General features: G+C 33.6%; 1 protein-coding gene across 1 annotated transcript; it reads right to left on the bottom strand.

Annotated features, from left to right (window-relative positions):
• Window positions 1–30639: 30639 nt before the first annotated feature.
• On the bottom strand, window positions 30640–58459 carry LOC145277687 (uncharacterized). The gene is made up of 5 exons (XM_080129372.1): window positions 56700–58459; window positions 55478–55643; window positions 50320–50449; window positions 38640–38852; window positions 30640–30933 (listed from the first exon to the last, which is right to left on the bottom strand). The coding sequence occupies exons 1-5, from the start codon at window positions 58183–58185 to the stop codon at window positions 30796–30798; spliced, it is 2133 nt and encodes a 710-aa protein (XP_079985498.1). The 5' UTR covers window positions 58186–58459; the 3' UTR covers window positions 30640–30795.
• Between the last annotated feature and the right edge of the window lie 13630 nt (window positions 58460–72089).

Raw genomic sequence — 72089 nt, 5'->3', positions numbered from 1 at the left:
ACACCCCACCCACGGAGTTTCCACACACACACACACATCCAAACACCCGAGCAACGCCGAGTACCCCTCGCTAGTATATATATATAAAGGGTAAAATAAATCCACGATATAAATTTTAAAAGGGAATAGAGAATACCTAAAGCAGATTAAGGTGTTGGTGTATTTTCGCAGTTTCTTCTTATAAGGTGGTCTTTCATTCCAACAGCATGATAATAAAAGCATAACATAAATCCAACAACATGAATTAAAATTGAAATGTGGAAGGCTTAATGACTCAACGTTTCGCCCACTGCTGCGCGAGCTTCATCAAGAGGGAAAGAAACGCTAAATCCTGCCATACACACACACATACATACACTTAGTGAAAGATATAGGAAAAACAAACTCCAACTCCTAAATCCATTCCCACACGTAAGGTTTTTAGTTCTCTCCCACTGACAGAACTTGGACACCAGGGTCAGAAAGTGAGATTGAGAAGTCATTGCCCCAGAGAAGGGGCACTCTGACATGCAAAAAGTGACTGGCAGCCTCGTCGGCATTCCTCGGTATGGGCGCCTCAAACGATTAGCAATAAGCTTACCCCTTCTCAAAGAGAGAAGGCAAAGCCTGGGAGGGTAGACCTTCTAGAACTGCACAGAGCTAGCATCACACCACAATTACCAGGAACCAGATTATTGCAGGAATCGTCTAATCGCACATGTAAGTAATCACTCTTTTTTTTCCACAAGAGATTGGATGCGACACAAGGTTGGTTGTTTAATAGGTGTAATCCAACTAACGACCGATGCAGTGGGGCACTCTAGAAAGTTCTAAAAGATATCCTGGATCAGACCTGTCTACATTTTCAGGTAGCGCGCAAAACCACCACTTTCTGAAAGATGAGCTAATGTCTGGGAGGATGTTCTCCTAAGACCGAGAAGAACCATAACTGCTTTTATCCTGACGACTTTGCCAGATAAATCGCCCTCGTATCTATTCAAGGTAATTATGCTTTTTAAATAACCTCCCCTCCCGTGCCAATATTTTCAATATCTGCTATTGTAGTTGTGTTTGCCTTTAAATTCTTTGTAAAAATAAATTTCGAAAAAAAATTGATTTTGTTGCTATTTTTCGAAAAAAAAAATTTTTTGTTGTTATTTTTTTGTCCATTGTAGTTTTTGTTGTTATTTTTTTGTCCATTGTTTTTTTTTTTTGTTATTTTTTGTCCATTGTTTTTTTTGTTGTTATTTTTTGCCCATTGTTTTTTTTGTTGCTATTTTTTGTCCATTAGTATTGATGTTTGTTTGCCAGTTTTTTGTTTTGTTTTTGTTTCTTTTTTCTTTTCTTTTTTTTCATTTTTTTTTTTTTTCAGAGAAATACTTTTGAGTTTAGATATTTACAAAAAAAAAAAAGAAAGAAAAAGAAAACATAAATTTAGGTGATTCCCAGATAAGTATGATAACACTATATGCATTCATCTTACATTGATAATTTGGATCAAAAATGGCGACGTTCGAAAGCTACGCATAAATATTCTATTTTATCTAATAACATAGAAAATATTTGTATAATTTTCCGTAATTTTTGTGTGAGCTTAGATTGCTACAAAGTGAGCTTTTCGTAATGTTTTGTTGTTATTTATCGACATATTTATCCCCCTCCTACAGCCGGATGATGTGATGTGACACAAGGGTCAGAAAGTGGGATTTGAAGAAGAGTCAGAACCCTAGAGGAAGGACACTCCCTCCTGCAAAACATGCCTGGGTAGTTCCGCCGACATGCCTCTGCGCATCAAGCGGTTAACAATGAACTAATTCCTTCTCAAAGGGGGAAGGCAAAGTCTGGGAAGATGGACCTCCCACAACTACACAGGACCAAAGCCATATCTCAGGTAACATGGAGAAAGCCATCTTAGCCCCAAAAATCAACAGAGATTACATAATTACTGTAATAATCCGGTTCTCTGTTGATTTTTTGGTGGGAGTTTAGTTCTGTGCAGTTCTAAGAGGTTCGCCCTCTCAGTTCTTGCCTTCTCTTTTTAATTTTCACTATAATAATAATTTCTAATCTAATTTCACTACAATAATAATTGTTAATCGCTTGATGTGTCCTTATTTACCGGGAATGCCAACAGGGCTACCCAGACACTTTCTGCTGGTCAGAGTGTCCTTCTTCAGAGGTGCTGACATCTCAGTTCCACTTTTTGACCCTGGTGTCTAAGTTCTTGCAGTGGGAGGGAATTAAACAACAATGGCTTATACTTTGCTAACTTTCGTGACGAGGGAAAAAAACTCGACTAGACTACATTTTTTATTTAATTGTAATTTTTGCCAACCGGACTATTATGCACAAGTACCGAGATTACTATTCCCATTTTGAATGTTATTTTCACAACATTTTGGCCGATGTAACCTCCGACCTTCTCCAGAGAACAGTTGTCCAAATAATATAGATAATACAAATTGTCAATCCTTATTTCAAAACGACTAGAATATAATCTTTCGAATCTTTTTTAATTAACCGCATCAACCGAAATGTGCCTTAAAATGTAATCTATTTAAGTTAATTACATCGGTTCTTCTTCAGCATTTTCTCTATATAAAAGCCAAAAATAAATAAAAATCTGTATGATGTATGTACCTATGACAAAACGAAAGTATATTTCAAAAATCATATAAATTAATCAAGTAGTTTTACTTTTATGTAAAAAAATCAAATAAATGAAACTATCTCGCACGCCATTTTGAAAAAGAAATGTCAAGAAACAAAGGGAAATAACTCTTCCTTGGCCTTTTGGCTAGAGGCAAAGTGTAGCGCCTGTTCTAATACTACACTTCAAATTTTCTGACCTCGATCAGTAGAGGAGAAATCCTTCTAGATTAAGACAATTTATATTTTTGTTCCTATCTAGAATGCCTCTTTTTAGGAGAGCTAGATTTTCCCCACATTAAAAGCCGACTTTGTGTCTAATTCTGCCCTCGTGGGGAAGCAAGTAAATAAGAATAATTATACGGGATTCATGTTGTAATGCCTTCGAATTCCCATTACTCACTTGAAAATCATCTTCTTTATAGAACAAAATTACTTCGTCAATGTACGTAATTTTTGGAACATGGTATTTTTGTTTCGCCACGGGTACGTACAATTTATAGATTTTTCTTAATTTTTGTTGTGTCTTTTGTTTATATAGTTAGAATTCTGGAGAACAACCATTATTTCTTATTTAAATTAAAAACGTTAAGTTAAATAGATTACATTTTACTATTTTATATATTATAAAATTTTATTTTGGAATACGCAATCGCATTTTTTTTTTTTTCAATTATGTATTTAAAAGCGCTATTGGTTGCATTTTCCTTTAATGAAAATCAGATTTTTACTTGCGGATAGATATCACTGCTGAGTTAGTATCTAATGAAGTAGAAAAAATGACCCTTCTTTATTATTGCAGCAAAATTCGAAAATTGAAATGATATCTACTGAATTGTCATGTAGTTTTAGAAGACAATTAGCGAAAATTAAGTTTTTTCCAAATTTGACCAAAGATTTTCAGTTTTCAGAAAATATTTACTTCCCTTTTGTTACAATTAGAACTCTCCGGTTTCTTTTTATTTATTTATTATTATTTTTTATTTTATTTATTTATTTATTTATTTATTTTATTATATTTTTTTTTTTTTTTGGCAAAACTCAATTTTCGCTAAATGTCTCCGAAAACCATTTTCATTGATAATTAATTTTCTACTTTATCGTTTTTCGTAATTTTTGGATATGTTCATTACTGTGACATGACAATTCGGTAGATACCATTGGTTTCACTGGAAATTCAATGTTTCAATTTTCGAATTTCGCTACAATAACGAAGAAGAACAAAAAAAACAATAAATATTTAGATAAATTCAGCAACAGCAGAAGGAACGAAGAGAAAATAATTTGAAAATGAACGAGTGAAGAAGACTAAAGCTAGACTTTTGTTGTAATGCCTACGAATTCCCATTACTCACTCTAAAATTATTTTCTTTGGATTATACGTTGGGATTATACGTCTCTGCCATTGTCACTGATGAGTAATGCTAGATATATACAAAATGAATGGCTGATCTCCAAAATTTAAAGACATTTGGATCACTCTCTTCACTAAAAAATTTACCAAAATTCAGGAAATCAACCAATTCGTTTCGGAACCTGTGAGGAAGGAACTCACAGACACACACACACACACACACACAGAAAGTGACTTTTATATAATAGTAGACACACACACACACACACACACACACACACACACACACACACACACATATATATATATATATATATATATATATATATATATATATATATATATATATATATATATAGTAAAAAGCAAAGAACAGACTTAATGGAACAGACAAAAATGAACACAGAATCATACGTTTACTGAATCGATATTTCGTTTCAGTTATGAAACTTCCTCAAGAATCTTGATATTTCAGACTAAGTCTCATAACTGAAACAAAATATCTTATAAGTAGAAGCATGCTTCTGTGTCAATTTTTCTTGCTCTATTTGGTTAGTTCTTTGCTTCTTTTATTATTCCTACCCATGCCAACACAATATGTCGGGTATGTATTCGTTTTAAAAACAAACTTTCAAACGACTTATTTCTAGTTATATAAATTGGGTTTTGCGACCACGTTTATATATTTCTATAGGATTAATTATAATTATCTGAGCATTATGAATTTTAGGATACAAGTGCTAGACGTAAGAGTCGGTGATGTGGGATGTATTTAGTTTAATTTAGTTTCATGCAAAGGTGGCAAAGAGGGTTAGATTCCTTCGTCAAAATTCGAATTCCTCTGATTTTGGGGAAATGTTAACAATGGTTATTATTAGGGCTAGGACAACAGCATATTCTTTTCGTTGTTTTGACTCTCTAGTGTGTATCCGTTCATATCTTATATGCTTTTATAAAGCGTGATGTGGTTTTCGGTTGATTAGCTGTGTCTAACTGTATTGGACATATACTCTAGAGTGAAGACAATGAAAAGAATATGCTGGCATTATTTCAGTTTCCTTTGGGTATTTTAAGGGATTTTAGGAGGCATTGTATAGGTGCAGCTGCGCATTGTAGAATTTAAAATATTTCAGAATTGCATCAGATTGTATTCGTAATCATTAGACACCAATTAAGCAAGATTCCTTGAATTTCAATTTCTTCTTAAGATATACCTTAAGCTTATGCCTTAAATTTTAGACATTTTCTAGAAACAAATTCCTGTTATAGATTTTATTAAAATTGCAATAAAGTTTCTAGTTAAAAGTTTATTAGCATATAAGATTTTAGTCCTCGTATAGTGGTGGGGGGACATAAAACTGGTGCAAAACTGTTTTGTTCAGGGGTTAATTTTACCCGTCCTGGGACGAGTATTCTTTTAGATCCTGTATATAAACCTAGATGAGAAATTCGTATATAAACTTAGATGAAAAACTTGTATAGGTGAAATAGATATGAGTGAAATACGCGTGCAATGTGATTCCAATAAACGGTTGAGATGTTCCGATTCGATTGGGTCAAAGGTCAATAAAACTGGACTCTTGACTTCTAATACACATCAGTGATTAGATTACGAAATTGCGGTCAAGCATTATTGATGACGTCATCGAGTACAAAAATAACTTGTGTAAATAGATGTTTGCTTGCGAGAGGGTGAAGGTGATTATAAATATATAGATAAAATCGTAAAACAACTACACCTGTGTGTGTATAGATATTTTTCGCGTTTGCGTAACTGTGATAATTATAATTACATATTATTTTTTATTTAATACTAGCAGGGCTATCCGCCCTTGCCCGGATCAAAATGTGTAATATACTTCTATAATAGCTTCTATCGCTCTGTATCTTTTTCTCTTTCCACCTCTTCCATTTTCCTCTTCCTCTCTCCCAGCTCTCTCTCTCTCTCTCTCTCTCTCTGTCTCTCTCTCTCTCTCTCTTTCTTTTCCGTTGATGTTTCTGGACATGCACACATACAGATCGCTCTTTTTATAGATTCCTCGAGATAAGAGTCGGCATAAGGGAATTAATTCCTTGATTAAATAATCAGAATTATTTCCTTTTGCATAATATTGTACATAATCTTGCTGGAAAATCGACCTCCTCTTACTAAATCTGCGCCAGTTGTGGGTCAAAGAACGAATAGTTTTGTCGTTATGTAGTTTTAGCCAGGCATACATACGTGCACACATCCCTACAGCCACCTACCTTGAAAATGCTGCTGTGAAACCTGGCATAGTTATATGGAATAAGTCAGAGAGAGTTGCAACCTTGGTTACAGTAAGTGTTCCTAATGATGGGAGTTTGAACAGAGCTGAAAGGAGAAACAGACCAAATATCAAGGTCTCATGTATGATATGACTGGAAACTGGAATCTTAAGCAGATATCAATCATACCAGTTATCATATGTGGCATATGGCTTGTGAAGAAGAACCTGAAAAAAGAGCTCTCGGCTGGTTTAAAAAAAAACGGCAATGTTAGCAGCAATGTTGGCTGTCCCATACCCACCGTTACAATCTTCAAATGAAGAAAATTAACAACGAAACACACACACACACACACACACACACACACACACACACACACACACATACAACTGCCTTTTATCTTATTGATTAATTATTAAATATTTGGTGTACTTTGACAGTAATAAAAATGTGAAATATATGACAGCTAAAAAATAAAGTAACAGGAAATCATTTATTATATAGTTACATATCAGGTAACAATACATAACTGAACAAAAGATTACGGGAAAATTTCCAGTAGGATTTTAATAAAAACTAAAACTAATTTACTAGTCCTAGTCAACGAGCGCCAACTCACAACACCGTATAGCTTCTTTATATTAGAAGAAAGGAGATAATTAATGCACTGGCTTAAAGACGCAAAATGGCGTAGTTTCAACATTAAATTATTTATTACTAGAAGAGAGACTCGACGTTGCCCGGGATTGAATAATGATCAACGAATATTTCACACTCCCATATTTTTATTGTCATCGAAACCGGTAAAATCGCAATTTTTAAATCAAATCGATTGATTGCCTGCTCTAGTTTGGGAGCCATCGCAGTGTGCCGGAATGAAGCTTCACATTCCTCCTCGCAGTGATTTAAAATTATTTTTATATGGCTTGAATTTAAGTTTAGAATGAAAAAGTCAAATAGCATGGTTCAGTTGCACTCTAAACAGAAACATTCATTTCGAACGCATCCCTGCCATATTAAAAAACCTATTGTATGTCAGGTCTTTCTGCTGATGTGGCAATAAAACTTCTCAAATGCATATGCGATGTTAGGCTGTATAAGGTGTTAACGTTGGTCAAAATCGCCTGTTACTTCTTTAATTTTTTTCCCCCGATTATCGATACGTATCAAAGACATTTCGATACAGTAACACTACTAGATACATAAAGTACATTTGTGTGAAATTTTATAAAACTCGGCGCAGCCGTTGTGGAGTCCGTACTGAACTCTCTCTCTCTCTCTCTCTCTCTCTCTCTCTCTCTCTATATATATATATATATATATATATATATATATATATATATATATATATCTTTCTCTCTCTCTCTCTCTCTCTCTCTCTCTCACACACACACACACACACATACAAAGTTCCTTTTACATAATTGTAGAGATCAAAATTCTACTGAATAATTTTCCTTAATTTTTGTACATACATATTTATTTCTACGTGATACGTAAACATATCAACTAGTATTTACTTTCTATTTACGAAAAACTGTTAAACTATTTACAAAACTTACGCATTAAAAACTATTTTCAATATTACGAACAAAAAACATTGATTATTAATGCGAGTCATTCACGATTGTATTCTGAATATCACCCGCGCTGATGATTGAACCTTCAGTATCCAGAAAAACACCACTTACAACTGAAGTTTACCAAATATATTATCCGTTACTCCACGGGTCCTTGGTGAACTATTTAGCACTTCTACCATGGCTGACGGAACGAGAGTAAACTATATCTGTTTAATAAAGGGTTCCGTTCGAAATTCCGTGCAGATTCCGGAGTTCGACAGAAAGATTCTCAAGTTCGACAAGATACACCTGAAGAAGGTTGAAGGTTACATCGACCGAAACGTTGTGGAAAAAAATCGCTAAAGATGAGAACAGTATTTTGAATAATCCAAATAATATGTAAGATGTTTGTGTTGAAAGCGTTAAAATAATAATTAAAAATTAGCGGGACCTGTGGAAATTCCACAGGGGACTCATTCATATATCGACGTTGGCATTTTGTAGATGTTCGGTGTAGATGGAGACGCTCTGATATTATTGTAACTTTTTTGTTTTTTTAACTGCAAACGTATTTATATAAGCTAGCACGAACACCCGGCAAAGCCCGGTCGTAAAGTACGATTAAATATGATATTCTAATTCTTGCAGATTTCGTATATATCATTATAGAGTTAATGTTCTATTGATTTTTATATATTATAAAGTTGCGATTTCAAAAATAATATATATATATATATATATATATATATATATATATATATATATATATATATATATATATATATATATATATCCATATGACTTGAGTGCATCAGCTTGAATCGAAACCGAAATAAAAACTTAGGAAAAAAAAAATATATATATATATATATATATATATAACGAGTTCCTTCAGCCATAATCGAAACCGAAACCAAAACTTATGAAGAATTCTTGATAAAATTATTTATAAAAGAAATAGATGACTTAAGTGCCATCAGCTATAATCGAAACCGAAAACAAAACTTATGAAGAATTCTTGGTAAAATTATTTATGACAGGAAATGGAAGTATATAACAATTAAACAACCTGGATGTAAGCGTGACACAGAAAATAATACACACGCTATCGCATTAATATATAGATAATTAAAGATATGTGGACGCCAGTGATGCTCTCTGGAAGAAAATGTTTTAGAACTACATATGTACGTTTCCTCTCTTTATCCTAACCTGTGCCATGATTTATTCTTTATAATTGTGTCAGATCATTATATATAGGGGTCGTTTACCTAAAACTGCATTCAAGTTAACTTCCCTACTAAGAACAGAATGAATTTTTCAAGTAAGTATATGAAAAAATCGCACCAAGGATTGTTTTATTTCTATCAATGCAGAAACATCAAAGTAAATAGTATTTACTTTGAATCGCCCCATACATTCTCTATGATTTGTTTGCCCTGACAACTCATGTTTATTTCTCTTGTGTTTGAGAACTTTTGAACGTGCACCCCTTCGTTAGTAATTGTATTCCTCTTATTATGTCCTTCTTAAGTTTGGCTTTTGACAAACTTTCTCCGTGGTGTATATATATATATATATATATATATATATATATATATATATATATATATATATATATATATATCACATAAATTATTTTAATACAAATATGTGATTTATTCCAAACATTAATAATAATAATAACAACAACAACAACAACAACAACAACAATAATAATAATACGAAAGAATAAATAATAAATATACATCGTTGTGGCACTAGGACATTGAAAGATGAAGAAAGATGCTAACAACAGGTTTAGTTAGAAACATTTTGCAAGAAAGTAAATACAAATAAAGGTTGTCGGTATTGATTGACTGTTGAGTTAAACGGTCTGTAGTCTCGCTTTAGGTCGCAATATTGCCCCCACAAAAGTATTAGCCTCGCGGTCTATATAATGGTCAAAAGAGTCCATTATGGATGAATGGGTAAGTACCCATAACACCCCATCCCAAGTCGCAAGGGGCATTTAGCAGCTTTTTGGATCGATAGTTAAAGAATTCCTGAATTTCCTTTTCCTTCCAGTGTAATTCTAGAGATGCTTGAGGCGGTTCGATGTCGAGTGTTTCGGATATCGTCTCAATGTTCTCTTCTACTTCATGAAGTGCCTAGTTGAGATCATCCAACAGACGCTTTTTATTTGATTAATGTGCCTTTTATGCGTGAATTTAGAACCGTAAATGACGTAAACCATATTTCCGAGTCTTTTTTTTTTATCTATTGTGCCCAGTTCCTAAAAAGACGTGTTATTTTTTCAAGTCTTATTAATTTTATTTATTGCGGACTATTATCCTCATCTTTTTCTTGTTCCACGACGTTTCGGCCAACTATTCCTCTGGCCTTCGTCAGGTGGTAACCGCGACGGATAGGAACTCTGAATCTCCTGACTGCATTCACTGCAATTACTGCCTTCCGTAGTTATTGTCGTCTCACCAGGTTTTGGCCAAGTAAGCCTCTGGCTGACTTTGGGTAGGATTGAAACCGCTATCTTCAGACAATTCTCACCTGGAACCGTAGAGATTCAACGTCTCTATCAACTGCGCCAGTCTTGTAGAAAACATTTTCTCCTGGTTCATAACGTTTCTTAGGCACAATAGAAGGGTTTAATTTGTTTGCTTTTGTGACAGTTTTGCAAATACAGGTCTTATCTTTCGCTGGAACATAGTCTCCGCTGAAAATAATGCTGATGGTGTGTTAGGATTAGGTTTTATAGACCTGTAGAAACTGTTGCAGTGCCGTTTCTGTAGGTATGCTGCATGCTTTTGGAGTGTTCATTCCAACGTGTCGCCGAAGCGTTCGACTATTCCGTTAGACCGCGGGTAGTATTAGGGAGTGCGACATGATAACTTTGGAACGTCTCAAAGAACTCCTTAAAAAATAAACAAATAAATAAATTAAATAAACATGAATATACATAAACGATCACACATATATGTATGTGTATATATATATATATGTATATATATGTGCATATATGTATGTACATATATGCATATTTATATAAAAAAAGGGAAAATGTCTGCCTTAAACCACTAACCTAGTTCTAAAACAGATCCTTTGTTCGATAAAATGCATGCCCATTGGCTGATAGGAAGGGGCGCGGTGGATACTAGAAAGCTGATTGGCTAACTAAAATCCTCAACAGAAGAGGACCATATAAAAACGAGAAACAACCACAGAATTCGCGCATAAGCCTGACGAATCCTAGAGTGGATGAAACGCCGAATATTCAGTGTAGCTTAATCGCCATATATATTTTATAAATTACTATATATATATATATATATATATATATATATATATATATATATATATATATATATATATATTATCCTGTAGCTGTAGAGTTTTTGTGTCATTTATATATTCTTAACTGGCTCATTTTCCTTATTCAAACACTCTAATTCGAGCTAAATAGGTGACTAAATGGGTGACTCAACGGGTTACATATCTTTCGAGTACTATTTATAAATCGGCAGAAGAAATCTCTGATGATTTTCACAAATGATATATTTCTACTTAGATAACGTCTTTAGCATCGTATCTCCTGTTTGTAATGTTAGTTTTGCTTCACAATCATAATTCTCAAAAGGCCGCTTCAGTCGATAATGAAGAACGCGCAAGATTTCTTGCATTCTATGATTACAGCGAAACTAAGTAGGGTCGCCATTCCTGCGCATATATATTCGACAAAACGACACAGTAAAGCCGACAGAAGTCACGTCTTCCTTTCCCTTGCTACTCCACGCCGATTCCGAAAACTAATTTTCGTCGATTCCTGGCCCCAGGGACGCCATTAGAGTCGAGGTTCAGTCAAATAAGAGCCGATTGAAAAGTACTTTCTAGATTCAAAGCCATTACACGACGACGCCACACACGGCGAAAATTAACTCTAATATTTAGAGAGCTCTTTCTCCTTGAAAATCCTTATAAAAATATCGACCGAAAGTAGTGAAAAACCTCTTGACCTTGTAAATCAGTTCTGTTTAACATTGATGTGCGAGATTCGATAGCGGGCGGGCAGGTGGGCGAGAGTCATTGGGGAGAAAAGGAATAACATGGAGACTTAAAGGTTGAGGTCGGAGTAAAAATGTCTTTCATATGTTGACGAAATCTTTCCGTGAAAAGTCACTTTAGTCCTCGATTTAACAGCCAGAGATTTCGGTTGAATCGTAATTGGAAATAAAGTAAGGCAATCTCTATTTAAGCCGATAAAAACGTGTAAACTGTCATGGCCGCTTTGCTTACGAGTCTTAAGCCGTATGGAAAGTGGAGACATATCTTATTTGTTTATCTCGTAATTTCTTCCTGGGTCCGATATATATCTATACTCCAATAAATTTGAGGGGTTTTGTGCATTGATATTCGTATTAAAAACACTTTTTTCTATTTATTTAAAAAAAAAAAAAATACTACGTTGTTATATATGGATCGTGGAATTGCATTCCTCTGCAAAAGATCTAGCTAATTTGTATATTCTTTTAAACATTCATTTTAATTAATTCCCTATTATTTTTTTTTTTTTCGGTTTTCTATTGGGATGGTCGTTATTAGTTAACTATTACGTGTAATTATATCCATGCAGATATTCTACATGATTTATATTTGCATAAAAGGACTATAGTAAACACAAACCTCTTTCTATATATATTTATGCATGCGTATATATATATATATTTGTTTTAAAAGAATGCCTACCAAACTCCTCTGTCAGTTTTTGGTCTACAGACACGAAACTTGGTATATAGGGTATTCGAACAATGCAAAACTTTACATGTAGGTTTTAGTCGGGGGAAATCGGTGCAAAACTATGAAAATTTCAAAAAAAAAATGAAATTTTCCAGGTGAAGGTCGAACGACGGCATTACGAATATGCATGCGCAACATAATAGCTATCGGTACATTTTTTTTAATTTTTAGCCTTGCAGCAAACATTTCTTTATAGTTCAGGCATTAATGTAAAAGGAAAAATAAATCATAAGCTAAACCTTTTGGTTTCGATTCTCAGTGGTGGCACACGAGTCATTTTCTTTTACTTAATTATTTATTTATTTTCTTTTTAGCTTTCTCAATCATTATCATATATTAGGTACAATATAATATAATAATAAATACGAAATCTGTATTAATCAAAATATCATATTCAAGAGTATTCTACGACCGGGCAATGCCGGGCGGCCTGCTAGTGCGTGTGTGTGTGTATATATATATATATATATATATATATATATATATATATATACAGAAATCTTGATAATCGTAGATTGAATAGAAGACATGGCCGCCGTATCTGACGTCACTTGAGAAAAGAAAAGAAAAATTCGAAATCTGGATATCTGAAACAGAATAGGATTTAAAAATCGCATAAAATCATTGTCATAAGCATCATTTACAAGACTTGTTGCTTTCGATTAAGTACGTGGTTATTAGAATTAGTCTTGAGGTTACAAACGTTTGTCAGCATTAGTTTAATAGTTTCGTATTTTGGGATATGTGTGCTCGTTTTCGTATTTCAAAATTAGTTTCAACTTGTATTGAAATAAACTAGATAAAAATTTGAGTATTGACTAATAATTTAAAATAATTAAAATAATAATTCACAAGAATTCTGATTTAAATTGCCGCTTGATATATATATATGTGTGTGTGTGTGTGTGTGTGTGTGTGTGTGTGTGTGTGTGTGTGTGTGTGTGTGTGTGTGTGTGTGTGTGTAATTATAGAACTCAAATGACTTTGTAACGAGTGATGTAACCCACTTTCCGGCTTACAACATGCGCGCATAAACATTAACCCATAACAACGTAAACAAATAAACACAAATCGCTTCTTTTGCAGATTTTAACCTGCACACTGAAATATTAACGTTATTATTTCGAAATTATTATTTAACATGGGAAGAGTGGGGTGTTTTGTAACTATTCTTTATTACAACTATACTGTCGTTATTTTCTTACATTTAAACAACTTTAACCCGTTGACAAACATAAGAACTATTGTAGTAAAGCCAAGACTACTACTACTACTACTACTACTACTACAACTCTCTATCCGTCCCTTTTCCTTCCTTCCTTCCTTCCTTCCCTCCTTCTTTTTGTATTTTTTATTTTCATTTCTAGATACAAAATAGTTGTGTGAGAACGGTGAATTTGTTGACACATTTACTAATCTGTTTCAATATTAGTTTTATTTTATTTTATTTACTTAGGTTGTATTTTTTGCCTCAGCTTTTATTAATTATTTTTTTTTATTTTATAGATTTTAAGTTTCTATAACTCGGTTGAAGGATTCCAATATGGGTTTTTCATTCTTATATTTCTGATCGGTAGGTTCATGTGCGTTTTTGCTGCTAAATGACTTTCGTCGGCGTTCGATTCGTAGAAAAATCATGTTTAATTTTCGATTTTTGAGCGATTATTCGGAAAAATAGGTAACTTTACACGAATAGGGAGGAGTTTTTTTTTTTTTCATGTTTGAGTGATCCGTCCGTGATTTTTCATTTTAATATACTTTCATAGAAATGTTTCTGTTATGTCAAAAGAAAACTATTTCCTTTACGTTACAAGCTAATATAACATACTGGCCCAACGGGTCACAGGTAGTCTAGTATATATATATATATATATATATATATATATATATATATATATATATATATATCTTTCTAGTACTATACCTCCATATGGATATTTTTTATTGATAAAAAACAAAGTTACAAGTAGTTTTTTAATTATTCTATTTTAGTTTTTTTTTTTTTTTAATTTATTGTTTTATTTGAATTCTCGTTAAATCTACAAGATTCTTTCAAAAGATTTCGGTAAAGAAAAAAGTCGGAAAAAGAAACGACGCAAAAAAATTTTTTTTTTGTTTGCGGCAAAAACTATTATAACGTATTTTGTTTCATGCATCCGGATTTCGCATTTTTCATTTTCCAGGTGACGTCAGCTTCGGTGGCTATGTTTTCTCTTCAACCTACTAGTGTCAAGATTACCATATACATATATATTTCACCCTAAAGAAAACAACAGTACAACTTCATTTTAAAAAGTTTATTGAAAAAATCGATTCAGGTAACTTGATTATGTAGTAGAATTGACATCTATTCAATGCAGCCGCCTTCAGCCTTAATCACCACTTCGATATGTGTCCGGAACTGGGAGTATGCATTTTCCACAAGCGCCGGCGGGAGCTCGGCGAATACTTGGCGAATGGCGGCGATCAGGCTTGCTTTGGTGTAGTGGGAGGTCATGTTGGTGATGATCTCGACGTATGACCACACGAATTAGTCTAACAGGTTCAGGTCGGGGGAAGAAAGAGCCAGTGAGAGAATACAAAGTCGTAGCACTTCTGAAACCGCCGGTCCTGCTGCCACATCCAGGGTTTACCAGCGGCCACTTGATTACACCAGAGATCACCACGCTCTTCAGCACATCCAGGTACACTTTGGTCTTGACTTTCAAGCCGACTTCGAATGTGAGTTGGCATGATGTAGCCCTCGCTTGAAATCACACCAAAGACCATAACTGTTGCCGGAAACTTCATTGAGCTGTGCCTTCAAGCGTTGAACCGTCCAGATTTGCAATTTGAGGGTGCTGGCAATGGTCCTGTTGGTAGAGAGCATGAGTTGTACAGCAGTGCATCTCTGAATATTGTGTCACTTTGAGACATGATAGAAGGCGTCTATCGCTGTTGGGATTTGTACACAACTAACCAACTAGTAGATAGTCTGCAACAAAAAAAACGGTTTTCATCAAATGGAAATGGAATCATTTCGTCTTTTCTAGGCCAACAAGCCTTGGCCTTCGGGCCAGGAGTGGAAAAGGAAGTAATCAGTTCTGGTCAATGTGGGGGAAACCCTTCATATCAGACAATTGCTAATTTCGGACCCTGCCAGAGTGCCCCCTTGGGGGAGCTGGTTTTTCCTCCCAACATTAAAAAATGTGCCAATTTGCTCAGTGGGGAAGCAAATAAATAAACACCCTGTGTATATTAAACGGTTTGATCAACGTTTCAACATTTTCATATTTCGTCAATACTTCACGTGAATCTCAAATGAATTTTGCAGTCAGAAAATAAAAATAAAATTTTCACAGAAGGCCCTCGAGAAAGCGAAAGGAACAACATTTTTCTGGGGAATCCTTGGAATATTTATATAATGTTATTTATATAATATATATATATGTTATTTATATATAAGTATTGATTACTTTTGAAAGAATTATTAGTTTTAAGTTCATGTTAACTATATATATATATATATATATATATATATATATATATATATATATATATATATATATATATATATATAATGGTTGTATAGATTGGTTTCTCTAGATGTAAATCAAATGAAACCCGTGTGATTATTAAAGAGTGCTCAATGGAGGACAGAGCTGGTATATAGTCTATTTATTATACAAACATTATCGGTAACATATGTGCATACATGTTTCAGTGGAATTCCAATTCAAAGAGACCACTTCATCAGACCAAAAAAGGGGCGATATTGAAACAAGAGTCAAGATTACATACTTCCCCCCCCCCTATCTTAGGTCTTTATGGTTGTTTTTTCTTTTCTGGTTGCGACCTCATTATTCATCTATTTTATTGATAAGCTTTCATGGTCAACATCATGAATTTTGGAATATAATTTTTTATCATTTATTCACTATATTGCTCTGTAATTACATTGAGCTTCTTAAATAAGTATTGGTATATATTATAAGAAAATATATTTAGTCATCCACATACAGTACTGTTTCGCTGTTTCACAGCTCATCAGTGCGGCTAGGCAGGCAACTACCTCAAGCCCGGATTGAAACCCGATCGTTTGTACGGCAGTCAAGGCTCCTAACCATTACGCTATTGGCAGCTGCTTGAACGAGTAGTGAGTTTAACGATGTTTTGATATCGTCCGAAATACCTCCGCTCGATTTGTTTACACAAAGAGCGTCGCTTATATGCTAATGGTAATTCGTGTTTCACTTCTCAATATGCTCAACTCAAGGTGAGGAGCATATATATATCAAGTATCAAGTTGATAAGAAAATTCTTGCGATTTTTTTACTTTTAAATTCTGATGAACATGTCTTGACTCAGTAAAAAAAAATCTATTGATCGAAATAAGCACCATCAGAATCAACACACTTTTGCCGACGCAAAACAAGTGCATTTATGCCAGTAACGTAAAAATCTTGCATTCTGATGGCGATGAAGTCAGTGAAGGCGTTTTTGATATCGCTTCGGTTTTTGAAGCATTTCTCATGCAGAAAGTTCTTGAGATGCTTGAAAAATTGGTAGTCAATAGGTGAGAGATCTGGAAAGTATGGTGGATGACGCAGAGTTTCGTAGCACAATTCGTTCCTGCAGAGTCAGGTTGACAATGTGCAATCGGGCGTTATTGTGGAGGGGAATTGGGCCTTTTCTGTTGATTCATGCTGGGTGTTGTTGTCAAAGTTTCTGATACATTTCATCCATTTGTTGACAGTACTTCTCTGCCGTAATAGTTTCGCTTGCATTCAAAAAACTGCAATGGATGAGACCAGTCGTAGACCACCAAACTGTCAGCATGACCTTCTTTTGGTGCAACTTTGGCTTCGTGAAGTGTCGTGGAGCTTCATCGGCGTCTAATCATTGTCGTCAGTCGTCGTAAAAAAACTACTTTTTATCACAAGTCACAACCTGGTCGAGAAACGGGTCGTTCTTGTTGCATAAAAGATATTTATTATTCAATTCTTGAGGTACTCATTTGTCAAGTTTTTTTGTCTTTCCAATCTCTCTCAAGTGGTTGCAAATCGTTGTATACATTACGTCTAATTCAGAAGCAAGTTCTCGGACAATTCTGCATGGATTAGCTTCCATTAAGGCTCTTAATTTATCGTTTTCAACATCCGATGGCCAACCACTATACTCATCATCTTCAAGACTCTCGTCGCCGCCACAAAATTTCTTAAACTACCATTTTACTGTGCATACGTTGATATCGCAAGCTGTTTCAGCAACTTTTAAGTCTAGCTTGAATTAAAATACGAAAATTGTGCGACTTTGCTTTTTTTCATCTTGTAGTCAACATTATGAAAAGAAGACATAATTGCTTTAAAACTATTGTAATTTAAACGACTAGATGGAGCGAAAAAGGCTCTTTTAGTATGATATACGAAGTAAAGAAAACTTATTTGAAAATACATCATTTGAAATCAAAATTAAAAATTTCATCAGAACCTTTTTGTCAAGCTACTGTATATATTAGATTGGTGCAAAAACAATATCGTTTTCGAACATGTTACTTTTATATATGATTTCTGAATTGATTCACTGATATATATATATATATATATATATATATATATATATATATATATATATATATATATATATATATATATATATATATATTAAAGCCAAAAACAATGCAGAGGAAGACCGGAAAAGATGAAGTAAAAAAAGAAAAACAAACAGATATAGACGAGTATGGCTGAATAGAGGAGTGTCTAACCTTTATTCGACTATCATTTTTCACTTCAATGTATAATTATTTATTACCAAGTTGCTGGTATGTCCGGTGTATGGTATTGGGTGATGTGGAACTTTGATTAATTTCGAGAGAAAGGTACCTCTCTTTTTCAAAATAGAAGACAAAAGTGCTTCAAATGATATATAACATAGCTATACACACACACACACACACACACACACACACACACACTGAGACACACCCTACCCCACCCTAAAGGAAAAGAAAAAAACATTAGGAGAAAGAGATAGTGACTACAGCCAGGTCAACGGTCTCCTTCACAAGCCGAATAAAAGAGCAATAAAAATTGAGCATGCCAATGAATAATAAACGCTTACAAGCCTCCACCCCTTGAAAAACTTCAAATTAACTACGAAAATCGCCATTTTTACATCTCCAACACATTTGAAAATAATTTCTGACGAGGACACATCACAGAACGTCTGAAACGCGCGTAAAAACGATTTCAATGACTTAAAAACATTATTACAATGATCCAAACATAATTCTCAATGAAAAACCAAGATACGGAATAATAAAATAATGTTAAAAAATACACATTGTTGGTGACTACTCCCTTATTTAAATATACATTTTTCTTTCGTTGGAATTTCTTAACCCATTTTATATATATATATATATATATATATATATATATATATATATATATATATATATATATATATAAAGTTGAACGTCTGTGTGTGTGTCTGGTCACGATTAGGCTCCTATATGGTTGACTATTATAGAAAACTGATCACATATAATGATAGAAGATGTATCGAGACACAGGAATGGGTATGTTTGATCTGGCATGATGAAGATTCATTAAAATTGTGAGGTCTGCGTACGCGCCTGGTCCACAAAGTATGGAAATAAAAAATTTAAAAAAAAACCTTTACAAGTGTTTTTGATATAGATGTACATAATAATACTTTGATAAGTATGTTTTAACTTAAATAGGGATGGTATAATAAAACTGTGGGGTCTGCGTTCGCGCCTGGCCTCCATAGAATGGAAATAGTCACACACTTTAATAAAGACATTTCATATCTATCTGTGTAAGTATACTTTGATAATTATGTTTCAGTTTGAAGAAGTATGGTATTATAAAATTATGGGGTGTTCGTTCGTGCCTGACCTCCATAGAACGGAAATATGTCACAAAGTTTAACAAGATTTTTTTAATATAGATCCACAGAATATTGTGATAAGTGTTTCAGTGTGAACAGGTATGGTATAATAAATTATGGGGTTTATCTATTTTATTTTTACTTTCATCATATTTTGCTTTGGTTTTGATATCCACAAATTCGAATCTATTTCTTTACAACCCTTCCTTTTCATAACCTATCATACTTTCATAAATCAGGGTCCATTTTCTGTAGGCTGTTTTGAACCCAGTCAACGACGGGAACTTTTGCTAGTATATATATATATATCTATAATATAAAGCTTAATGTGTGTGTGTGTGTGTGTGTGTGTGTGTGTGTGTGTGTGTGTGTGTGTGTGTGTGTGTGGTCACGGATACGCTCCTATATGGTTGACTATTTTAAAAAACTGATTACATATAATGATAGAAGATGTATCGAGACACAGGTATGGGTATGTTTGATCTGGCAGGACAGTGGTTCATTAAAATTGTGGGGTCTGAGTTCGCGCCTAGTCCACAAAGTATGGAAATAAAAAAATTAAAAATTAAAAAAAAACGTTTACAAGTGTTTTTTATATAGATGTACATAATAATACTTTGATAAGTATGTTTTAATTTAAATAGGGATGGTATAATAAAATTGTGGGGTCTGCGTTCGCGCCTGGCCTCCATAGAATGGAAATAGTCACACACTTTAATAAAGACTTTTCATACCTATCTGTGTAAGTATACTTTGATAATTATGTTTCTGTTTGAAGAAATATGGTATAATAAAATTATGGGGTGTTCGTTTGCGCCTGACCTCCATAGAATGGAAATATGTCACAAAGTTTAACAAGGTTTTTTTAATATAGATCCACAGAATATTGTGATAAGTGTTTCAGTGTGAACAGGTATGGTATAATAAATTATGAGGTTTATCTATTTTATTTTTACTTTCATCATATTTTGATTTGGTTTTGATACCCCCAAATTCAACCCAAATTTACAACCCTTCCTTTTCATAACCTATCATACTTTCATAAATCAGAGTCCATTTTCTGTAGGCTGTTTTTGAACCCAGTCAATGACGGGAACTTTTGCTAAGATATATATATATATATATATATATATATATATATATATATATATATATATATATATATATATATATATATATATATATAGAGAGAGAGAGAGAGAGAGAGAGAGAGAGAGAGAGAGAGAGAGAGATATGCATTTTTCATTTTTTGTAATGTTAAAAATTAAATGTTGGTGTTATTAATAATATAAGCTTTGTTACAGTAAAGAAAAAAAGGTCGCCGCAGCTTTAAAAGTTTGATCCTTGTTTTATTTTCATTCTTGATATTTTTTTAAGGTTAAAGGCTAATGTCTTAAAAACTCTACCATAACATTTACTTTTTAATTAAGAAAAAAAAGCTGTCGAACTTCAACCATTGAAATGAAGTTTATATACAGACATGAAAACCTTTACCTAATGAAAATATCGCAGTTTCGTTGGTTTTCACTTAATAGTCGCGTAAAGCCTACATTTCGTATTATTAATGTTATTAACTTTGTTACATTAAAAAAAAAATTGTCGCAACTTTCTTTTTTTAATGTTTTGATTTTTTAAAAAATATCGCGTCCTAAATTATGAGATGAAAAAAATGAACGAATCTCTTAGTAAATGAGGGTTGTCTCCCTCTGCAGATTGACAAAATAGCGCAAAATATGTTGCCGACTGAATTTCAGACACGTTTTGTTTTAACACCCACACTAAAATAAGGTTTAATACAAGGGAAGTAACTCAAAAAAATGTTTGCGGATTTATTTCCCTTTTATGACATTTTCAAATGAATATGCGGAGATTTATTTTTATTTAAATCCTATAAATCTGTTTGTGTGTGTGTGTGTGTGTGTGTGTGTGTGTGTGTGTGTGTGTGTGTTTATAGATATTCATATCAAAAACACTTTTTCTATTTATTTAATAAGAAGGTACTTGTACAGTTTAGTCAAGACATTAAAAATGAAAATACCGAAAAAAGTTTAAATTGTGTATGTATGAGTTCTTCGAAAAAAAAATTTACTTAATTTCATCAAGAAGTTTTTTTGTTTTTTTTACAGCGGAAAAACGTTTTTATAATAGCGTGTTGAGGGCAGCCATCTTGGATTTTAAAAAAAATTTGTTTGAATTTTAGAAATGCCAAACTCCAGTTAAAGCGCTGACATCCCTTCCCATCTTTAATACTAGCTTTTCTTCCTAAAAATCGAACCTTTGGCTCGGTATCATAACAAATGTTTTTTCGCTGGAAAAAAAAAAAACTACTTGATGAAATTAAGTGAATTTTTTTTTTTCGGAAAACTTCGTTCCATAACGATACATACAAATTAAACTATTTTCGATATTTTCATTTTTTACTAAACTGTACAAGTACCCAAAAGAAAATACAATTTTGTTATATCTTGGTTGTGGAAGTGCATTCGTCTGCAAAACATCTAGCTAATTTGCATATTCTTTTAAACATTCATTTTAATTAATACTTATTAGTTTTTTTTTGTTTTTTTTATGGGATGATGATCTTTAGTTAACTATTACATGTAATTATATTTATGCAGATATTCTACATGATTTATACTTGCATAATATTTGCATATAAAGGTAAATAAGTAAATACAAACTTTTTTTTTATATATATATTTATGTATGCGTATATATATTTGTTTAAAAATTTTGCCTACCAAACATCTCTGTCAGTTTTTGGTCTACAGACATGGAATTTCATATATAGGGTATTCGAACCCATGCAAAACTTTATATTTCGGTTTTTTGCTAAAGAAAATCAAGGCAAAATTGTGAAAATTTTAAAAATGGAATTTAGCACATGAAGGTCGAATGATGGCATTTAAGGACTTCTACAGTGGAAGGCTAGGATATTGCTGCGAGTCAGGACACTTTTGTAGACGGCGTATGCTTGCAGTAAGTTCATCGGAGCACACTATGAAGTACTTGTAAAACAAATACAAAGATGGAATACTGCATGCAGCAGGGGCTGGAGCTTTACAGACAGTGTGGGACCTATTAATTTATTTTTGGTGTTTTTATGATTTTTTAAGGGAGTCACCGCTTATCAAGACTTGAAAGCCACTTGAGAACAAGGGTTAATGAGTGTCAGATGGTCAGCGAAGCAACACTGTGACGATGAGTAGTGGTGGAAATTGGGTAGAATTTGATCATTTAAGAGGACAACTTAACAAGAACTTGTTTACATTGAACTTGAAAACAACCATGTAGTATACAGCTGAAAAGCAGTTCCGCAATAAAGAATTTCACAAGCTGACAGTTCTAGTAAAAAACTTTGTTTATGGAATTTGTGTTTAGTTTTAGGCACAGATAGAGAGTAGAGGAAATTGTTACAGTGGTTGTAGGTAGACGAGTGTTTGGTGTGAATATTTTGTGGAGGAGGGGATCATAGATTGAAGCTCAGTCAAACACTTGCCATGAAAATAACGATAGAGCAGAGATAGGCTTGCAACGTCTTTTCTGCATTAAAGAGGCTGTAAGGAGAAAAGGACATCACCTTTTTGCACTCTAAGAGGGAGGAGCTCGTGGTTGGTGCACTAGCCCAAATATAGCAACTATACTTCATACATGGTTATTTGTTCCTGTAAGTCAACTTGTGATACAAATGTAGAGTTATAATTTTTCCAGGATTGGCAGGTTGAAAGAGGAATACATGTTTACATGCAAAAAGCGTAAGACAACAAAGATGGATGAGAACTCTGGGACAAAGTATACTTGACTGACGAAGCTATTGAGTTTTGTTCCCTACATGGAGCATAGATAAAAGCAGATGCTAAAATGATTGCAAGAATGAGGAATAGATGGAGCAGTTCAAGCATTACTTCTGTTAACCAAGAGAAAAGTTTTAGTATGGACTAGCGGGAGTCCCTAGTGTTGCCCATGTGTAGAGGTTTTATGGTAAGGTAAGCCCTAAAAAAAAAAGCTTCAAAACTCTTTAAGAAAAATGAAAATAGCAGTGAGTACCTGTGTGAGCTCAAAAAAAAAAAAACTGGCAGCCAGGCTCAAACCTGTAACGCTAAGAGGAAAAGGAAGTGAATAAAAGCCACCGGTTTAGTCTCATCGCGACATACAACATCACCACCATTCGAAATAGCCTAGTCATTGCAAGGCATATGATGACTTTGCAAAAATGTTGACAAAAATATAAAGTGATCCCTTCTTGTAAAAAATGGCCCAGTGGATGGTCAAAGAATTAACGTTTTTTGGCCAATTTTCGGATATTTGTCATTCGAGAGACTGATCTTTCAAACGATACCAATTTTGTCAGTAGTGTTGGTCGTGTGTGTTGAAAGTTTTTGGTAAACATACAAACACACACACACACACACACTCACACATTTTACCTTTTACATATATAAACTAGCAGGGGTACCCGGCGTTTCCCAGGTGTGGGAAGTGGGAGGGGGGGGAATAAAAAATGGAAAATAAAGAATAAGCGAACGTAATAACACTGTTTAAATATCATAACTTTTTTTTTAAATCGGAAAAACAAATACAAAAAAAAACAGCGAACGTGATGCAAATGAAAAAGAAATGGCATAAATAACCGTTTAAATATTAAAACTTCTTTAAAAAAATCAGAAAAACAAAAACAAAAAAAACAGCGAACGTGATGGAAAACTTTAAAAAAAAAAAAAATCGCATAAATAACCCTTTTTCAATATTAAAACTTTAAAATTTAAAAAAAAAGTATATCTGATATCTCGGCTCGAATGTGTAATCTTTAGTTAACGACGCTGCCACTATAACGACTGATCTATGATCACGAGAGCAAATTTAGTAAACTTTCACAGTAAACCAACAATATATATGCATTAATCTAATTTTGAGATCGTAAACTGTTTTAGCCATATCCGGAATCGACTTCACAAATAAAGTAATTTTGAGATAGAAAATTGTTTAAGCTATTTCTGGTACAAACTTTATCTTTTACCACCCTCATTTAATCCAGAGTGACGGTGATTATTCTCATTCAATACGGGGCAATGCCAGGAATTCTGCTAGTAGATATTTCCATCAATATCCTTTAATCCCGGGCGACGCCAGGGATATTGCTAGTATATTTTCTCACCTATATCATTCAATCTTGAGCAATGCCGGGTATTCTGCTAGTGTATATGTGCAGCCATCGTATACAATCCTGAGTGACGCCAAGTATTGGTCTATTCTGTATTTGTACCTATCTTATTCAATCCCAGGCGATGCCAGGTAATCTGTTAATATTTATTTGAACCTGCCTCATAAAATTTCATCAATCTCCTTAAATCCTGAGCAACGCAAGGAATTTTGCTAGTATATATTTCAATCAATCTCATTCAATCCCAAACAATGCCAGGTATTCTGCTAGCATACATTTGCATGTATCTTATTCAATCCTGGGTTACTCCGGGTATTCTGCTAGTGTATATTTGTGTCTATCTCGTTGAATTTTTCATGATTTCACCCACATTATCACCCCTCTCTTACTAAAATAAAAACTTCCATACATTGTCTGGGCTGTTTATTTCATTACACACTCACCAATAAAGTAACTCACATTTCATTATATTGCATAATTCTTGTATATGTTACTAATTTCTACCATCATTTTTATGATTTTACCCACATTATCGCCTCCTATTACTAAAATAATAAGTTTGAGACATTATCTGGGCTGTTTATTTCATTAAAAACACACCAATCATATAACTCACATTTCATAATTTGCCATTATTCTTGAATATTTTACTAATTTCGACAATCATTTCTCATGATTTAACTCACATATTGCCTTCCTCTTACTAAAAACATAACGTGGACACATTCATTAGGCTGTTTATTTCATTGCAAAAACACTAATCAAATAAGTCACATTTCATCATTTTTACATTACAAACACACCAATCAATAATCATGTTTACTTGTAAACGGTTTCTGTGATTTCCAGGACTGTCTTCATATCCCTCACCATACTGTTAAAAATATACATGAAATATTCCCAAGTAGTTACTTATCTGATAATGACAAAGTTCATGGTTGCTTAACTTTGGTGATCTACATAAAGCATTTTGTATTCCCAAGTAGTCACTCATTTGAGAATGACCAAGACAATGTTGCTTAACTTTGATCTATATCAAGCAGTTTTATCCCCAATTAATTACCCATCCGATAATAACCAAGCTAATTGTTGCTTAACTTTGGTGATCTATAAGAGTATTTTGTTATCCCAAGTAGTTACCCATCTAATAATCACCAAGCACATTGTTGCTTTACTTTCATTATCTACATAAAGCATAATGTATTCCTAACTAGTCACCCATTTGATAATGACCCAGTTCATTGTTGTTTAACTTTAGTGATCTACATAAAGCACTTGGCATTAGCGCATTGCATTCCCAAGTAGTCACCCATCTTATAATGACCACAGTCATTGTTGCTTAACTTTGGTAATCTACATAAAGAATTTTGTATTCCCAAGTAGTCACCCATCTGATAATGACGAAGCTAATTGTTGCTTAACTTTTGTGATCTATATATAGCAATCTGTATTTCCAAGTAGTCACCCATCTTATAATGACCAAACTTATTGTTGCTTTATATTGGTGATCTACATAAAGAATTTAGTATACCCAATTGTCACCCATCAAATATTGACCAAGCTAATTGTTGCTTAACTTTTGTTATCCACTTAAAGAATTTTGTATTCCCTAGTAGTCACCCCTCTGATAATGAAAAAGCTTATTGTAGCTTAACTTTAGTGATCTACATAAAGCATTTTGTATTCCCAAGTAGTCACCCATCTGATAATGGCCAGTCTCATTGTTGCTTAACTTTGGTAAGCTACATACAGAAATTTGTATTCCCAAGTAGTCACCCGTTTTAGAATGATCACGACAAAGTTGCTTAACTTTGGTGATCGATATAAAGCATTTTGTATTCCTAAATAGTTACCCATCCTATAATAATCAAGCTAATTGTTGTTTAAGTTTGGTGATTTAAATAAGCATTTGGTAATCCCAAGTAGTTACCCGTCTAATAATCACCAAGCCCATAACTTTTCTTATCTACAAAAAAAGAATTATGTATTCCTACTTAGTCACCCATCTGATAATGACCCAGTTCATTGTTGCTTAACTTTGGTTATCTACATAAACATTTTGTATTCCAAAGTAGTCACCCATCTGATAATGGCCAGTCTCATCGTGGCTTAACTTTGGTAAGCTACATAAAGCATTTTGTATTCCCAAGTAGTCACCTAATTGTGAATGACCAAGACAAGGTTGCTTAACTTTTACTAAAACAATAAGATTGAGACTGGGCTGTTTATTTCATTAAAAACACACCAATCATATAACTTACATTTCATAATTTTTCAAAATTCTTGAATATGTTACAAATTTTGACAATCATTTCTCCTGATTTAACCTACATTATTGCCCCCCTCTTACTAAAATAATAACTTTGACACATTGCTTGGGCTGTTTATTTTATTTCAAACACAATAATCAAATAGGTCGCATTTCATAATTTTTACATTAACAGGCTCAATATTGCTTAACTTTGATCTACATAAAGCATTTGGTATTACCAAGTAGTCCCTCATCTGAGAATGACCGAGACAATGTGGCTTAACTTTAGTGATCTACATGAAGTATTTAATGTTCCCAAGTAATTAACCATCTCATAATGATCAGGCTCAATGTTGCTTAACTTTGATGATCTACATGAAGCGTTTGGTGTTCCCAAGTAGTCACCCATCTGATAAAGTGATAATGACGAAGCTAATTGTTGCTTAACTTTTGTGATCTACAAAAAGCATTTGGTGTCCCCAAAGCAGTTACCCATCTAATAATGACCGGGCTCCATGTTGCTTTACTTTGGTGATTTACATAAAGCATTTAGTGTTCCAAAGTTGTTACCCATCTGTTAATGACCAGCGCCCATGTTGCTTAACTTTGGTGATCTACATAAAGCATTCGCTGTTTCCAAGTAGTCACCCATCTAATAATAACCAAGCTCATTTTTGCTTACCTTTGGTGATTCTGTATTATGAAGTATTAACCCATCTAATAATGACCAAGCTCACTGTTGCTTAACTTTGGATATCTACATACACAATTTTATATTCCCAAGTAGTCACCCATCTAATAATGAGCAAGCTACACCCAAGAGAGGTCACTCGCATATTATAACAATGATTGTATATTATTCTAATGGTATTTGACAACAAAGCTACATCCAAGGGAGGTCACTCTCATATTATATCAATGATTGTATATTATTCTATGGTATTCGACAATGGAGCTACTCCACGTTAAAAAACGACCCTGGTGTCTAACTCTGTCCCGTGGGGAGGCATAGTAAATAGGTACATCAAAAGGAAGGTCACTTGTATATTATAACAATGATTGTATATTATTCTAATGGTATTCGACAACAAAGCTACATCCAAGGGAGGTCACTCACATATTATAACAATGATTGTATAAAGAGGAGGTCATGTCTAGCTTTAGAGAAACAAACGTCACTAAAAAATATGGAGGAGGTCATGCCTGGCTGTCTTGCTTTAAAGAAACAAACGTCACTTGAAAATAAGGAGGCAATCATACCTAGAATGTCAAGCTATAGAGAAACAAACGTAACTCGAAAATAAGGAGGAGGTCATGCCTGGCATGTCTAGCTGTAAAATATGCACAGTGTCTAATAAAAAATATATGGATATGTATATTTATACTATAAAAGCATTTTCAAAATTATTTATTAGGATTTAGACTGCAGTACACAAGCACCTTCAAAACTGTCAAATCGGACCTATACTGCAAAAGCACCTTCAAAATTGTCAAATCGGGCCTATACTGCACAAGAACCTTCATAATTTTTCCAATCAGACCTATACTGCACAACCACCTTCAAAACTGTCAAGTCGGACCTATACTGCACAAGCACTGATGAAATTGTCAAATTGGACCTATGCTGCACAAGCACTTTCAAAATTGTCAAATCGGAGCTGTACTAAACAAGCACCTTAAAAATTGTCAAATCGGACCTATACTAAACAAGAACCTTCAAAATTGTCAAATTGAACAAGCACTTTCAAAATTCTCATATTACTTTAACATGAATTCCTTAGTGTAGTATCAGTCTCAACATTCAATTGACTTTAATCCTCATTATCCTTAACTCAGTACTATATAAAAAACATCCCCTCCCAATACTAAGAATGGCTTTATAAATAATAATGATTTTATTTCAAATGTGATTTTTGGAATATGACATCTTGTCTCAATGTAGTGCACAATATAAATCATGCATCTTTTTTAAATAGAAGAGAAGTTTCGGTAGACAATAACACTACATAGTACGCTTACTTGTTTTTTTTGGCTAAGATCAAAGTGTAGTATGTGTTCTTCGACTTCAAGCGGTCCTATCTTTTCTCTCACCCCTCCCAGTAAATAGTTAGGATATCATTGTTACTAATACAAAAAAAGAAAATGGCCGTATGTTTTGTTTTGTTAACATGCCGACTCGATCTTTACGCGATTTTTGAAATGTTACAAATAAGCACTCAGTATGCAGATTCATTCACTTGATTTTTGGAATGAGCAGTTCAGCAATGTGATTTTTGGAATATGACATCTTGTCTCAATGTAGTACATGATAAATATAAATTATGCATCGTTTTTTAATAGAAGATAAGGTTCAGTAGACAATAACGCTATATAATATGGTTACTTGATCTTTTGGCTAAGATCAAAGTGTAGTATCTGTCCTTAGAATTCCAGCTGTCCTATCCTTTGTCTTCCCTCCCTCTAATAAAAATAGTTTCTAGAATTTTTAGATGAATGGGGTGAGTGTTACATTGAGTTTTAAAATGATACCGATCTGGTCAGGATCCGTCACGTGTGTCAGAAGTTTTTGCGAGACATAAAAACACGCATTTTGCCTTTTATAGAGATTCCTTATGCACTCAGCGTTTCAGAGGGTTTAGTCATGTGCAACGCATCAATTCCATAACTCGCTTGGATATTCACGTATTAGGAAGCATATTAGACTGAGGAAAATCTAACTTAAGTGAACGAAAAAGCAATATATTTGAATGCAACCTGATTCACTTCAACCTTTTGTAGCAGATGACATGGAGAGTAGATATGAAATCTGGCCTCGTGTTGTTGACCTCGAAATGCAGGATACTCACAGTACCCTAAATAGCAAAATCAGATGAAGTTCACATTGTTCAAATGTTCATAATAAGTTGGAAAATGAAAGAGAAAAAGTAAAGAGGAGACAAATTCTACACGAGTACTATTTAACTTGCCTCCCCTAAAACATTACTAATCAATGAGGTAATGCACTCTTATTTCTGGAAATCAAAAATTATATAATTCAATCAAATGTGGAGAATATATAACCAGATATCTTTCTTTTTGGTTTGGCCACCCAAGTCATAACACATGGTTCAGCAGCATGTCATCTTCTGTGAACTTCACAACTCTGAAACCATTCCTGTCTGACGTCTTTCATTTTATTATTTATGTTGCAATAGTTTTCATATAATGGAAATTTATGACTAAAAAACTGAAAGTTTCTACTTAGAAACACTGCTGATAGGAACTGACCAATCAAATCGAGCCATGTTATGCTAGCAACTAATCAGAAACCAGAATTGCTCCATAAAAATATTGAATCACCCACACATAATTTTTTCATGTGCACACAAGAAAGACATTTGCTCTTTGCCAACAAAATTTGGAAGTCAGAAATTTATACAGAACAGCTACCCACCAAAAACTTTTCATCTCCTGGATCTGTATAGAATAGCTACCCATCGGAAAATCTTCCGAGATTAAATATGGCTTTCAATTAAAAATTTTCATATATATATATATATATATATATAACTTCAACAATTTATTCATTATCCTTTTCATTTTTACTCCAATTTTGTAGGTGATCAACAAAATACAAAAGAAAAAATGTCTTGGAAAGAAAGCCAAACACACAGTTGCTAAAAACAAAAACATGTATAGAAAACATTTGTATTTTACATAACATACTTTTCAAGCACATTTCATATTAAAGAAAAAAAATGACGTTTATAGATTACAGCTACACATAATATTTATTTCAACACATGTGTACAAAGAATATTATACAGCAACAAATTTTTTAAACAGAAAATATTCCGTGATCAGAAAAAATTAAGGATTTATTGCTGATTCAAAATAAAAAAACGGTTTTTCCTTTCTGTTTTCTTTCTTAGATGCCGTACATTTGTTTGGTATTCTTCAGACATTGTTTCAATACTGTCTCGACATCAATCCCTTTCAGTTTGGCTACTTCAAAGGCCACAAAAATGGCCATTCCTGGATGAGAGAATTTCACATCTCGTGGTACCTTAAAAGAAAATTAAGTCAAATTTACTTTTGTTACATCATAATTAATGGAGACCGGAATTACGAAGTAAGGAAGGAGTCGCATAGAGATATAGACAAGGATGAGAATGAAAACATTTTTTTTTTAATTTTCATAAAACCAGTTACAGGTTTTCATTTTAAACTAATGCCTACATTAATCTTTTTGGTCCCCCGACAAAAGGAGGGTGGATCTGTAAATTCACCCTTGTCCGTTCGTCTGTCCGCATTTTTCTCAATAACTACACCTTGTAATTTTTTTTAATTTTGCACAAACATTAAACATGATATGAGTAAAAAAGTAACAGAACGGATTTTTGGGGAAAATGCTGGTTGCCCTCTCTATGGGTGCCTTTCGGGTTAAAATAGCTAAAATTGACACTTTTGTGCTGATTAAAAAAGAATTGATGCCTTGGATTTTTATAAAACTTTCTGAAAAATTGTAACTAACTGATTTCTATATAATTTTGTTTGTCTATACATCGCAATAACTCTTGGATATGACCCAGGGGCTCTTTTAAGGCTAATAAAAACACTCCATTTTTGGGACTATTTTACCATATTTGTCTCAAATTTTCTGTGTATGTCTATTCAGCAGTTTTGCTTTGTGCTAAACTCAAATTTAAATATGTTAAGACCTTGGGGATTTGGGGGCGGGGGGGGGGGTTTAAAGGGGGGGGGGGGGGGGGCGATGGACTTAGTCATTTCTTGTTTTTGCATGGTGTAGAACTCAAATTTACATATGTTAAGGCCTAAAATTGCACCATTTGTTCATTTTCACCAAGATTTGATGTCCCCTAGGTACTTTTGGGTCTAAATGGGGAGGGGGGGGCTGAACTTAGTCATTTTTTTATGCCTCGTTCACTGTGCACTCACGGAGGACCATGCATGCTTCACTTGTTTTTTTTTTATTTTCATAAAAACAGTTACATGTTTTCATTTTAAACTAATGCCTACATGAATTTTTTTTAAAACTTATTCACCCCAAACAAGCCACAATGCCAATTAGACATAAAAGGTTACTATTTGTGACCATATCTACAAGGACACTATATAGAGAGTTAACCAGCAAGATGTCTGTCCACATTACATTTAAATTTCTATATCAGTGCAGTCAAGGAAGCAGGAGATTGGAAGGGAATTCCAAATTCTAGCAGTTTGAGTGAAGAAATTATTATATGACAAGATCCCTGGCGACACCAGATGATCTTGCTTTTCAAATAGAAGAAGAGAAGATGGAAGAGGGTGAGGTATGGTTGGGGGGGGGGGGGCATGCTGACACTTGGTCAAGGAAAAACAGATGTTTATGAGATTCCTGTCCACCAGAGAAGAAATAGTAAATATTTCAATGAAAAAAAAATATAAATAAATATGATAATAGATAATAGTTGTTCTTAAGCGGTTTTAATTTCCATTTTGTACTTATGTAGTGATAAGAAGAGGCAAAAATGTCCAGAAGAAATAAAATATTTCAATGGGAAAAAAATAAATAAATATGATAATGAGATTCTCGAGTTGGCAGAAAAAAACAATACAGGGTCGTTTCTCGTTTAGGTTAGAACAACAATTCAAATTATTAAAGAAACAATGTTCTGTTGAAAGGTACCTGGGGGGGATGCGGTCTCACTATTTTTGACTCAGATGATGACATCTATAGGAAGTTTAGGGTCAGGAAAAAGGAAAAAAGGTCACCAGCCGAAAATTTTTGACTCAGATGAGGAATCACTCATGGAAATAAATAGTTATCGCTTATCACATCAGTGCCGAGGTGGGGTTTTTAAGAGAAAGACAAACGAGAATTGTTCCTATATCACGGCTGTTATACATCTATCAACAACGGAAGGGTTGGTTTTAAACACCTGTGAGCAATAGGAAGAGAATTCAGAACTTAGTGACAGCTTGAGGTGGGAACTGAGGGGTGAGGGGTCGCCATCAGGCCTTGTTCGACCTAAGGACTAGTAACTCCTAATTTGATGATAAGTTAACACCTTAAACCAATGGGGGAGAAGGTTTGGGACAAAAGAAAGAGAGAAGGGGAGTAAATTAATAGGAAACGAAGAGAAAGAGAGAAAAGAAAGAGAAAATGAAAAGAATAAAATAATAAGTTCACGAGAGAAGAAAAAGAATAAGATAATGGAAAAGAGAAAGAATAACTCCAAAAAGGTAGAGGGAGGAATTTCTGATTTGATAAAAACGATTGTCTTTTTTAGAATTGGGGTCCTTTTACTGGCTGGCATCGAGGCGTCCACATCGCTCTCACCCCGCCTGATGGGGAGGGGGGGGGGGCACAAGAGCTAAGTTGAAAAGCTCTTGTTCTTAGCTGGGAAATTAATTAGAGGAACTTAAGTTATACAACCTGCATCATGAAGCTTGGATCAAAGAACTCGACTATAAACAAGTGTAAAACGATTTATGAATAATTATTTTGTTTCGTTGTATAAAAATGTCCCAGCGTTTTTCCTTATTTCTCGATTGCCGGCCTGAATGAGGATACAGTTTATTTCAGGTATGCCCTGATGCCAGATGATGAAAGAGATAGACTGGATCCAGCACGAAGCCAGAGTGACGGTCGAAATCGACAATGTTGCCACACGGACTTAGGGTCATGCACATTTCGCATGCCCTGAGCAGCAGAAGGATCTTTTCCAGTGACCAGTGAGAGTCTGGTCACCCTTGAGGGGTCCACCACTAGACAAGTAAGAATGTAGCCCTGCTGGGTTGCATCTATGGTCCTGTGAACTGGGAGCGACGAACACGGCCAGAAGTACATCACAAGTATGCTCCAGTGAACCAGAATAGCGACGGATGCGGCCCGGCCCTTAGACAAGAGGGTGTTAGGGTTATAATTAGAGTAAAAATTTTTTCTAGCATCTAGGAATTTCTACAGTGAAGAGGTGGGATTTTGTTGCTTGTTAGGTTGGGGGGGGGTATTTATGTTGAGGGAGCACAAGTGCTATGAGTTCCTTACAGCACATTCCAATCATAATTAATTTAGTAAACAAAACTTGAAAAAGAGCATTTTAAATAAATGCATATTATATTAAATGTTATTTTATTAATGTCTGCTTTCCCCAAGGCTTTTTTCCTATATATATTAGCTAGCCTGGGTGGCCGGTGTTGCCCGGGTGTTCGGAGGTATGTGTTAAGCAAAAAAACACAAAATGTGGTAGTAGGCAGACAGCTCGAACCCGTGACACAAAGGGAAAGAAAACCTGACATCTTACCGCTACTCCATGACGCGACCGGAAGTTTGGAATGTTGAAATTAGTAAAGTGATTCTAACTGATACGATGACTTGCAAAAATGGGACGCAAAAGCAAAACACCCTCCTCGTAGAAAACTGCCCAGGTGAGGGTGAAGAAATTAATGTTTCTCACCAATTTTTTGACATTTGTCATCCGAAGGGTCGAGCTTCAAAATGATATTAATCTCGTGAAAATCTGTCGCTTCTGTTGAAAGTTTTAGACAGTCATACAAACATATATACACACATTCATACATATATACATTTAAACAGACAGGTGAGATTTATATTATAGAGAACACAAAATACATTCGAAAATATACTATGTTATGGCATTATGTTTGAAAAAAAATTTGTTTTAATTATTCTAATTAAATATAATTTATAATTAACTGAACAAGTCACCGTTCTCTCTTTAGTTATGTATTATCACGACTACCCTCACTATGTCGATTTAACTACTATAATATTTGTAGCATGTCATTGTATATACCATAAACATATATATAAATTAAATGGCAAAATGTCTGTTTATTTGTATATAAGACTAGCGGGGGTCCCCGGTATTGCCCAGGTGTTTATCGGTATAAAAGAAAAAAAGTTTTGCGAGGCAGGTAGGTTCAAACCCAAAGACTTGAGACAAAGATGGAAAAGAAAGTGTGAAAAAACCTGACATCTTACCAGTCGGCCATGACGAGACAGGAAGTGAAAAGCGTTCTAATTTAACAATTAAAAAGTTAAGTGTCAGGTGCGTGAATTTAATGAGATCAAACATCACGCGACTTAACTTTGGCTGCAAGATGTTGGGGAAAATCAGTTCCTCATAAAAAGGTTAGTGTCCAAATGAATAGCAATTGTCTGATATGACGGGTTTTGGCTGCATTAATCAAAGCTGATTGCTTTTCTGGACCTCCCGGCATGAATGCCAGGTAAACGCTTTTGTTCGGATTCTGTTTCGCTTATACACGGAAAAACCAAATAAACACACGGAGATTAAGAAATACTGCGAAAATAGCATGTAAAAGTCACCCAAATAAAAGACACACATCATACCCCTTTCATAAATCGTAGATATTATAATCTAGGTAGCATATAAACAGTTCTAGGAAAGATACAAACGGATAAAACTATCCAAGTGTGATACTATGAAGGTAACTCATGAGTCACTAAATGCTGAGAGGAGGAACAATAGATAGGAAGTGACATACAATGTACACTGAAATAGGAAGTAGCAAACAATGAATCTGTAGGTATTTTTAGATCGAGCCTTTTCGATTTGACAATGACAATAGAAGCCTACAGAACAGATAAAACAGGGAAGGGCAACTTTCGGTAGCCGGGGTGGGGCGACTTCAGATACTGACACAGTTGACAACTAGCTGCCATTCGCAGTGGATGAGAGTTGATAGCGGCAGCAGTTGGACAGTTTTTAGTGTTGAGTGTGAAACAGAGAGAGCCGGATTGCGACTGACAGAGGAACGTAACATTGATAAAACGGGGAGAAGACACACGCACACACACAAGTCCAACCGTCAAATATATGTGAAACATTGCCGTTGTGTTTTTCATGTTTATTTTGTTTTAATACTTATTCTTGTGGACCCACGTGTGTTCTCAGTGACAGTAGCCAATGAGAAATATGACGATCAAGCCATAAGAAACACAGTGAATGAAAAATACCACGGCACACATGACGTTGGGAGTCGGCGGCTTGTCGAAGAGTAAGCTACGTGTGTTCACACAAGCAAGAAGACTGGATGTTATAATAGTTAAGGAAAAGTCCTGCCAGACGGTAGATTCCACCATTCCAGCAGACCACATGGTGAATATCAAAGAGATGGAGAAGCAGAGCAGAGCAAATACACAGAAACTGGCCAGAGAGCTCAAATGAATATAGAAGATGAAGAAAATCAAGATAACACCAATAATAATAGAAGCACTAGGAAGATCGTAAAAAGCTTTAAAAAAAATAATCGGAGATATTAGAATCAGAGGAATGGCTAAGAAGATACAGTGGATAACAATAATGAAAACAGTGGAAATATTAAGGAAAACCCCTGAATGCGGAGACTGTCAGACATATAGAAACTGCAACAGAAGTAAAACACAAAGAAACACCACAAGAATGGAATCAAGAAAACTGAAACTATATAATAGTAAGTTAAGCGCCCCCTCCCAAAAAAGACAAAAATTGTAGTGTCGGCATCAACTGTCATCACACCAAATAATCAAGCAGGGTTAAGGAGAATGGAAGACCCGAGGAGAAAAAGCAATAAGCCAGACCTCCACTGAATGAGTTGCCACCCAAATTACACTGAAGACCAATGGTCACTGCCAGCAAGAAATCAATGATAAACAACTGGTGCGATAACGTAAATTAATTTGCAAAGGTTATCAAAAGAGGTAGTGGGTAATGGAAATCTGGAGCAACTGTGTGAAATCTCCTAGTGAGTAAACAAAATATTACTTATGCAAGAATGTCTTGCTATGTTATAGTTTATAAATTTTTTTAATGAAATCAAAATAAGATAAATAGTGATAGCTTATATATATATATATATATATATATATATATATAATAAATTTTACAGCCAAACAATGTCGCAGCAGACAAGAGCCATGACAGTCAACAAACTTGTCCAAGATGCTGGATGGTATTGTCCTTTCGAGTTGAAACTCCTACTTGTGAGACATCGGCTTGGGGTTATTAGCTGGATGGATGACCGCGTCCCTTGTCAAGATGAAATAGGTCCATTTCACAGTCGGATTTCGGCACAGAGTGCTTGAGCTGTATTAGTTAATGGAATTTCTTGTGTGGCGTCTGCTCAGTTGACAGAGTGCTTGCCTCGCATGCAAGAGGCTCGGGTTTCGAATCCTGAGTTCGGATGTGTCTAACTGATGAGCCCAAATGAGGGCGAAACTAAAGTCTTGGACTTCTGGTTCGTTGACTGTCATGGCTCTTGTGTGCTGCAACGTTGTTTGACTGGAATTTATTATATATAATCTTACATTCTGAAAATCATGTGTGTGTGTGTGTGTGTGTGTGTGTGTGTGTGTGTGTGTGTGTGTGTGTGTGTGTGTGTGTGAAACAAGAAAAATTAACAATGAAAATAAAATTTAAATAAACCATTTATTAATCTATCAAAAATTCAAAAAAGGAATAATTAAAAATTCCTTAACCCATGGATTTTCAAGGATATTAAAAAAAAAAAAAATGCATCACTGGTTAGCATAAATTTGAAAATACATGCATAAGAAACTTTTATCTTTGTATCTTTATATGTTAATATTTTAAAAGTTTTGTCTATTAACAAAGTTTAGAAGCTACATAATTTTATTTATTAACTTAAAATAAAAATAAGCGTACCTTGATATTTATTATCGTTGCCTAATCGCTAATAATCTGAAATATCTCCTTCCGTTTAAATTTTCAAAAATAGAGTAATCTTTATCAACAAAGCTATAAATTATTTATATAACATTCAATTAATTTAAATATACTTTGAATAATTCAAGTATCAAAATCTGTGTGATTCACAATCAGAAAGTAAATGATATCTCGTGGGTGACATGTGACATGACATGACAGACAACGATTTCCCTCTTTTCCAAATAGTAAGAACCAAAATTTTAAACATTTTGAAAAAGAAATAAAATAAAATAAAAATAAACAAATTAAAGAATTGAAAAAAGGAATTGCTTAGGTTCAACAATCGATGACATTGGATTTTTTCAAAACTTGAAAAACCTACTACAGAATATAAATGCATTCATTCAATAGAGAATCATTTAATCAGAAACATTTTGGACGATTATTTAGAATTGCACTTATAAGTGAAAATTTTAAGTAAAGAAAATGCAGAAGATGCTTTATGATGTACGTACCTATCACAGAAGATGGCATATTCCAAAAATCACATAATTTTATCAATTAGCTTTTTTTATTTAAGAAAATCAAATTTTATGACTTGTTCAATGTGAAAGAAACCCGTCATCGTATTTGATTGAATTTGAAATTCATACCTGATTATCTTCCCCTTAACAACCTTTCCAGAATCAAAGGCTCATCAATCACTAAAAATTGAAAATTTTGATTTTCATAAATAAAAAATATCTTAATCAATTTTTATAATTTTTTTAATATAACATCTTTATGCCATGATAAGTAAAGGTTTTTATTTTTGTTTTCTTAAATAAGTGCAAAACTAAATAAGTACCGCATTTTATATAGGTAAAAGAGTTATCTACTCCTGTGTTAAAATAGTACCCAGGAGTTATCTGCCCTGATACAGGAAGTACAAGAGAATTATCTGCCCCTTAAAATTATAAGAAGCTATTTGTGTTTCGAGTGGAACTCAAGCAATGACTTGTAGAACAACACACTGCATACTTTAGACATTTTCTAAACAATGGCATTACAGAAAGTCATTAGAATAAATACTCACAGATTTTGGGAGGAAATAAGGTGTATCCGTCTCTAGGAGGAGGCGCTCAAGCGGAAGTTTGCAAGCCGTGTCGTGGACTTCTTTAGCACTGGGATAAGTTACAAGTGGAGTGAGGCCAATGTAAAGATTAGAAAATGATGAAAGCCATTCCTTGGCCACGTCAAAAGACTTTGTGAAACAATGACAATGGATCCGATAATCAGAAGGAACATACTAGAAAGGAAATAAAAAAAAAAAATGAAGATTTTTAACCACATTAAGTCACTGGGTATCTTAATATGCTGTTTTTGTTTAGAATTTAAGCTAATTTAAAAAAAAAAAAAATACAGAAAAATCTTTATGATGTATGTACTCGTCATGGAATGAAGATGTCATATTCCAAAAATCATATAAATTGATCAACTATTTATATATATATTTATTATTTATATTAATATTATTCTTAACTAAGAAAATCAAATTCTTTGAGTAAAATAAAAAGGGACTGATATGTTGCCATTTTGGAAAAAAAAAAAAAAAAAAAACGAAGACAGATAATTCTACAATAATTCAAACTTGCAACATCAGCCTTGTAATGCTCCCAATTTCACATCAATCGATTTAAATCATTTAAAAATTTAACTACTTGATCAATTTACATAATTTTTGGAATATGGCATTTCCATTATGTGATGGGTATGTATATCAAAGATTTTTCTATAGTTTTTTTTTTTTTTTAATTAGGTTAAATTCTAAATAAAAACCAAATTTTTTACTATTCAGATGAAATTTTATGTAATGACTTTAAAATGAGTTGGAAAGGAAAAGATCATTTTATTTAGAAAGTGAAATATTGATTCTTTTATAAATAAGACACTGGATATACAGAATGAAACGATAAAATTGTCGCTCTAAAGAAAACAACACTACAGCTTTATTTTTTTAACTTTTATTGAAAAAATCAATTCAGGTATCTTGATTATGTAATAGAACTGACATCTATTTAATGTAGCCACCTCCAGCCTCAATCACCGCCTCGATATGGGTCCGGAACTGGGAGCATACTTTTTCCACAAACACCGGCAGGAGCTTGGCAAATATTGGGAAGATGGCGGCAATCAGACTGGCTTTGGTGGTGTGGGAGGTCATGTTGGTGATGTTGTTGACGTATGACCAAACGCAGTAGTCCAGTGGGTTCAGGTCAGGAGAGGAGGCGGACTAGTGAGAGAAGAGTATAAAGTCGTAGCACTCCTTCTGAAGCCAAGCCTGGATCTCTTTGGACTTGTGGGCCGGTGCCAAGTCCTGCTGCCACACCCAGGGTCTGCCAGCGGCCACCTGATTGCACCAGGGGATCACCACACTCTTCAGCACATCCAGGTACACGTTCAAGCCAACTTCGAAGATGTGAGGTGGCATGATGTGACCCTCACTTGAAACCACACCGAAAACCATAACCGTGGCCGAAAACTTCACTGAGCTGTGCCTTCAAGTGTTGAACCATCTTGATTTGCATTTTGAGGATGTTGGCAATGGTCCTGTTGTCATAACTTGGATCAGTAGAGAGCATGAGTTGTACTGCAATGCATCTTCAATTTCGCTCGTCGAACATTGTGTCACTTTCAGACATGATAGAAGGCTCCTATCTCTCTTGAGATTTGTACACAACTGGCCCACCAGTAGATGGTCCACAACAAAAACAGTTTTCATCAAACGGAAAGTGAATCATGTCGTTTTTTTATAGGGTAACAATTTTATCATTCTACCCTGTATATGATATATTTTAGAAATCAAGAGACTATACATTCAAGATAAAACTGACACATTATGGTAAGGAACAAAGCAGTTCATACATAAATTGCACTTCTGGCATAAAGTTAGTGGCTTACTATTGCACGACTCATTTATATAAGTTCATACATCAGACAAATAGAATTTTAGAAAATTTTATAAGAATTTTTAAGAGGGCGCCAACAACTCTTCAGAAATCTATGAATTTTATCTTTTCTTCAGAATAATTATGCAGCAAGCAGTACTAATATATATTATGTTATAGATTTTAAAAATAAATTATTTGGTGCCATATTTATAGGACAGTAGGATCTAATGGGTTAATAAAAAATGATTCCGTTTTTAAACTTTACAAATGTAAAACACTAGTACAAGAGTTATCTCCCCCTGTGATCACTACTACTAGAAAAATTTAAACAACAATTAATCATAAGTTTTAATAGATTTTCACTTACCCTCTTATCCTGAGACAGAAGCAAGAGAAGTACCTTGGTAAGAAGAACAACCTACATTTTGCTTTTGTGGATCTAAAGAAAGCTTTTGACAGAGTTCCAAGAAAAGTGGTCTGATAGTTTTTGTATAAACAAGTCATTGGTGAAGGCTATTCAAGCAATGAACAGAAATGCTCAAAGTAGGTATCCCAAACTGGCCGAGTTTAGGTGCGAAAACTAGTAAATAAAGTAAAATTTCCCTTAACTTCAACTTGCGATATCTCGTTTGTTTTTTGGGTTATTTTGATATAGTTTTGATTTAAATAAAATTTAATCTTTTGTCTTTATAGATATATAATTCTTTTTCTTGTGTCTTTAGTAGTTTTTTTTTCAGGACTTTTCAAGTTATGCCTCTAATTTTGGTAAATGTCGCTTTATTTTTTACACAAAAAAAATGTTGATGTTTTTCAAATTTGTTGCACTTCATATTGTGAGTCTCTAAGTATATAAAAATGGTATCATTTTAAAGAAAAAAGGTCACTTAATAACATGGTGAGGATATTAAAAGGTTATAAGTGGTTTTTCTAAAAAAAAATCCAACTTGAAAACTTCAGTGAAAGAAACATGAAAGAAATTTTATAGTAAAAATTCCGAAAAAGGCATCGTTTTTGTAGAGGAATATCTCCTCTTTAATAATCTGTTGGTGTCATGTTTATGGCCCCATAAATCAAGGAGCGCACACTAATAAAAGTTGGGGTACCTACAGAGATTTTCAACTTAATGTCAGAGAGACCAATTATCAACTGTCAGCTAGCCAGTAGCCACACAGCAGCACAACGTACTGACTGACTGAACGGAAAAACATAAACAAACAACTCATTTCACTAGGGACTTACCAAAGTTCTTAAGTGAGTTTTTTTTTTTTATTATTATTTAAAAGTTATAGAAAGATATTTTTTTAATTAATATTTTTAGAACGTCATTAAAAAAAATGAAAATTTACAATTTAAAAAATAATGCCAGTTTATTTTCTATAGCTTTTTTCAAACTTTCATATGTTCTTTCATCGCTTTCTCCTTCGGTTACGGTTGGATAAACTTCAGCATTGTTAGATTATTTTAATTAAATTAATTAATAAAACCGTGTACAAAACATTTTTAGTTGTGTGGGACTGACGGAAACTTTTATTTTTTTCGGTTGGATAAACTTTAGCATTGTTAAATTATTTTAATTAAATTCCATAAACAAAATGTTTGGCTAGTGACTTATGACGATAAAGTATATGTTTTTGTTATTGTTCAGAAACATAAGTTTTTTTAATTATGAAAAAAAAAAAGAGAATTAAAAAAAAATTATGTAAAATAAATTACTTAAAATAAGCATTATTTATTTACTAATTTTTTGTTTCTTTGTTTTGGATTCGTAAAACATGTCAACATTTACGCTTTGTAGAAAAAAACTGACTAAATATAAAAACTCAGTTCCAAGGCTATACATTAGCAAATATATTAAATTATTTTGTCCTAAAATTTGAAAATAATTACATAAAAACTTTTTATGTCAGCATTAACAGAAATTGTGACAGAACACATATTAATTTTTTTTTGTCGTCACCCGTACATACACTCATAAACAATAAAAGTGGTTGCAGGACAGAATGGCTGGCATTCTGCAGCAAAGAAGGGTACCAATCTCAAATCACAAGTTATCGGGCAAATAGGTTTAATTCTCTATTTGAAAATGCCCTGGCAATATATCACCATAAAGAGCACATAAAATTATTTTTATCTGTGTTTGCAACATCTTGCAATATGAAATTACAGAGTGTTTTGGCTGACATTTCTGATGAGAGACTACATTCTCTACTTGCTGCAGTTGGTTTGCTGAACATTAATTTGACCAAACCTTTCTGGAAACTTGTTAACAGCACTGTTCAGTATGTTGACTTCCATCACTATATCAAGAAAATGGCTCTAAGTTTAGAATGCTGGATCAACAATCCCCAGTTGTTATTAAAATCTGACTGTAAAGGTGTATTTAATGGGGAATTCTTTGAGGAAGGCAATGTGTCTCTCTGTATTAGTCTCACAGCCCCTGAACTTGTTTTAGAATGTTTGCGCAAGATACTCAGTAAGTTCCTCATTGTCACTAAGCACCAGTTGCATGACTTTTTAGAAGGAGGTGCTTTTGGAAAAGATGTAGATCAGGAGACGAGAGATGCCTTGAAGACCTGCCGTTTAACAAATCTGTCAGGTGAGCATGCCTTTGGAGATTTAGATTTTAGCATGCAAACAAAACGACATGCATCACTACATAATCGATCATCTTCAAATATGCTTAAAGCGCAATCGGACAACAGCTTGGTTGGAAGTAATACCATCAACAAAGAGGCAATCCATTCTGAGCATCTCCAGAAAACATGCAAAACATTTGCGACAAAAACATGCACAACAAGAAGCCCTTGTGAAACTTCGTGTCCAAGAAAAAATTGCATAAAATAAAAGATTAAAGAAGGAAAAAGAATGTCAAGCTGCTGCTGAGAAAGAGAGAATTATTAACTCTGTTATTAAGCATGGTGGTCCAGTGAAGTCTGATAAACAGATAAAAAAAATTTCAGAAAGTGGTTTGGAAGCACTCAAAGACCAATTGAGATACCTCAAGGTTGTTTTAGGTGTCAAAATCAACACCAGTGGAAATAAAGTTCAACTGGAAGCTGCTCTCTCTGACTACTTGAAAAGAAATCCAATTGATTCATCTCCACCTCCACCAAAACAACAAAAAATGTCTTCCCTAAGTGAATCTGCTGAACATTCAGATAACTCCTGCAGTTGTGATGAAGATCCATCTCAGGATATCTTCAGTTATGAACATCAAGGACAATGGGTAGCTGTCTACTAATACACCAACTTTTACATTGGCCAAGTCATTGATATAATTTCTGCATCCAGCGCTGTAGTAAAATTTTTAATGCAAACAAAAAGAAAAGATTATTTTCGATAGCCTTTATCAGATGACATTGCACAAGTAGAGTCAGCATTTGTCTACAGATGGGATTTTGAGGTAATGCCAGTTTCAAGTGATGGTAGGATTTGGAGGGTTCCTGAGATATCTACCATAGCAGAAGCCTATGAAAGAATTCTGAGAGAAGATCGATAAGAAAGGAATTGTAGTAAGACCTAAAATATCTTTCTTACTTGTTTTTTAAGTTAAAAGTTTTTCAATGTTTAAAAAAAATGATTTGTGCCTTTTTTTTGTATAAAAAGTTTCTAAATATTATTGTCGTCGGTGCTTTTTTGGCGAGTTTAAATTTCCCAAAGTAAAAGTATTTCTGTGGCAAAAAGTTTTGTTATTAGAAACAAGGCAACCATTTTTTTGAATTCCTCACCTCAAAATTAGTAAAGTTGCAAAGTTTCAAGCTTCTACCACCAATGGTTACATTTTTTACAGCAATTTCAGTAACGTATACTTTTGACTCATTTTTTTTTACCTTTTTTGCCCTTTTTACAAAATTGCCTGTTTGACTGCTTTTACATGGTCCACAATTGAGTGGTTTTATCAATTTATAATTAAAAGAAAGAATTATCTTGATCTCTAATGTGTTTTGAATCACACTAAGAAGATTCAATACATTAGCTATTAAAATGAAATTGATATGAACAGTTAAAGTTGCATTTCCGTGTCGTATTTTCACTGTTTTCGCATTGATAGAGAGATTTTGCCTAGTGTTTAAGTTGGTTTCATCTAATATTTATTGCCTAAATTTGTATTAATTTTCATCTACTACAAGATGACATTACATTTATAAGGATTTTTCATTTGTTAGTAGCCTACATTTTTAGTTATAGACTATGAAATTTGGCTTCTCGGCCAATTTCAACTAACTTGATGGCTAATTGACCTACCAAAATAAATTTGGTATTTTTGTAAATGGTTTACAAAAATCTACATGCCCACATTACTTTTTTTTAGATATGATAAAAATAAAATTTTGGTTTGGGATACCTACTCAAAGTCATGTTAAAAATAACAATACACTTAGTGAGAGCTTTTAAACCAGTCATAATCACAAAAATTAATATTGTCATACCATCAAAATAAACAAAAGTTGTTGCCAGTTTTTGTGGAAAACACTAAACCCAGAAATGATTGTCTTGTTAAAAAAAAAAAAAAATTCTTTATCAAGTATAAGTAATTTTGGGTCATTTGTTATGTTAAAGTTTTTCTGACTAGGCGATAATAAAATAAAGGGTAAAATGTTATAAATGGAGTTACCTCCCTTTCATCTTGTATTTTTCATGTACTAGTGGGAAATTCCACATTTCCCTACCCTTTCCCTGACAATTGACACTGCTATCTCAATTGTTCTAGTAATCCAAGAACTGGCCAGAGAGATTTTATAGATAAAATTTGATTTATTTTTAAAACAGAAATACTGGATTAATTTGTATAAATTTTGGTGTACTATACATAAACTTTTTGTGTCATTTTGTCTATTTTCTGTTTACAAGCAATTTTTAATGAGACTGAAATTGGGGAATCACCAAATGTTTTTTCTTCATAGGATTAATGCACAAGAGTTAGTCAACATTTTAAAAAGAATATAAACTCCTCTAAAAATCCTCTCTATAAAGAGATGAACTAATTCTTAAGAAATATTTTCTAAAAGAAACAAAAAAGAAACATTTGCCATGAATAAGAAATAGTAAACTGAAAATCTATCTGGGATGATAATGATGAAAAAAGTTTCTTGCTGAGAACCCCCCCCCCCCATATTAAAATACAAAAATAAAGAAAAATCTATATGATGTACATTAGGGCAGGTCGATTTTGGAACCCCGGTGAGGCAATGGTGATGATAGTTGGGGTTTGACATAGAAAAGACCTACACAAAATATTTTTTTCAAAATCGTTATCTTTGCTTGAGGAAATGACTTTAAAAGTTGAAAAATTGAAGCTATCAAAAGTTTTTCTGTGAATTGTCAAGAACGTCCCATCATCAAAACAATCCGTACTGTTAAGAAAATGGAATCATTATTTAGAATATGTTTTAAACTACATTTTTAAATAAAATGATAATGAATTAATAACATACATATTAAATAAAATGATAATGAATTAATAAAATAAATATTAAGTGTAAAGGCAAAATTATGTTTTTTTTGTAAATAATACCGACCAAAGTTTGCTTTTTCATTTCAGGAACATTTTTTGGGGTGGAAGCATTTTAGATTTCACCATTGCAAAACATGCTCGTTATTGATATTGAAAATTAACATTTGTTTATTATTTAATTTGAAAACATTACGATTTAGGCTTAATTATTTCAAAAGGAAAAACAAAAAAACTTGTTTAAAATATATATTATTATATTTCAAGTGTCTGCAGTGAATTTAAACATATTTGTTTAATCTTTTTCAATTTGTTTTTCTATTAGGTTGGTGCAAAAATAATGTCATTCTTTTATGTTCAAATGAACGTCAAAAACATTTTTGCACCAACCTAATATTTCACATCAAATTCTATTGGAAATTTTTATTAAAATATGGTAAGACTCCAGTTTTATATTAAAAAAAAAAAAATAGTCCATACAATTTTATTCTACACATTCTTTACGAAACATAACCACATAAATTTTCAAGTTTTTCTACTTAATAAAAAAATACTTGCAGAAAATTAGAGTCAAATGTTTATTTCTTTTATTTTTAGGGAGTAATTGTTTTTAAGCAGTATTTTTTCTTCTAAAATTATAGTTTTAAAATCAGATAACACACAAAGATTAACATGAGTAAATAAGGAAACTCCTTTAAAGGAGTTTCGTTATTTGTGCATCTATGTTATTGTGCTAAAATAACTTTATTATTTAGAAAACCATTCTTAACATGGGGAAGATAGGAGATTTGTACTTTCACCTAACAATTTAATAAACAAAAATTTCATAAAAATAAAATTTAACTTGAAAGTACTATTAAAAATAGCATGGTAATATAGATGCACAAGCACTGGTTTTTCAAACTCTAAACATTAAACATTCGTTTAAAATGGCACAGCTACAGCAAGAATGAATCTCTTTATGGATAAATTCATGTTATCAAAGGCAGAGCTAAAAATGTCTGAATTAAATACAACTATGTCTCTGATTTGGTTTGGTCCTCTCTCTTCAATACATCTAATTCAACTCTACAAAGTTTTTGATTATCTCTATATAAATAAAATGAACTCATTTTTTCCCCGTGGGATTTTGACCTTAATAGGATTAAAAATCAAGATATTTTATGCAAATACATTATGCACAAACGGCAGAACAATATCTGAGGTTTGTTATAGGCTTATTAGTTCTCAAATTCCTCGATAATCTTAGATTTCTATACTTTTTCTGCTGAGAAGTCACGGCCAAAATCGGTTAAGATCAATGGAAGTGGTAAAATATTTTCTCTCTTAAAAATTCCTCCTCCCCCTGCCACCACTTAACACCGTTTGGAGATCGTTCACAAGGAACAGTTGAGAAGAGAACACCGGTTTGGCTTCGTAGTTCTATCATGTGAAGTGATTTAAAATCACTAAACTAAGCTGCAGTGCTCTGTGGCCTAGTGGTTAGGGTGCTGGACAATTCACATTATATTTTCACGTTCGCGCCGACCTACCATAGTGGTTTCTTTTTTTTTTTTTTTTTTCCTAAACAACTGAAATGGACTTTTCTTGGTGGCCGAACTGTTAACGTTGCAGATGTTTTTGTTTTTTTTGTTTTTTTTTCACACTTTATTTTCCTACTTTTACTCATGACTCCGGGTTTGATCCTTCCTGCTTTCCTACCATAACATTTTTTTAAACTCCCCCCCCCCCCCCGTCCTGGAAACAAACACTCGGGCAACGCCGGGTACCCCCGCTAGTTTCTTATAACTAGCACTTATTTTTTTTACATTTGAAACTGGAAGATAGCCTAAAACAGTTTCCTTCAGTTATAATCCATTTATTTATTTTACTTTTCAGATTAGAATGTCAGTAAAAGCACAGCATTCAGTTTTAACAAGTGGTCCACAAAATTTGCTGGTCCACCTTGTCGTTTTGATGAAACAGCACCCCCAACTTCACAACAAGTCATCCAGTATTTCCTCGAAAATTGTTATCCCCACTTAAAAATTAGTGAGATTTCTAAGTTAATTGCTAAGGAATTAATTAGTATTTGGCAAGCAGTTAATCCATAATTGCCCTTGTTAGGAGAATGTTATATAGGACAGATGGTCAATATATTTTGCTATAAGAAGGCCAAACAGTTTGGATACTGCAAGAGATTTCCTGTCAAAGTGAAAAGAATGAAGGAACTGCTAGACAGATTGTTTGATATATCTTCTTGTAGCTGTAAATTTCCTATCTTAAGATGTGATGATTTTGCAGTAAAGTGCAAGACAGAAAATTGTCAAACAAGGCACATAGTCTGCACTTGTCCTCCTAACAAGGAGGTAAAATTAATTCTATAGATTCACCTGCAATTATGTTCCTTTTTTTTGTGGAAAATAAAATAATATATTGGTATTTATTATGTAATCTGACTATTATTAAACATGCAAATTTTTCAATTTTCAGGTTCCACCCAAAGAACTGCCATTTAGAGCAATTTTTAAATTAATTGCTTGAACAACAAAAAGCCTAACAACATTTACTGGTCCTTTGGAGAAACTTTGTATCAATAATTATCAAGATTTGCCTCAAGTAGAATCCTAAAAAATTAGTGCCCTTCCCGATCATCATTATCTGACAGCAGAAGAAACAAATAATTTAAGTGTGAAGACCAAAGGCTACTTTTTGAGTATACTGTTAGCATTTCTCGAGAAGTTAACCGAAGATATGCAGCTTAGAAAATTTGGCCCTTGAATCAAGCAAGATGGCTAACATAAGCCACAAGATTAAGGTTTTAAGGTTTATGTTTATGGACCAGAGGTGTCTATCCTCAAACACTATGATAAATTAAACATTCTGGTCAAATTTATCATCCAAGTGTATGCAGTTAGTTGGTTTGAGATCAAAACCGACAATAATTTTTTTAACCAACAACAGTATATTTTAATATGATTCAGAGAACAAAACAGTTAACTGAAATCCAAATTACCGCTTTAAACAGTTCAAAGTATAGTGCTTTTACACTACTTCCGGAAAATATCATAATATCCATCATAAACTCAGATGAATTGGATGTGAGAGATGAGGGCATTCAAATGATTTTGTCCATTAGGTAAATAAATATTTATTCATTAAATTTTATTAGTTTTCTCAATTTATCCAAACAATAGTCAGTTTTATTCATGTTAGATCACAAAAATATAAAAAATAAGTGTTTTCAAATAATTGTTTTGTTTTTTTTGTGTTGTTTTTTCCAGAAATAGTGAACAACTCAAAAAAAAAAAAAGAAAAAGACTGAAAAAGATTACTGCTATCAATTTTGCAGCCACACACCTGTCAAATTTGATTGATTTTTCTCAAAATGTTGTATATGAGCAGGAAGCAAGACAGACACATTATTACAAAGTCATTGTCCAGCAAATTAGACCTTCACTTTCCTCGAAAGGAAAGTATACAGAACAATTTAGTTTTATTATAACAGTTTATATTATTGCATTTAATAAAAAATTAAAATACATGGTTCTGTAACTTGTATCAAGTTGTTATATTGTGTAATACATCTCCACATATCTTTCTGAAATGTGAAATTTAAAAGACTTAGTTGCTAATTAGCTTTTTTTTTACAATTTTTGTTTAATCAATGCAGTAAAAGTTGAGATATTTAGCTAGTTGTTGTTCATAATTAAAATTATAATTCATGTATTTATTTTTCTTTCAATGTATTTCATATAAATGCAATTTTAATTTAATTTTTTATAAAAATAGTGAAATTTCAAAATCAGTATTGTGTAAAATGCTATGAAAATGAACGATTTCTCAGCATTTTTCTACACGATTTTTAAAATTAAATGCTCAATTTTCTGTTCAAGATAGGAATCTAATTTTTGGTATATGTTCTTATCACATCAAATCCCAACTATCATCACCAGTGCCATGTTGATTTTCTGAAAAAAAGTTGCAAATCAACCTGCCCTAATGTACATGCCCATAATAAAACAAAGATATATTCCAAAAACCATAAACTGATCAAGTAGTTTTATTTTTAGGCAATTAATGGGCATTCCTAGGCATTACAACATAAATCTAGTAAGTATGCATTATTTTTTTTAGCTATGTCCCTTGCTTTTTGAGATTTTTTTTCAAAATGGCAGACAAGAAAGTCACTTCTCAGATACTTACTCATAAAATTTGATTTTCTTATCTAAAAATAAAAATGATTGATTAGTTTGAGTGATTTTTTGGAATATAATATTTTTGTTTCATCACAGGTACGTACACCATCCATATTTTTCTTTATTTTCTTCTTTTAATATGGTGGAAAATATTGGACAAGAACCAAAAAATAAAATAAAATTGGAATAAATTACCTTTTTCAAGATTTGCAAACAATCTTCCTGTGCATCTCTACAGTGAATCACAAGTGGTTTCTTGATAGCCAAGGCCATCTTGATTTGGCATATAAAAACCTTTTTTTGGATTTCAGCTGACTCAAAAAATCTACAAAATAAAAATGCTGTGTGACAATCTTTCATATCTACTAAGATGAAAAGAAATAATCATAATACTTAATGATATTTCTGATAAAAGTTATTGTTTTTATTTATATATTTCAAACCATTATCTCTATTGGGTGATTATTATATTTACAAGCTTTGTGGCAACGGTGCAGAGACAGAGGAATAAGCAACCATGGTTGGCAAGTGCCCGCTGTAAAGAAGCAGAGGCACACAAACCTAGAACCATATAAATACATGGCGATTATGATTATGCAAATTTAGGTGCTGTTGGGAGTTCAAAAATAAAATCAAGCATTTTTGGCTCAGGAGCAAGTTTTGTTTTGGACGCCATGTCATTTGCATGTGTTTCAAACTGATATTGTTTATTTCTGTTGTTGGGCATTATCATAACTTTTCATTCGATCTGGAGGTCCATCATCGGGCAGTGTCCAAAGCATCCTTCAGATCAACATCAGAACATCCCTCGCTTAGGGGACAGTCTGTAAGGATGTGTGGGATAGTCTGCATGTCAGCGCGACACAGACCCTGATTGTCCTGTACATAGTCCTCACTTGTGCAGATTGTTCTGTGTTTTAACAACCTTTGCTCGGGTCTGCTTGAATGTTATCCACTCTTTCCAGGGCAGTTCAAAGCCTGCTGGGAGGTCTTCTTTTGGTGCCAGAAGAGCCTTGTTGTTGTTGTCTTTGGCTAATTCATTCTACCAAAACAAGTGGAAAGACGCTGGTGTTGTTCGTCTGAGGTTTATGACAGTTGCAAAGCCCTTGCGAAATGGTAATCGCTGCAGTACCTCTTGGTGTCCAAACCTTTTATTATAATCGGAAACCATTTAGAACAGATCTCTATAATATCCAGTAGTTCCCTTTTGTTAAGTTTTGTTAGAGATCATCTGATTGCCACAGATGAAAAGTAATTGTTGAAATATCTGATGTGACCGGTTGCCAAAAATTAAGATTTTATCCATTTAAAAATCGATTGTTCTAAAATAAAACAAAAAAAATATGTTATACATAGAATTTTGTTATCCTGTAAATGTCGATCGATTGATGCCTCTGTTCAGCCTCGAAAGACAAAGGATACCCCTGTAGGAGCAGTTGTGTGTGTAATTGTGAGGAAAGGGTCACGTAATCCCTAACCACACCTCTCCTGAATCGGCACTGTTTGAGTCCAGTTACAAGCAGTCCAAAACGACTGGAAACAATGCCGAGATAAGTGGAGAGCACATACAGCACCTGGAAGTCGCAAATGGTCACCCATTTAGTACTGACCAGGTTCAACGTTGCTTAACTTTGGTGATCCAGCAGGAACCAGTGTGTCAACGTGATTATGCCATATCCCTGTAAATGTAAGAAGTTTTAAAACGTTACTCTTTGCGTTCATTTAAGCTTAACACCAAATTATTCTAACAAAAGAAAATTTACTCAAGTATAGTTGTTAAACTTGCTGATTGCATACCTCCACCTACAACTGCAGAATGGTTAGATATGACATAAGTTTATAGTAAGAAATACAGATTCTGTATAAAGTGGAGCACTAAAGATAGGTAAAGAATTTTGCTGTGATCTGACCAATCAGCATTCCCATATAAGGGCGCTTCAGGCAACTGACAATAAACCAATCTCATCTTTCTCAAAAGAAGTTATGCCTGGAAGGTTTGGTTTGGTTGTTTTACGACATATCAACCTTTTTCGGGTTATTTAATGACGAATCCAGTTATTTTGGAAAAAGTTTTTATATCTCCAAATATTTACTTGTAGAGCTTGTATGCCTGGAAGAATGACATTCTAAGACAGAACAGAATACATTAAAGTAGCACAACAGGAAACAGTAATTACTAAAACATTCATTGAATTAAAGGAAAGTTTTTATTTTGTTTTTTGTTAATGTAGACATTTCTGAATATTCCGAATTAACCATTTTAATTTATTTCAAAATTGTAATTTAAATGAATTTCTCATTTTCAAAAAAATTCATTTGGTCCTGGTAGTTAATGTTTTCTGCTGTGTTACTGAGTCGCTTTAATGTATTTGTTTTGATTTATCAAAATGTTTTGCAAAACTTTAATTTTGTGATTGTCTTTTGTCCTGAGTGGAACTCTTTAAAAATGAAAACAAAATATTTATCCTGTATCTGATCTGCAATGGCTTTAACTTGATGATCAAACTATGGTCCAGGTAGATGTGGGACTGAAAACTATATGGAAAAATCCCATCAATTATGCTTTATCAGTAAGTTGGGATTGATGAGATCACAGAAGCTTTACACATTCAGTTTAGTTGTTTGGTTTGATTGCTTCATTTTATGACACATCAATCCTTTTCAAATTATTTAATAACAAACCCAGTCATTTTGGTAAAAGTTCATATGCTTCAAATTTTTATATTTTGAAATATTCATTCATGATATTTTGTTTCGTTAGGGGTTTTTAATGCATTTTCAGGTTATTTAATGCCGAATCTGGTCATTTTGATAAGCAGTTTTATACTCCAAGTTCTTTATATTTTCAAATATTTATTTATAGTGTTTGGTTTGATTATTTTACATAATATATAATTATTATATATCAACTGATTTTGGATAATTTACTGCTGAATCCAGTAATTTTGGAAAAAGATTTTATGCTTCAAGTTTTTTATATCTCCAAATACTTATTCAGTGTTTGGTTTTGTTTGTTTTGTAGCAGAATGTTTTCGTTTTTTGATTGCAGAACATGATTGAGTTTTGCAAAGGGAAAGGAAAAAATGACAATTAGATCAATTTTTGGTTTGGTTTTGGCCAGGAAGCCAATATCATCAGACAGCCTGATCTGGTAGCACCAGGATACACACATTGCGTCTCGTGGTTCAGCCAAGTACAACATTCCATCTCTTGCATTAATACTATCACATGTTCGGATATTAGCAGCACTGATGTTGTTGAACAAGAAAGATGTGATTAGAATCTGTAAAAAGTGATAGAACTGCATACAACATGGCTGGTGTCAACCATTTGAATCCGACTAAATGGATAGCAACACGAGACATGACCTGATGTTGCCTACCCTAGAGTCCAGTACACTTGCAACACTCTAAATACCAAGTACTAGATCAAGAAAAATCAAAGATAAAACAAATTCCAAAATGTGATGCTGTCTTAAGAGTGGAATAAGATTTTTGACTTTTGGACAGGAGAGGGCACTTAGCAAGAATAATCCAAGGGAGATCACTCAGATTATTTTGCCTTTACAGTTTAGACTTAGGAACTTCTACGTCCTGTGATGCATGAGGCAATCAAAGTATATCATCATTTTCAGTTTGAAGCAAAATACACAGCATCTCTCCAGCTTTTTTCCGTTACAATCAAATCTCTTCCGATTATGCTTCCAGTTCATTTTTGTTTTTTCTCTTTTTCCATCAGAATCCATTGTTGCACTTAGCAATTCTCTCTGTGGCCAATCTTAAGGTACATTTGAACTAGCCTAGACATCATTTGCAGATTATTAACCATACTACCTGTTGGTAAGTGTGTGGTACTATCGCTCCCCGGGAGGGTTACTTGGTTGATGAACGTCTTGGGAATGCAACCAGCTCCACGGGGAATGAACGATATCCAACGATAGGCACATGCTGGAAACAACGAAAACGGGTCGATCCGTCGTCAGCTATAACTGTTTGGTATGGGTCGCATTATGTGTGGTCATTGCAGGCATCTTCCCATCGTCGCTTGTTGCGTGTTCATTGCAGCTTTCTGTCGTCGGCATTAATATGCTGAAATCGAACACTTGTATGAAAACAGCGACAAAATACATTTTTATAAAAATATATATAATTTATTAAACAGTTAACAAGTTAGGAAACATATTTAGTCAACCCATCGCGTACAGCGAGCAAACCTCAACTGTCTTTACAACAATCAACTTATATTTATTTCTCTCTTTCAATGACAGAAATAGAGAAAGAAAGAGTGACAGAATGAGAGAGAGAAATATGCTTTTCACACAATGTTTTAGTTTTCAACTTCAGATATCCGCGTGTAAATCTGACCTTTAAAAGTTTCATAACACCTGTCACTCAAACCCAACCGACATGATTTAACGTTCCCAAACCCAAAAACACCTGCATGAAACGTTTTTAACTGCATCACAAAGTCAGGCACAAGGTTAGAAGCTAGATATAGGGGTTATTAATTGAGCAGTCCCCAGTTCCCTTAAAAGGGGCTACGTCATTGTGCCACAAGTGTGGTCTCTGACTTCTTGGTTCGTAGTTTGATTACTCCATTTGATCCATAAAATCGTTCCAAGGCACTTGGAATCAAACGCATCTAATTTCCTCTCATGGCAATTTTGCTTCCATATGTGGATAAGAAGCAATCTATAATATAAATCTTACCTGTCTCCTTAAATGTATGTATGTATGTTTGTATATCTGCCTAAAACTTTCTATAGAGGCGACAGATTTTCACGAGATCAGTATCGTTTTGAAGTTCGACCTTTTGGATGACAAATATCAAAAAATTGGCTAAAAACAGTAATTCCTTCACCCTCAATTGGGTACTTTTTTTACAGGGAGAGGGCCGCTTTTTTTGCCGATATTTTCGAAAGCCATCTCCTCTTTTTGATTGACTAGCCTTAATTTAAACACTTGTTACTTCCAGTTTGGCAATAGGCACAACAGCAAAGATGTCACATCCCCCCCCCCATTCCTATCCTCATTTGCGGTACGGGTTCGAGCCTCCCTGCCTACTACAACCATTTTTTTTTTTGCACAACACACACCTCCAAACACCCAGGCAATGCCGGGCACCAGGCTAGTGATTATTAAATCCTAGTTTAGCTCCAAGGGTGATTTTACAGCCTCAATATTATTAAGCCACTGGAATTCAATGATCTTTTTAATTTATCTTGTATATAGATTTAAAGTCAAAGAAAAAAACAGCATTGAAAAAGGATTTTACGGCCAAGAATTTGAGGGAAGGGGTATTGTAAATTTATGTTGTAAAGAAAAAATAAAAGGGTGTTTTCAACTGTACAAACCGTCCAGAATAATCGAGTCCAATTTCACCCACAGCAGCTACTTTTGGATTTTTTAAACAGTCAGCCAGACCCTTCTCTGCATCTGCGGTAAATCTAGTTGCTTTCTTGGGGTGACAGCCCATAGCAAGCCACACCATATTATCACTGACCAACATCTTCCACAACCCTACAGTTATACAAGAAAATAACACAAAAAATCATAAATCAAAACAATTAGCACAAGTTTTTTTTATTTTTAAGTTTTATCATTAAGATAAGTCATTCTTTCTCGTGTGTGTGTATATATATATATATATATATATATATATTAATATATTAGTGATGGGACGATTCTATACTAGATTCCCAATTCAATTTCCAATTCTGGTTCTTTATAACTCTGTAAATATTTAACTATAGACCTGTTAATTTTCCAGTTTATCATAAAAACGCAGGATAAATGTGCAGATATTTTCTCAAACATAAAAAAACATACTTGTGAGAGGGTGATCTATAGATTTTAGTTTTACTGGTAGTTTAAAATCAATAAATATTTATTATTAATGCTAGCAGTGGAATATTTTCTTTTAAACAAAATCAAATTAAAAAAAAAAGAGAATTAAAGGAATCGTTTTTAGTATTGGAAAATAGACATAAATTTATCCAATTCCAATACACCAAAAAGTTAAGATTTTTCTGATTCCAATTAATCGTCCCAACACTAATATTTATATAGAGATACGAGTTGCCAAATGGAAGAATAGAACCGATTTCACAACCTGATTGCCACTTGCACTTTAGTAATGGTATGTGCAATGTTTTAGTTTTGTAAAAAGAAAAAAATTTCCCCCAGAAATTAAGTTAATGTGTTGAAAGAAAATGACGTAAGAGAACAGAAAGTCAAGAGTGTGACGTGGTAAATAAATTAGTCTAACCTAACCTCTTGGAGTTTTGGTTTGAAAGAAACCAGATGTATTTCACAGCTGTTCCTCCCTTTCCCTACAGAAAATGAGGCAGAACAATACTTATACTATGCAATTTGACATGTGAAGCTTGTGTAATAATATTAATGACAAAGCCAGGACATATACAGATATTCACTCACGTGGACAGTTAATGTCACGCCAGCATTTTAAGGCATGGCGCGAGCACAACATCATGGAAGGAAATGCATACATAGGTGTTAAGATGGGAAGGAAGGAAAAGAAGAAAAAGGAAAAGACGCATAACAATTAAATCCTACCTTCAGAGGTGAAACTTTTCGGCTCACAAAATACAGCCACACAACCTGCAAAATTACTTGGGAAAGAATCCAAGTTTTTCCTATAATATTTCTGGAAACTTCCATCAAACATAATCCGGTCAAACAGAAAATCTAGATGACAATGAGAATCTATGAAATTGTTACGAAGTGACCAACACCGATTCATAAAGTTAGATTTCCAGTCACTACGTCGCGCCACCTGATCCAAACGGTGCTGAAAGGAGTGATATTTCTCAACAGCGACATGAGAATACCTCTTGGGAAATAAGTGACAATTATCTAACAATCGTTTTTGGTGGCAGGCACTGGGAGGTGTGTCGAGGAGTGAGGCATGCAGGCAACGCGACGAGCTGTGCCAGTTTTCTCTCTCCGAAACTTTCTGGTAATGCCGAGGACCAACATCCGACATGCTCCATTTTTGTTTCCACTGTTGTATTTCTGTAGAACTTAAGGACTCTGGTGTCTTGGGAGTTTCTAGGAAACTGTCGTTGCCAGAAAATGTCTGGTTTGATAGAGATTCTGGAGAGTTGGCGCTCCTATAAGACATAAAGGAATTATTCAGTTCTTTTTTAGGAGAGTCGAGATTTAAACTGGCTTTTGAAGATTTTTCCAAGCTCAGATTAAGAAATGATTCTGTCTTCATTGATTGATCAAGGAATTTTGGAGAAGAGGTACTGATGAGTTTCCTTCTGGAGTGGGATGCAAAGCCACTAGCAATGAAAGGTAACCATGACGATTTAAGAGCTGGCATTTTCGGACTCAAGACAAGATCAGAAAAAATTCCCTTTTTATAGCTGGTCTTGAGAGCTGTAGAATCAACCAGGGTTGAGGCAGTAGCATCAGAAACTGATTTTTCTTTGCCTGGTGTATCAGTCATTTTAACGCAGCCGTTACTTGGTAAATGCCTGTTTATCTGTGAAGAACTTGCTTTGTATTTTGCTGCTGCCGCATAAGTTATCTTATTGTCATCATCGTTGTCTTCAGAAGCGGAAAACCATTTTTTCTCTTTTGAAGAAGCCTTCAAAAACAAAGATTCTTCCCCTTTATTACCAAGTTCTTTGTCAATGTCTACAGAAAGATCTTCATTCTTGGTTTCTGGTACTAATTTTGATACAGAGTTATAGTTAACCTTGTTAGAGGAACTCTGTTTTCTTTTCTCCTTGGAAAAGCTTAAAGTAGGTGATGCAGTTTCAATTTCAGAAATTGTTCCCAAAAAACAATTCTTGTTTGTCCTGATGCCATGTTTTCTATTTGAAGATTTTTTATTTGAGTTTATTTTTGTAATATTCAAGTTCTGGTCAGAAGACATGTCTAACACATGCATATTAAGCTGTTCCAATTTGCTCATAGATGAAGCGGTAGTATTCTTGGCAATTTGCAAGTTAGGATTAGATGTGAATTTGCCAGACTTCAGTGAATGTTCACCTATCTCACGAGGATTGTGTCTTTGCTTCTTATTCCGCATTTTTATCACACAGGATTCTTTTTCTGAATGGAACAAAAGTGATTGTCAAATTCTTTAGGATGTGCAAGATCAATAAAATACACGCCTAGTGATCCAAAGACTTTCTTTTCTGTGGCCAATTTTTTTCTAATATAACTGTTTACCCTCTGCAGAGTTTTCTCCCTTGAGTTCTTTCTTATGCGCCAAAGACGTTTCAGGCTGACTGCATTTCATTACACAATGAGACAAAACAGACTGGTTTTTAGGAAAACCAACTGGTACCATTAAAAGAAGTCTGCAAGATAAAAAAAAAAAAAAAAAAAAATGATAAAGCAATATGAAAGAACATTAAAAGTTTCAACAATTGTTTTTTCACCTGTTCAATATAATGAAATTTTAAACAAATGTATTTCAGGTAAAAACTATTGTATAATCAAGTGTCATGTCGAAATTAGTATAAATTAAAAAAAATTATATTCAATGATCCAGTAGAAGATATGCTAGATCTACTTTTCATAAAAACAATAAGACACTAGCAGTCCCACATTTTTTAAAGCTGGGGAGATAAGTCAGTTTTTATTTTTGTTTTGTTTTTTTACAACAGAATCACCACTTATCAAGGCCTAAAGGTTACTCGAGGATAATAGTTAAATGAGTGTACGGTTGTCACTGAGACAACAGCATAGTAATCGTTAGTGGTGTAAATTGGGTAGAATTTGACTATTCGGGGAGAGAGGGAGCTCAACAAGAACTTGTTTACATTGAACTTGAAGATGACTATGTTGTAATCAGCTGGAAAACAGGCCAGTAGAACAGAGTTCCACAGGCAGGAAATCAAAAAAAGAAGCTTTGTTCATGGAATGTACATTTAGATTTAGGCACACAGAGAGTGGGTGGGGGGGATTTTTTGATAGTGGTTGCAGCTAGAGTGCTTTTTGTGAAAGTTTTATTTGGGGGGAGGGGGCACAGATTAAATTTCAGACAAGCATTTGCCATGAAAATAACAGTATCGCAGAGCCAGGCTCACAACATGTCTTCTGTGGAAGAGGTTGGAAAGAAAAGAAAAGGGCATCACCTACTTGATTTCAAAGTTGGTTTTGAACTGTCAAGGCAGGATAATGGTTCTGAGCAGCTCCTCCTCAGATGTGGCATCAGTACTGCATTTAAGGACATATTTGGCTCTTATCATACTGAATTGGTTGCATAACTCTTCCACATTAAAACATACAATCCAACTCGATAATTTAATAAATCCTATTTTTACTTGTAATTATTTTTCTACTGAATAATTTTTTATAATTTATACTGATTTCAACATAACACTGTAATAATGTTTTCACCTGAAATGCGTTTGTTTGAAATTTCATTATATTGCACAAGCATTATTATTTTCATTTCATTTTCTTATTACATATTGGTGAATATGGTTTACTAGTACAAATATTAACTAAAGGTTTGCTGCAGCCGGATCTAGTATAAAGTAGTAAACAGGATATAAATTAGACAAAAGGTCACGCAGATTATGTGGATGTTGCTTTAGTAAAAAATAAAATGTTCTTCATGAGAATAGGAATTACTAGAACTTAGACAGAATTTACTTCAGGCAGACAATTGAGCAAGTGGTGGTTGTAGTTAGAAAAGTTTGAATGGACGCTTTGAAGAGATAAGATATGTTCAATGACGATCTTGGTTGATTTGTTGTTTTTGTTTAATGGAATATCAACCTTTTGGGGTCATTTAATGCTGAATCAGCTGTATAAAATCAAAAGATGGAAATGTCCTGATGGATAAAACAGACATACTGAACAGATGGGCAGAATATATTGAAGACCTCTTTTATGTACCACAGGAAAATCAGCCTGAGATTACTAAAGCAATAGAAGGACTGCCGATCTTAGAGGCAGAAGTTGAAAATGTCAAAGAAATGAACAAAGGAAAGGTTGTTGGAGCAGACTATACCAGTGGAAGTGTATGAAACACTTTATAAAATAGGCATTAATAAACTGTTCTTTTCAATAGCATTTATGACACTAGAAAGATTCCAGCAGATACTCTTATCTCCATATTCATCACACTCGCCAAGAAACCTGAAACAATCGACTGCGAATGTCACAGAACGATTAGGTTGATGAGCCATGCATTGAAGCTCCTACTGAAAATACTAATGATGAGACTGCAAAACAAAATATGACCTGAAATATCAGAAGTTCAATTGGAATTTGTTGCAGACAAGGGAACAACAAATGCCATATTCACAACGACAATGTTGGCGGAACGATATATAAAGATGCAAAGACCTCTACCGATGTTTTATCAATTTTTCAAAAGCCTTTAATAAAGTAAGACATGAAGACCTATTCAAAATGCTAAAGTAACTAGACATTAATGAGAAAGACCTTAGAAACAAAAGGCGACAGAACAGATGGAGAGCACAGTGAGGAAACATTAATAAGAGGAGGAGGAGTCAGCCAAGGGTGTGTTTTGTTACTAGATTTATTCAACCTCTATAGTGAAAATATGATGAGATAAATTGATGACATCAAAGGTATAAGTTTGGGTGGATACAATAATAACCATCTTAGGTACACAGATTACACTGTATTAATAGGACAATCCGAAGAGACCCTTTGATACATGCTGAATACTGTGGTGGGAGCAAGTGAAAGTGAAAAACTTGCTTTAAACATCTCAAAAACGGTAAGCATGACAGTATCCAAGAACATCCAAGCTACGACATGCAAGTTACAAAGTTGTGATGTACCAGTTAAACAAGTTAATAAATTCAAATATCTGAATCACATCTGATGGAAGACGCACTATTGAAATACAAAGTCACATCGCCGCAGCCCAAGTCACCTTCAAGAGATTGTCATCAATCATGACCAACAGAAACATTAAAATAGACACCAAATTCAGAATACTCCGAACGTATGTATGGTCTGTTCTATTATACAGTTGTGAGTGCTAGACAATCACCAACACCACGAGGAAAAGACTAGAAGTAATTGAAACTTGATTCCAGAGGAGAATTTTGAAGATATCCTGGGCAGAAAAGAAAACAAACCAGGACGTATTAGAAATAGCAAACACAGGAAGGTCTCTAATAAGAACAGTACGAAAAAAACAAATGAGATTCATGGGCCATGTCTACAGAAAAAGCAGAATAGAACAGATTAACTTGACAGGAAAGATCATTGGTAGAAGAAACAGAGGACGATAACGAAAAACATACGTTGACAGTCTCAATACCTGAGCAACATCAAAAATGATGAGCAACAATGAATTCATCATGAATGCCTCGAGAGAGAGAGATGGAGAACCATAGCCATCAATACCTGTACCAGGCAGGACACCACTTGATGAATGCCAAATCATGTCATTTTGGAAAATGTTTTTATGCTTCAAGTTCTTTATATCTTCAAATAGTACTCTCACAGTATTTGACCCAGATCCTCGAGATTTTCTGTTAATCATGGCTCAGGCTCGACTGGCAATTACCAGATTAAGCTGAGCATTGTTCAAACATTGAAACACTAAATTGTACCCAAACAAAATGCCAAAACCTCCTTCCAATAATAAACAAATATATTCTGTCAGAGACCAAGGTCATATCCGACTGTTGGAAGGCTTATAACAAAGTTGGAGAAGGATTTCACCCCCTGACTGTGAATCATAGTCTGCATTCTAGAATATTCTGTAGATCCTGCAATGAAAGTAACAATGAATTATGTCGAAAGGATGTGGAAGGAAGCAAAACAAGAAGGCAGAATTAACCAGGGGCTTCTAGGTGCATATCTAATTGAATTTATCTGGAAACAAAACATTTGTTGACAAAAAAAAAAAAAATTTGTTAAGTTTTCTTGAAAGAAAATAAAAAAATTCTGTATTTTCACCGAACAATTTATGGTTTTCATGAAAATTATTCATCTTTTCTTAGAAAAAAACTTTTGTTGACCAAAAAAAAAAAAAAAAGTTTACTCTGCAAATTTTCTTGAAAAAAATAAATAAATGTAAGTTTTCTTTAAAAAAAAAAAAAAAAAAATTTACCTAGCAATACAAAATGCAACTTTTCTTGAAAAAAAAAAAAAAAAAAATATATATGTTCAGTAAATTTACAGTAGGTTTTTATTTTTTATTGTATTTCCATTTTTTTTTTTTTTCGGTTTGTTTATTTTTAAATTCATCCACATCTTATGTTGCGCAGCTTAATCTAGTGATTGCCAGTCAAACCCGAGCCGTGATTGCTGGAAAATCCTGAGGATCTGGGTCGTATACAGCAGGAGTACCTTTCAAATATTCATAGTGTTTGGCTTGATTGTTTTGTAGAGGAAAATTGTTTTTATTTTTAACTTGTACAACATGAGTGGGTATTGCAAAGGAAAAAGAAGCATCAATGTTTGGTGCGTTTTTGGTCAGGAAGCCAGTATCTTCAGACAGCCTGCTCTGGTGGCAACAAAAAGATGATTTTACAGAGAGTAATTAAGCCATACACTTAATTTCCTGCTCTTTTCTTGTTTACTCTCCCTCTTTACTTGAAATTCAAAGAGACAATCAACAGCTGATGAAGAAACCATCCCCTTTATAAAAACTTGTATTAAATTAAACATATTTCGTTTTAGTATTTTACAATATTAGGATTTCAATGAATAATCATGTAATAGTTAAAAAGAAATTAATGCTTAAATCTTGAACATTTTAGTTGTGGTAAAAAAACAAAGTGTAGTACCTGCCTAAGTGTCTATTCTGCTCTCAGTTAGTAAAGGAGAAATCTTTCTAGATTGGGGCAATTTTTAATGTTTCAATCCACATTGCCTTTTTTTTTAGAGGAGTTAGATTTTACTTGTATCAAAACCAACCTTGTGTCTAATTTTGCCCCTGTGTGTGGGGTTGGGGGCAAGTAAATAGAAACATTTCATATACGAACTGAGCCTACAAAAGTGGTTTAAAATGCCTTAAAATGTCAATTTTTCAAATAATTAACCCCCCCCCCAAGATGATTTGTATAATATTGTGATTATTAGTATTTACCCTACTCCCAGCATGGGAAGATGCCACACAGTGCTCAAGAGCACTCGGGCTGACAAAAAAATGCTTGAGCAAGCCAATCAGCATTTACTAGTAAGGGCGCCTCAGATAATTAGCAATAAACTAATCTCTCCTCAAAGAGAGAAGGTAAAGCCTGGGAAAGTGGACGTTTTTCTTGTTTTTCAGCAATTCTTATAGAGTGGAACGATAAAACTGTCGCCCTAGAAAAGACATGATTCAATTTCCATTTGATGAAAACCGGTTTTCTCTTTTTGTTGCAGACCATCTACTAGCTGGCCAGTTGTGTACACATTCCAAGAGCAATAAGAGCCTTCTATCATGTTTGAAAGTGACACAATGTTTAACGAGCAAAATCAGAGATGCACCGCTGTACAACTCATGTTCCAAGTTATGACAACAGGACCATTGCCAGCACCCTCAAAATGCATCGCTGGATTGCCACAAAGAATGGACATGCTCAGGATTATCAAAAAATGTTTCCGGCCATGGTTATGGTCTTTGGTGTGGTTTTAAATGAGAGCCACATCATGCTATCTCATATCTTCAAAGTTGGCTTGAAAGTCAACACCAGTGTACCTGGATATGGTGAAGAGTGTGGTAATCCCCGGGTGCAATCAGGTGGCTGTGGCAGACCCTGGGTGTGGCAGCAGGACTCAGCACCAGCCCACATCCAAAGAGACCCAGGTTTGGCTTCAGAAGGAGTGCTATGACTTTAGACACTTCTCTCACTGGCTTCCTTGTCCCCCCAACCTGAACCCACTGGACTAGTTCATTTGGTCATACATCGAGAACATCGCCAACATGACTACCCACAATACCAAAGCCAGCCTGATTGCCGCCATCCGCCGAGTATTCACTGAACTCCCGCCGACGCTTGTGGAAAAGACATGCTCCCTGTTCCAGACCCATATTGAGGCTGAAGGCGGCTACATTGAATAGATATCTCTACTACATAATCACGTTACCTGAATTGATTTTTCAATAAAAATTTCAAAATAAAGCTGTAGTGTTGTTTGTTTAAGGACAACATTTATCATTCCACCGTGTATTTTGTATTAACAAACATTGGTTGTTTTCTGGGTCAGAATCGATCTGTAAAACACTTATCATTAACTAGTTTTTTTTTATCTTAAAGTGAAATTTATTTTGGTCTCTTACATCAAGTGGCTTCATGACTTGTCTGGAGCGATTTCAATTAATCAAAAAAACATTTACAGTGTGTTATGAAAGTCAGAGTTGTATTTTCCGTGATAGAAGCGTTATTTGAATTTTTAAATAAAATCATGTAGAAAAAATGTTTATCAGCCAAATTACAACGCAATATTATGAAAATAAACATTTATTTATTTAAAATTAATATTTCGACGATATACGCCATCTACAGAATTTAATACATCTTTTTTTTTTCTCACCATGATGTTAAATTGGAGAAAAAAACAGTAAAGTGTCCACGTGTTGGTCTGTCAGCAGTATTATTTGTTATTTTTATAATATTGCATTGTAATTTGATTTATAAACGTATTTTATACATATTTTATTATAAAATTCAAACAACGCTTCTATCACGGAAAACACAATTCTGACTTTCATATCATGTTCGCCAAGCATATTCTTCCAGCATTTCAAAATAACACAACAGACAGGCTAATATGCGGACTTTTTACTGTTTTTTCTTTAATTTAACAACATGATGAGGATAAAAAAAAAAAAAGAAAAAAATGTACAAAATTCTGAGGATGGCGTATATCGCTGAAATATCAATTTTAAACAAATAAATATTTATTTATTTTTCATAATATTGCGTTGTAAGTTGGCTTATAAACATACTTTATACATGATTTTGTTTTAAAATTTACCGTGTGTAATTTTGAAATTTCAATCATAGATTCATGTTTTATGACATCATAAAAGATGAATTAAATATTACCATTCATTCTTTATGATGTCATAAAGGATGACGTCATTCTTTTCTGAAGTAAAGACACGTGAAGTGTCATAAGCAAGTAAGATAGCAAACAAGTAAGATCAATTTTTCATTCCTGCTTGTAAATTCTCTCTCTCTTCCTCTATGTAGATATATTTATAGCAGCATATATTTTTCAATAATGCGGAAAAATTTTTACCAGGAAAAAATGGGACCTGTATCAAAACTTACAGAATATTTTGTCCAGCAAGCTGTAACTCTGCACTCCTTGGGAGAAAAACGAAATGTGACAACCGACGCATATGATTGTAACAGTAGTCAGAGTGAATCGAGCTATAACACAGCTCTCGACTCATTACCCCAAGATCAAAATTGTAACCAGACATTTAGAACGCCTCCAACATACAACCAGCCATCTTATGCAAAAAAAGACGGCCACTTGATCTCTTTTTCTCATGACATGAAAGTCGGAGACTCACAATTGGGTGAAAAGTACAAACGCAGAGATATTTGTTCAGGAATTAATGTCCGTGAATTGGTCAAGTATTTTGATCGTTTGGGAATATGTAATGGTCAAATATTTACAGGACAATCTACCTTGAAAAACACAACTCAAAGAAATACACGAGGTAGAAAACTTACATCAGTTATTACTACAACAGGTCATCATAACAAAGACAATCGCATTAATATGAGAAATAATAATAATACCCGTGTGGCTACACACTCAAATGCCACTACTGACCGCACCTACTGTAATTTGCTGTTGAGTGAGAACTTAGACAGGACTATTCCAATTTCAAACACAAGAGGAGGAGAAAGGTGCGATGATCAAAGATTTCAAAATGTTTGTACAACTCGTAGAAGAAAGAAAAATAAGAAGCTGAAAAAAGGTCCTGTTGCCAAAGATCAACATGGTTGTAATAGAATGACTTTCATCGAGGACAAAACCCCAGCAGTGACCACTCGGAGTGACGTTGACGAAGCCAGCATAACTACAAGAACAAATAATTATGACAAAAAATACACATCCGTCGTGGGACCAATGTCAAAAGGTCATTTTACAACCACTGCAAAAAATAAAACTAAAAAAAAATCGCATTTTATTCAACGAGTTTCAAATTTTAGAAATTGTAATCCACTTGAGAATGAAACTCAACAACCAATCAGGGTAGCTGAGACTACGGGTCTTCATTCACGTTCAAACGACAGGGCTGATCCGATTGTGTGGTATAAACAAAATGACTTGATATCATCAAGGATTTCTTTAGATGGCTTGACTAAATACCAAAGAAGAAGAAGAGAGAATTGTACACCATTATTCTTGAGTTGTACAGACCTTTCTGCGCACTTGGTAGATAATACACCACCATCCGTTTCTTCTTCTTCATCCTCATCTTCCCCTTATACTTTGTTTTCTGTTGGCTACAACGATTGGGAAGAAAAAAATAACTGTTTAACGCGTTCCCCAACAGAAAACCAATGCCAAAATGATGACATTCCTTGTGGTTTTCATCCCAGAAAATATAATACTACTCTCCAGGGTAAAACCAAGAAAGGTGACCATCTACATTTGACCTATGACCTCACTTCTGAGGCATGTTCCAAAAATCTGTCTTTGAGCAAGAGATCCACTGAGGAAATTGATCGCCATCATAGAGTTCATCAGAAAAGAAGAACTGGCAGAGAAACAAAATCAACTTCGACAACGAACCTCTCTTCTGCGGTTTCCCAGTTTAGTATAACCCAAAGTTTGTCTCGTTCGAATGCCTTGTCCATAAAGATAAATATTAACTTGAACTAAATCTATATAATTATAAAACTCAAATGACCTTGTAACGAGTGATGTAACCCACTTTCCATTTTACGACATCCTGTTGTGCATGCACGCATAAACATTAATCCATAACAACGTAAACAAATAAACACAAATCGCTTATTTTGCAGATTTTGACCTGCGCACTGAAATATCAACGTTATTTCGAAATTATTATTTAACATGGGAAGGGGGGGGTTGCGACTATTCTTTATTACAACTATACTGTCGCTATTTTCTTACAACTAAACTTTAAAGCGTTGACAAACATAAGAACAATTGTAGTAAAACCAAGACTGCTACTACTACTACTCTCTATCCGTCCCTTTTCCTTCCTTCCTTCCTTTTTTTATTTTTTGTTTACATTTCTAGATACAAAATAGTTGTGTGAGAATGGTGAATTTGTTGACTAATCTGTTTCAATATCAGTTTTATTTTATTTTATTAGGTTTTATTTTTTGCTTCAAGTTTTATCAATTATTGTTTTTTAGATTTTAAGTTTCTATAACTTGGTTGAAGGATTCCAGTATGGGTTTTTCATTCTTATATTTCTCATCGGTAGGTTCATGTGCATTTTTGCTGCTAAATGACTTTCATCTGCATTCGATTCATAGGAAAATCATGTTTAATTTTCGATTTTTGAGCTATTATTCGGAAAAATAGGTAACTTTACACGAATAGGGAAGATTTTTTTTTCATGTTTGAGTGATTCGTCCGTGATTTTTCATTTTAATATACTTTCATAGAAATGTTTCTGTTAAGTCAAAAAAAACTATTTCCTTTACATCACAAGTGTCACGCTCATACATGAATTCCATAGCTAATATAACATACTGACCCAACGGATCACGGGTAGCCTAGTTTATATTAAGCTGCTTCAACTGTTTGGGGGTAATGCTGAAATCAAGTTTACTCTACATAATTTATGTGACTGAAATGAGAAAAAAAAAATTAAGTTCTTCTCCAGAATTCTCCTTATATTAAGAAAAAAAAGAAGAAAGTAATATTTACGTACTCGTGACGAAGCGAAAATATCATATTCCAAAAAATCACCTAAATTGATTAAGTGGTCTTATTTTTATAAAGAGAATCATTTTTAAGCGATTGAAGTGAATTCAATTAATAGATAACATAAATCTAGTATGAATTATTGTTGAGTTATCTCCCTTTAACACCACCCAAGTCAAATAGGCAGATAGAAAAAGAGAAAGTCAAATAGGCAGAAATTGTTACCGAAAAAATCTTTTCTCGAATACATAGAAATTTGATTTTCTAATTTAAAAATACAATTCTGGACAAGAACTAGAATTTAATTAATTTTAATATTCTACAAGAAAAAAAACTTAACTTCATTTCATGCATTGTTTAATGAACATTGAACAATAAACAGAAACGCAACATTAAAAAAAAAAAAAAAAAAAACTTTATGAAAACTACGAATGTTATTGTTCATGGAAATAAATTTGGTACTCATTGGGCGTTGAGTTCCATGGCGACCAGCACAAAAAAACAGGCGTCGCTCCCTTTAAATAAATAAATAAAAAAATGTTACGTGTGCTTGTGACAAGCACACGTAACATTTTTTTATTTACTGATGTTGTCGTAGTAATTAAATGATTATTTGTTACATTATTTATTTATTTATTTATTTTGAAAAAAGTTTTACTCTTTATGAATATTAAAAGAAAAAAGTTACTAAACATTTATTAATAATGTCTCACTTTTACAGACATTGGTTTTTAATTTTCTTTTTAAATGACAACTTTTATCGACTTTTTTTTAAATTTCTTTTATTTTTTATTTATTTTTTATTTATGACTTAGTATTTATGACTTTTATCGACTTTTTTTTAATTTCTTTTTAAATGACGACTTTTATCGGCTTTAGCATTTGCGGATGGATATGCAGACATTTGTTTTTTTTTAATTTCTTTTTAAATGGCGACTTTTTATCGACTTTTTTTTTTTTTTTTAATAGCATTTGCGGATGGGTAAAAAACGAAAAAAAAATAACTAAACCATTTACTGACTATTTCTCAGTATCTCAACTTTGATAACATTTATTTGTTAAAAATATTTGTAAAAGTGAGAAATTATCAGTAAATGGTTTAGTTATTTTTTGTTTTTTACCCATCATCGGCAAAATGGCAAATGCTATTAAAAAAAAAAAAGTCATTTAAAAAGAAATTAAAAAACAAATGTCTGTAAAAGTGAGACATTATTAATAAATGTTTAGTAACTTTTTTTAATGTTCATAAAGAGTAAAACTTTTTCAAAATAAATAATGTGACAAATAATTGTTTTAGTTACTACGACAACGTCAGTAAATAAAAAATGTTACGTGTGCTTGCGTCAGGAAGGGAGCGACGCTTGTTTTTTATGCTGGTCGCCATGGAACTCAATGCACAAGGAGTACAATAAATTTTGCTGTTTTAATATATTTAAAAATTATTTCTCAAATTTTCGTTTCATTTTAACTTTTTTTTTTTAGTATTGAGTCAATGCGGTCTGGTTTGTCCCACTGAAAACTTAGCTGAAAAGGGTGTTTAATTACGAAAACCGTTCTTAACGTGGGGAGCTTGCAGGTAAGTCTAAGTGTGACAACCAGGCCACATTGATCTTCTAGCTAGTATTGTTTAGTACTTGCAGAACGCGGACCGAGCTGAAATAATAACGTTATTTAAAAATCCATTCTTAACATGGGGAGTGAAATGTAGGGGCGAGCGTTTTGAAACTATTCTGTACTTTCACCGAAGATATTATAAAAACTGAATTTAAAACTTGAAAATCATATCTTAAAAAAATAGTACTGTTCGTATTCTGCATAAATACTAAAACCATTCTATATTTTTCACCTAATAATTTAATGAAAAAATATATCGTAAAAATTGAATTAAACTTGAAAATCTTTGGGTTTGTATTACCGTACACATAGATTCGAAAAAGTTGTCAAAAAAACAAATATATAACAAGTAAATATTATCAAAGGCAAGATAAGTTACTTTTCTACCTAACTGGCTATGTTTTTAGTGTTTTTATTTAATATAACATGTTTATTCATCTCGAAAAACTGTTTACCCGATGTATTGGAAAGTTAAAAATGGCGCCCGACTCTCTCTTTGAGCGGTACGTTTGGGAAAAGGAATTAAAATAAAAAAAAACTAGACAAAATAGAAACTCGCTCAATATATGTTACCATGACATAGGCTGCTGACATATATTCGGTGGGTTTTTAACAGTATTTTGTCTAGTTTCAAGCTAGATTTTACTTTCTAATTACATTAGGGGGTGGAGGAGGAGGGGGTGGTGTTGTGGCGGTCGCCACAACACCACCCCCTCCTCCTCCACCCCCTAATGTAAACAGAATTTTTGTGAAATATTAAACAACTATACAAGTTCTATAATGAAAATAGAACGAAAAACAAAAGTATGTTTTTGTAAACTTACTGGCATCATAATTAGCGTCCTAAATTATGAGATTAAAAAAAATTGAACGAATATCTTAGTAAAACAAAAACATCGGGATACGGGGTGCTGAAAACGAATATCACAGTTCAATTTGTTTTATATGAAGAAATTACTAGGTGGCCAGAAAGTAGGTGCTCAGTTTACGTTAAATTTATATAGGAAAGTGATCCCCCACTTTTTTGAAAACGTAATTTCTTCATATTATGAAAACTACTTATCTGCCCCAAATTTAAACGTGATATTCGTTTCCAGCACCACCGAAAACCTACAACAGTCGTCATTTTAAAGTTTTGGGGACATTGGAAAGAAACTTAACATTGGCCAATAATATGAAAGTTAAGTCTGTTATCGACGATAATTTGCAGAAAAAAAAAAAAAAAAACATGAAGGGGTATTAATTTTACGGCAGGAGGGTGGGGGAGCTCGTTCGGGTCTGCCTTTTCGATTTTTGAACGATTATCGAGGCTTGTCGGAAATCTTTTTTTTTTTTTCATTCTAACTTGATAGTTTTACACTACAAATTAAACAGTTTAAATTTAGTTAAAACACACAATAACTCATCCAGAAGAAAAACTTAGCTTGCATTTGACAACATTTATTTGTTGAGATTTTAATTTTTAATTCCTGTTTTGCTTTGTTACCTATGTTGGAAATTCTGATTAAAAACAAATATATAACAAGCAAATGTTATCAAAGGCAAGATAAGTTACTTTTCTACCAAACTGGATATAATTTTCGTGTTTTTATTCAATGTAACATGTTTATTCAGCTCGAAAAGCTGACAGTGTTTACCGATGTATTGGAAAATTCAAAATTGCGCCCGACTCTCTCTCGGAGAGGGTAAGTTTGGGAAAAGGTATTATAAATAATAAACTAGACAAAATACTGTTAGAAATTCGCTCAATATATGTTACCGTGACATAAGTTGACATATATTCGGGGGATTTTTAATAGTATTTTGTCTAGTTTATTATTTATAACATCTTTTCCCAAACTTACCGTGTTAAAGAGACAGTCGGGCGGCGGGCGCCATTTTGAATTTTCCAATACATAGATAAACACTGCATGTTTTTCGAGCTGAATAAACATGTTACATTGAATAAAAACACGAAAATTATATCCAGTTTGGTAGAAAAGTAACTTATCTTGCCTTTGATAACATTTGTTTGTTATTTGTTTTTTGACAACTTTTTCGAATCTATGTGTACAGTAATACAAACCCAAAATTTGTAATTGATAAATGGAGTTTTCAGATAAAAACAATGGTTTCTACTTTTTTTTTGTCAATTCTAATAAACAACAATGGTAGTTTCCAAAGTATGCAATCGAAATTACCTGAATATAACTGAATTATTAAAAAAAAAAAAACAACTTTATGCAAGTGAAAAATTTCGGACATCTTGTTTAAATCGAAATGGAAAATTGCCTCCTTTTTGAACTATGTGTCTTACGATAGTTTTCAAATTCTATTTATTTTCTTTAATAAATAATTTTCTATCTTATTGATTTTCGTAATTTTTTTATATAATCATCTTAAAAATACGAGGAATACGTGGATAAAATTGATTTCCAAAATGTCGTCCTAATATGCAGAAGCGCCAAAGAACCTAAAAATATGTTGATGCTTATGCACTTATGTTACCGTAAATAGTATTTTCAAGTTTCATGTTTT

The sequence above is a fragment of the Euprymna scolopes genome, chromosome 6 (genome assembly GCF_053919585.1).
Source record: "Euprymna scolopes isolate OS-2025 chromosome 6, ASM5391958v1, whole genome shotgun sequence".
Lineage (NCBI taxonomy): Eukaryota > Metazoa > Mollusca > Cephalopoda > Sepiida > Sepiolidae > Euprymna > Euprymna scolopes.
This window is presented reverse-complemented; position numbering and strand designations above follow the sequence as displayed.

Coding starts and splice junctions, on each gene's coding strand:
- LOC145277687 (XM_080129372.1), bottom strand. CDS start 58,185: ATGCGGAATAAGAAGCAAAGACACAATCCTCGTGAGATAGGTGAACAT. Junction 50,450..55,477: donor GGACTCGATTATTCTGGACG/GTTTGTACAGTT, acceptor TTTATTTTGTAG/ATTTTTTGAGTCAGCTGAAA. Junction 30,934..38,639: donor CTTATTTCCTCCCAAAATCT/GTGAGTATTTAT, acceptor TTTTCTTTTAAG/GTACCACGAGATGTGAAATT.